This window comes from Trematomus bernacchii, unplaced genomic scaffold (assembly GCF_902827165.1).
Source record: "Trematomus bernacchii unplaced genomic scaffold, fTreBer1.1, whole genome shotgun sequence".
Classification (NCBI taxonomy): Eukaryota; Metazoa; Chordata; class Actinopteri; order Perciformes; family Nototheniidae; genus Trematomus; species Trematomus bernacchii.
Window position 1 is genome coordinate 6,411,240 of NW_022988097.1, and position 61,735 is coordinate 6,472,974.

Below are 61,735 nucleotides of genomic sequence, written 5' to 3' on the forward strand. Positions count from 1 at the left end.
CCATTGTTTGGACCAAGAAAGATGCATGGCCATTCACTGGTTTTAGCACATAATCAGTAATGTGTAATTAGTGTAATCAATATAAGTGAAATAAATCCTCCCCATGTGGTGCCTGTGGGCTCCCTGAGCAATAGCGAAGCCAGCAAACCAAAAACATAATGCTTAACCATTTCCACTCTGACATGCATGGAAAATAACATTCTCAGATGTGCTGAAGAATACAGTGCTAACAGTGCCTTTTTCTTTCGCATCAAATCAACTATCTGTTTCCTAATCATTTGTGCACAATTTAATTCACCCTCCGCTCTCCCGTGTGTTTTCATCTTATCCTAAATAGGACAAAAGCTTGTTACATTTAAAAGCGCTTGTCATTACTATGTGCTTCCTGTCATCGCTGATGCCACAGTGGGAGTGATCTGAGTTGAGCATTGTCTGATCTGGCGTAGGCTGGTTTTCATCTGTCAGTAATAGCGTGTGATCAGAGAGACATTTCCAGTTTCTTCCCCCGCCTCTCACATCTAGTGCTAGCTCATTGGCAATTTGATTGGGAACATCTCAGCACAAATTGTTTGCTCGCTTGTAGTTTCGCCCGATGCATTCTTGCTTTTAAGATGCATCAGACATTGGCTTGGTATTAAAGAAGATGTTTCCTCTCTGAGTGTTTTGTTAACCTTGTTTCCTTTTGCTGTTGCAGTTCAAGGTTACTTGAATTCTGGAAAATACCCTGTGAAGTAGGACCTACGGTAAACATTAGGAATCTCTTGTTATTTCTCACTGGACTTTGTAAGTGGTTTCTGAGAAACATTGAACTAATTCATTCAATCCAAGATGCAAACAGAATCAAAAATGTCATGCACGAGAAGAAGACAGAATTAAATGGGGAAAGGCAAACAAGAATTGGACAAATACCATAGCTGAGTAGGTTTTTACAAATGGTGTGGAATGTTCTTCGCGAATACATGAAAATCTCACCTCGAATCAGTCATACCCTGACTGACAACTGGAGATGTTCCTTATGTAACAAGAAGTGTTGCCTTTTCCAGGGCCTTGGCAGCTAAGAGCGAGGGAGGCAATCTGAGAAACGGCTTGTTATACCCTTATCTGAGAGCATGGGCCAGAGACAGGCGACACCTCCCTAACATGAAACCTACTGATTGCAACAGCTCTTTATCTCTCCACAGTCCAACAGCCCCAGAGAACCAGACAGCAGAACAAGCCCCCCCCCCCCCCCCCCTGACAGAAACCAAGCCTGACAACAAATGTTCAATGTTAGTTCTGGTCCTCGGCATTGAGAGAAAATAACAACACTCCTTAGGACACTCAAGAAAGGATATAAAGTGTGCACACAGAAACATTCATACTGGAGGGTTAAAGCGTGTTCTTAAAGTCAAACTGAAATCACTGGACCGGACCGGAGGACATAACAGCACGATACAGCTCTGCAAACGCTGATACGATAAGTCCTGATCATGTTTTTTTTTCAACCAAGGTACCCATCAGCCTTCTGTCTGACGACGATAAGACTCTCAGGGCAAGAGGCTATACCGGTTCCGGTGTAGCCAGCAGATATCTCTGCAAGGACTTGATTTTTAATGCCCCGGCCAATTGTTTCTCAGTCCGATAAGCTACGTGAGATACGAGACTGGAGTTGGAGTTAAGCGAAGACATCTTTGCCCATATTGTTTAACAAGTTGCCAGTTTACAAGCTTGTAAAAAGCTAAAGGATTTCCAGACAATAGCAGAAGGTTTCCCTGATTGCCTCTCACACTCAATCAAACTTGAATGTCCAATACGAGTCTACAAACAGACACAAAAATGTCTTCCGATACCGACATTATGATTTGTAATACACACATATCCATTTAGTAAGGGATAATGTGCAGCGACGCGGTCATTATGGGGAAAAGAACACCGACAGGCAGATCAGGAGCCCGACGCGAAGCGGAGGGATCTAGATCATGCATGCAGTTTGCTTTTCGGCCAAACTGTATACAGTTAAATCGAACGGACTTGTTTGTGCAGATGTGAGCGTCCTTAACAACGGTCAATAAGTCCTTGACAGCGGTCTGTCTGTTCTGGATTAACAACGTGTCACGTGTTCTGAATTGACCAATCAGAATCGAGTATTCAACTAAGCCATGTAATAATAGAGGTTATACGTTGAATGATATATTCCGATCTAGATCCCATAACATTTCTTACATTAACTTTGAACTTGTTTGAATATTTATCTGACACTGAAAACGTCCTTTATAATCCTATACTAATTAACTATTAGTAACTAGTCATTACTACATACTAGAAGAAGAAGAAGAAGAAGAAGAAGAAGAAGAAGAAGACCCTTAATTAATCCCCAAGGGGAAATAATGGATAATGTCTGCTATTCGTCTTGGTTTACTGTTTTAGCAGTAAGCATATAAAACATTAAGCTAAAGTGAAAACTCAGATATCTAGCTAATGTGACTATGAAATGTCACTGCAAGTCAAATTGTGCAAATAGAAAGCAAAATGACTTGACAATGATGGTTTAAGCGCAAAATAATTGCAGCTCTCACTCAGAGAACAGCTCAAACGACCCCAATGTTTCAGTCTGATTGTGTTTATTCCCACCCACGTGTGTTTTTTGTTGAGGGAATATGAAGGGAAGCTCGAATCAATTAATTCCCACACACTGCGCCTCACACCTTGTTTATGAAATTGACACTTGTCTTGGAGAGACATTTTGTAAGGAGATGGAGACAGTCCTGATGTTTGTGCAGGTGTATGTAACTAAAGAGTGACAGGCTTTTACTTGGTTTTCAGTGCACATTTTTCTATTCAAATTACACTCACTTCCCACAGTATGATCCACAAATCCCGCTGCATACACACATAGTATAAAGATAAAAATAAAACCCTAACTGAGGAAAGTGTTGTGACAGAGGTAAAACCGGACAAGGGTGTTAAACCTGTGTGTATCCTAGGTAAATGTGTTGACATGAGGTGTTTTCTTTTCTGATAGCTGAGAAGCATGCCGCGGCATCTGGACCAAAAGCTTTGACACCTATCATCATATTTCATTAGTAGCTGGCTGTGTTTGTATAACCCCAGAGCATAATTCAAGCAGAGGAGTCAGCGGTGAAAACAAATGTTAACCAGATGGCCGGGAGTGAAGGAAGAAAAAATAGCTTTCAGGATGTTTCTGACAGCGGACGTAGTTCATTAATATATATTTTGTTTCCTTCCTCTGCTTTTTCTTTTACCGTGTGTTATACTCGGACCAGTCTGGATCAATGGAGAACAGAAACGGGCACATTGGTCAATTAATTCAAACAATGTAGCTAGCACAAAAAAATAAATAATCCGCTCTGCTTAAATTGGGTTTCTGCCTATTAGCTAAAAATACTCTTCGGATTGGTGTGTTGGTTGCTTGATGCGAAAAAGAGTTCCTAGAGCTCTTTGTTCAGCTCTGTTTCATGATTAAAGCCAATGCATGGGTGAAATGTGGTGCAGTCAGAGTTAATATGTTCTTTTGAAACAGCCATGCAATACAGAGTGGTCATTATTTTTTGCCCATAAAATGCCAAAGAAAGCTGATAAGGTCCAATGGATGAATAAAACATATTTGTGTTAAAACTTCCGATTAACTTCTTCTGTGGTTAACCACATTTGGTAAAAGACAATGGAAGGAATATATGTATGTATTTATTTGTTAAAGTGGAATTACTTAACAGTAAGCTAATGTAACGGTTAAATAGTTGAGAGTAAGCTAAAAGTAAGGAAATAATGTAATATGTAATGGGTTTACTATCTTGAAAAAATGCTTAGAATAGTTATTGGAAAATATAAGATGAATGGTTGAAATAGATAGTTAATGAATGGCTAAATGGTTATAGCATACAGATTCTGTCACTGCTGGTTGCAGTAGAAGGCAGAATATTGAACCGAAATGACCTAAAAACTGACACTTAAATTATATGAAAACAAAATTGCAATGATACCAACTTATATATAATGTATGGTAAGAATGGTATTAGTCTTAAATTGACACATTTTGAACATGACAGTTGGTGGCGATAAGGGGTACTTGAGTTCGTCTGACAGGCAGTTTGGGTAAATAATACAAAATAAGGGTGGAACCGTTTATATGTAAGCAACCTTGACGCAAAGGCTTGTAGTGAAATATATTATTCAGCTGTAATGTCAAACATACTGCTACTTTGTTCACTTTTAACTTTGTGATGCTTTCTTTTTTCAGGGAGGGAGTAAACCTGCATACATCACATAACTTTCAAATGCCACTCAGAAACTCCCATGGACATGACAGTCCAAATGGACATGTCGCCATGTCAGCATTACCGCAGTGTCAAGCATGCTGGGACAGAATTAGTGTACGAATGCCCAAATGACAACCTAGCCAAAAAGTGAAGAAGACATCTGTCCACCACAAACAGGAAGAGTGTTGTAGTCAAACATACAGCAGTTTCAGTTTCCTTAACTTTACTCCCCATTCACTTTTAGGATGTATAAAAACTTGCTCACTCTCTCCGCTCCATCACCAATGACTCCGTCTGTTCCAACTCTGCTCTTTAGCTCTCTTTCACTTTCCCATCACTCCATATATTCCCCTCTCCTCCTCCCTCAATCTGTATGAAGCTGTTCCAGAGTGTGATCAAAGCACAGTGTGCCAGAGTTCTTTCCTCCCTCTGTCAGAGGCAAAGAGACGAGGGAAACAAAGGCCCCACAGTAGTCTGCCACAAATAACCTCTTCACAGCACAACACGTACATACCGACTCAGCCAATGGCAGTGGTACCAAAAGTGAGTAAGGCAGATCTGTCTGAGAGTGTATGCTGGCACTTGTTGGGTCTCTGTAGTGATCCACAGCATAAAAGGATGCAGCTTCTAATGATCTCCTATTCACCAACCCGACACGACACATAGAGTAAGACTTGACTGATAGGGGAGTCGGATGCTGGCTTTGAGGTGCAGAACGGGAATTTAAAATGTGTCGCAGTCTAAATAATATCACGAGCTGCAAAGACCAGAATGCAGCTATGCGATTGTACTAGACAGTGAAGTATAAAGTCACAGCAGAGAAAACAATTTCCATTGTCCTTGGGTTTTTTCACAAGCGTTACTGTCATTGACCATCTTTTCTTTGTTGTGCATTGCTTTGAAAAGGCCATTGAGGGAAAGTGTGAGTTATATTCCAATTTCCACTGGAGATATAGGCTCCATATAGGGTGGGTTATTTGAAGCAGCTACAGTGCATATCTGCTGTAGGGTAAATGCAACTATTCCAGGAATTGTTTTGACATTTTTTGTTCTGAACTTATTCTCTGTCTATCTCCCTCTGCACTCGCATCCATTAGCACTCCAGTTGAAACTCTCCAAACTCCCCTTCACACTGCAAGCTGCCAGTGGCTGGATTTCACATTATGAAATATTTTTGCATTAATCAGCGGATAAATACAGTCTTTCGGATCAGTAGCCTCGCTCCAAAAAAAAATCTCCTGACTGATGTTAGATCTCACTTTGGTATTACTTGTTCCAATTTGGCCTGGAGCTGGATGAGACCTGTCCGTTTTTCTGTGTGGATCTTTCCTAGATGTTGCGGCCAATAATGAGGGTTTGTTTATTACTGATGCAGTTCCTGGGAGGGTGATGCAGGTAATCAACTGCAGTGTGTAGCTACGGGTTTAACAAATATCTACAAAGTGGTGTGTGTCAGGTGCACAGCAGAAACATGAAACATGGACTAGCAATTTAAACATGTTTATTTTCTGCTTTTTCCTCCATATCAGGTGATTGTCAAAGATTGTGGCACTGTGACTCTGTGGTTACCGAGTCCCTGCTCGATGTCTGGTCGACAGCGGGGGGAAACTGTGTGGCTCATTATCCCCCATTAGGGTTTTAGGCTGAATCAGTGTGGTGGCAGCTCAGGGCCGTATAATGAGCGAGTATGAAATCACAGAGGACAGAGCTAACAGCCTCGCTGAGAAGGTGCTGCACCGACACAAAGCACACTGCATCTCTGATAATGCTGCATCAAAACATTTGACTGTAAGTTGCTGTAAACACATGCATATCTCTGCCCTCTCACGCATATCTCTGCACATACATGAACAGACAAAATATGTAGTGTTTCATGCCTGCATATAAAAAGCTTTAGTCATTTGTTGAGGCAAAAAGACCTCCGTCTGACTGTAATAAACAGAGCCAGGCTCAATGTTAACATGAGGCTGATGCTACCTGACAAATCCAGTGAGGACTGTCTTCTTTTGCTTTTTATCTTTACTTTTAGAAAAACACTGGCGCCACAGAGATCTCTCTTTCGCACAGTAAACACTTGTGTCACATAATAAACCGATCACAAAGCTTTCTCGGCTATACAGAGTTATACACCAGTTAATCCGTCTTGATTTCAGTTTTGTTTTTCAGTCTTTCTGCTATTCAGGCAGAGGTTGCACTGAGCTTGTTCTTCATGGGTACTCCGGTACGTCCATGCCAATTAAGTGATATTGATGCGAATTCTGTGTTGCTCAGAAATGAATGTAGGAGCAGTTTTCTCGCAGTCCCTCTCGTTCAGTTTATCTCTCCGCTCACACCAACAAATGGGCTGTTTGTCTCGACTCCAAATACACATTTTGCCAGATTGGACTTCTATCGCACATTATCACACCTTCGACAGTGGAGATTTAGCTCCATTAACCTTCTTAGATTTTAAAATGTTATCAGTAAATTGTTTTCAAACTGTGGATTAATCTGCCGGTTGGTTCATAATTGTTTTTTATCTCGTCCATGTCTGTTTGAACAGCTACTTGGAAGCATCTATGGATATGGTTTGAACAGTGAATGATGAGTGCAGTAGTGTTTGAGCTGCACATAATTGACTGTGAAACATGAAATTAACAGTTCACTAAACTTCCCTAGTGACCGCCAAATCACAGTGTAGCAAAAGTAACCAGGCAGGGCTGGTCTGTCAAGCTTTTTGATTCTTAATCAACATCTTATGTGTATATATAACGTGTTTGGATCATGTTTCTTTTCATTTTGGACATTTAAAAGAAAAACATGTTATTTTTCTCATATTGGCTTTCTGAATAAACCTGAAATGCTCCATTTTAGCATGTCTTCCTAAGCCCACCTTCTGAAAAAGCCTTGTCTGCTTTGACTGGGGAATAACTGTCAGGGTACTGTAGAGAGAGACACATTCTACCTTTACTGTATATGTATCGTTGTGACATCACAAACTGAGAGAAGTTCAGACGGGCTTGTTTCAAAGTCCCATTTTCTGAATATGGGCTGAGTGCATTTCTCATGGATTGAGCAAGTGGCTCTTTTACAGTGTTACGATAGCAATGGGACTTCTTTTGAATCAAAAAAGACATAACAATCACATCTTTATAATATAACACCTTAAATGCCTAGTATGTATCCTACATGGAGGCACATTCAGCCTCACTCTTTTAGCACAATAGTTTGAACTATATCTAGCTATAAATGGTTATTGTTAAGACTGCTTACTAATAATTTGTGATTTTGAAAGAAAAAAGACTGGGAATGCAGTATTTGGCAAACTTTTCGATGTTTGACTATTTTGAATTTTTAGTTTTTTTACCAACTCAAAAAGCTAAGATGAGTTTAATTAGCTAGCTTTGGAGATGATTGCTGGCGAGAAATAAGTTGCATTTCTACTGTGTCCGAAACAAGAGACCCATTGTTGCAAAGGGGTGGTAAACAGTAAAGGGAAGCACTGGCAGGAATTACTGAATATATTTTGTGTCATAAAGGGAGAATTGGGTCGTTTAGTTGTATAACATCTTGCATTAAGGTTTAAAGAATGTGTGCTTACTGCCTAAAGCATCTGCTATAGGGCAGATATGTATGGTTCACATGGTACCCAGAATATTTCATAACGATGGACACTACATCCTCTTAGCGACTGCTGCCGCCGCCACAGCCCATTGCCCTGCAGCTCCTTCACTGTGGCAGAAAACCGATCATACATTGCGATCCCTTCTCTTTGTTGGCTATAGACTTACAGACTGAGGCAGAGACTGGGGCACTCTGTGGAGAAGCTTAGACTGAGATCTGCTCACTAGCTCAGCCATCTAAGCGCTACAAATGACCCACAATATGCTAGAGTGCCCGCAGGGGAAATAAAGCTTCCAGACATGAGACTCCATCACCACTGCGCTCAAGTGAGGGAAATCGAGGGGCAGAGAGCGTTTAACCATGCTTGCTTCACTGGCCTCTCGCGTCTTGTTAAAAGCCGATGGCCACTTATGACAGGAGGGATAGCGGAGATGATGAAATGTAATGGGCCAAGAGGAAAGGGGCTTGGCTGAAGAGGTCTGGTAAGTGAGGGGGAAGAAGATATGATAGCAGATGACAGATCTGACTGGTTTTAAAAGAAAGACGTGGAAGTTATGCTGCGCCCACACGTAGCGCGTATGTACATTTATTTACGTGTGTAAAGAGTGCTTTCTAAAAGGCTTTGTTGTAAGAATTAGAAACAGTAGATTTTCCGCTCGTTCCATCAAAACATGTCAATTTCCTGTTGTACAATTTGGGATTCATTACAAACATTTACTCAAGTGATGTAATTACATGGTGAGCCATAACTTTAAAAGCTTTAGTTACTTATTACTTTCAGATAGAGATTTTTTATTTGTACTAATATTTTCATCTCAAAATAATATAACAGTGATATCCAATGTGTTTGTTTTGTGACCATGAGATTTAAGCAGGTCCGCCAAATAAAAATGTCTCCTCTAAGCATCCCCTTTTATCTTGTGTATTTATGTCACACACAATATTTTTTATTCTTCTCTGCAACGTAAAATAATCCTCAGATTCAACCCCATCCATAATACTACTATACATTAACTTAAAGGTCACCTATTATGCAAAATCCACTATTTCATGTCTGTGATACATAAACATGTGTCCCCTCTGTGTAAAGAGATTCTGAAAGTTTCAGGAAAAAATATTCACTTTTGGTCCTGATCCATTTATATAAAAACCTGTCTGAAAATGAGCTGATCAGATTTTGACAACTTTATGATGTCAACACCCGCCCACCTTATCACCTGAATCTCCTCCTAGAGCACCATTGTGTTCTTTTTAACCAGATATCTCTCAGAGGGGCGTGGGGAGTGGCTCCTTATTTTCACCTAAAGTAAAAGACAGAGAATCAGCACTTTTGAAACAAGGCTGAAACAGAGGGGATTATGGGATGCTGCAATGATCTGTTTGGTGTTTAGAGCCAAACACTTCAGAGACATGTTTTGTATATATCTGAGACCTACAGTATAATATATTGATGAAAAACAGTATAATAGGGGACCTTTAAGCAGTTTATACTTGCAGTTGAGTACTTTTACATTGCTGTAGTGCTACTTTTACTTAAAGGGGACCTATCATGCAAAATGCACTTTTGTACGTCTTTTATACATGAATATGTGTCCCCGGTGTTCCAGGGAACTCACCAAGTGTCAGAAAACACAACCCTCTCTCTTTTCCTCCATACCCAAATCTCTAAAAACGGGGCTGCAACGGATCTGATACAGACTGATACAGATTTGAACATTTCTCTGATGTCAGGACGGAGGAGCTCCGCCTATATGGCCAACTCTCCACTTATCAGGGGAATGAGAGGTTGCCGTGGCATGGTAACAGCATGGTAACAGCATGGTAACACGACGCTCGTAACTCGGCCCCCTCCTTTGCAGGGGGGCGTGGTCAGCTGCAGCGCATGCAAAGACAGGGTGGAGGAGAGCAAAATAGAGCGAAATGAGGCATGGCTAAAATGCATGATCTGTTTGGTATTTTGAAAAAGAAAACGTATAAATATACCTTATATAGGTATGGCCCTACAATATATTATTCAAATATAGCATGATAGGTCCACTTTAAGTAAAATATCTTCATACAGTACTTCTTCCACCCCTGCCTTCTTTGGGGAAACATTGGTGGCTATGTTATGTATCATGTTATTGTGCTCTCTGTGAACATAGCTGGTTCCCATCAAGTTCCACGTGGGTTTCATGCAGTCAGACTGTCAGAGTACACATGTTGGCTGGGCATTGTTGGCCGTCACCCTCCTGTGAGAAGGTCAGCACCTCGCTGTTGCAGAGCGCTGCGTAACCTACTCTGGACGCCGTCCTGTCCTTATCAACCTGCTTAATGGCTACCATTTGTGACACGAGGATTCTGACCGATGTATCCTGCTGGCCGATGGAATTTCTGGTATAGAGTGCCCTCTAACTGAATGTTGATGAGAGGTTTATTTGCTGCTTGTTTGTTCTGTTGAAATAAACATGCAAATCTCCTCTACCTTAACCAGGTATGAAATTGGCAAATACCAATTTGTGTGTGAGGGGAATGTAAAAAACAAAGATTTAGGCAAATTATATGTGATTTTCTACCAAAGTATATACCTACAAATGCACTGCTTTGTGTAATATGCTACCCTTTGTCCACACTAGTCCTCGCTCTCCTCCACTACTCCAGCATCAAAAAGGAAATTACATTTGTGAAATGGAAGATATCTTCCGGCGAATAAATCTTCCAGCCAGCCTTTGACCTTAACTTTGTTACCTCAAAGAAAGATATGAGACAGTCAAATACTGCATTTCTTCAATGTAGTGCTTGCAGAATATGTTCATTTTCATTTCATGTAATTGTTTATTTGAACAGGGACAATGCACATTGATGAACACTTTAAACAAATAATGCTTCAAATGTAAATATGCCGGATTTTAGCTTTGAGCAAATTTCCATCCGTAGTCCCTCACATACAACATTTAAGAACATGACAATTATAAACATAGCAAAAATAAATACATGATATGCGGAAAGAGCATGAGCAGCATACAAGTATTTACCACATGGCAGTACAATATAGCAGCTACGACATATAAAGTGCAAGAGAAGATAAAAGAGCTACCTAAAGTGCAAGAGGAGATACCCCTGTATTAAAGTGCATTTAGTAGTGATTGCACGTCTCTTTTTTTCTCAACCATTCTTTGAGTTGACCTTTAAAGCTACTGAGAGAGGGACAATCCCGTATCTCAGTTGGGAGGCTATTCCAGAAAGAGCTGCCTTTAATGGAAAGTACATTTTGTCCAAAAGTGGTCCGTCTACGGTGGACTTCACAGTCTCCTCTGGTCTCTGACCATACCATAGAATCATACAGTGGAGGTATGACTTTGCAGCATTGACAGTTAAGAAAGGTCTAATTTGTTTAACATTTTGCAAGTTGAATTTAATGGTATATTTGATACTTTCTTAATATGTTTCTTAAAAGTCAAGTTTGAGTCCAATATGACTCCAAGATACTTGAACTGGGAGACTAGTTATATTTCTGCTCCGTTTAAAAACACATTGGATCCTTCGATTTTGACTTGTCGTTTACTGAACATCATGCATACTGTTTTTTTTACGCAAATGTTGTTCAGCCAGTGTTGAACCTTGTCCAATGCATTTGAGAGACAGGATGTGATTATTTCAGTCTTTTTCCCATGTACAAAGATGACCGCATCATCGGCATACATTTGCACATTCAACTCAGGACATACATTAGGCAAGTCATTTATGTACAGAGAAAACAGTAACGGTCCAAGAATGGAACCTTGTGGAACCCCAACAGGGTTGACAACGTAGGGGGATTTGGCACCGTTGACCAAAACACACTGTTTTCTGTTCGATAAGTAAGACTGAAACCAATGTATCGAAACTGCCGAAAAATGTAAATGAGTCAGCTTTGTAAGGAGCACTTTGTGGTCAACAGTGTCAAAAGCCTTCCTGAGATCAAGGAAGACAGCACCTACATATGGGCTCATGTCCAACATACATTTAACCTTTTCCACAAAGACACAGTTAGCTGTCTCAGTGGAGTGGTGAGCACGAAAACCAAACTGCATTGGGTGGAGTGGAGCGAAACCTTTGTCTAAATGTTTGGTGATTAGTTTTGATGTAAACAAAAGTGCAACCATTCACCCCTGGGACTTATTTCATTGACAGATCTCTGTGACGAACATCCAACATTTATGTTAAATCAGCTTTTTCTTTTGAGGAGATGTTAATTATTGCAATAATCCAGCGGAGGAGGGCTTTATCAAAGTCAATTAAATCGATGGATATACAGCTCTGGAAGATTAAGAGACCACTTTACAATTGTCTTCAATCTCAATCTCTACATGTATGGCAACCAGTCCATTCCAGTGTATGTTGAACACAGAGAAATGTTGTCAGTAGTTTATAGAATAAAATAAAAAAGTGATTTTACTCAAACAAATACCTATAATTAGTAAAACAAGAGGAACTGATAATTTTGCAGTGGTTACTTATTTTTTACCAGAACTGTATATTGATGCATTTTCTGTCATCATAACTTTGCTAAATATTTCAAATGGGGACCTCAGGAAGAGCAGCTTCTATTGAAATACATGATTGTAATCTAAATAGTTCAGAACAACTCTTACAGCTTGCTGTGTCAGAGTAAGTAACTTCCATCAAATCAATGTTTCATTTTAATGAATACAGCCATCTGTAAACATCTGGACTCTTAAGTGTGAGTGTGTCATGGTTTTTTCCATGTATGTGTGTGCAAAGTAGTGTGCCTGTAAGTGTATGTCAGCACAAAAGCACAGCAGGGGGGGTTCGGAAAAAAAAAGCTGGTGCTTGTGAATGCGCTCATCCAAAATACTTTTACTTCCCATGAGCAATGCATGGTTGTAATTTCAAGCCTCTCAGGGAGTCATCATGTGGCGCATTGACTGGGAGGAGATAACTGCCCGAACATATGTATCCTCACTCTATTCTATCTACCCTTCCAGCCCACTGCTGCTCTCTGCGTGTGTGTGTGTTGTGATTGCACGTTCAAAGACAACAAAACCGAGCAAAAACAGGAGCTTATTGCTGCAAATGTTTTATGCATTGCACATAATGACACAGTGTCATATCTCCTCCACCCCCTAGTGCAGGGGTACTCAAACTTTTTTATTAAAGGTCCACTTGTGAACTTTATACAAGGTCACTGGTCCGGATCAATGCCAGTAAAGTCACCCCCCCCCCCCGGAGCGGAGCAACGAAACTGAAATTAAGAAAATGTTTCTTACGGCGCTCTATGCATGGGGCCCGACATGTCGTTGCAGTAAATTAACGGGTGTTTCATGTTGTCGTTGCTGTGGACCTTCTTAATCTACTTTCTTTGGGGGCCCCCTTCTGGTCCAAGCACTTGCCTGCCTTGCCTGTCGGCAAACGGCGCCCCTGTAATATACACACACACATTCAATACATACATACAGTATGATGGCTTGAACTAGTGGGAGAAATTGCACTGTTTGTCTGTAGCCAATGCCTTGAACCTCGGCAAAAAAGGCATTAGAAGCATTAGAAAGTCAAGGTAAACTTGCGGTTAACTTGCGGTCTGCAATGCGTGTCACGCTCGCGCACACAAGTAAATATATATGCACGTTCATTCTCACAATCAGACACGCGTCAGACACAAGACGCGCGTACACAATGATGTACATATATTTATCAGAATCAGAATTTTTTTTTTTTTTTTTTTTTTTTATAATTATTATTATTTTTTTTTTTATAATCGGACACAGGGTTCGGTCCGGATTGATTTGCAGTTCGGTCCGGATCCGGACCTTGGTCCGGAGTTTGAGAAGCCCTGCCCTAGTGGATACCTGCTGTTGCATCTTCAGAGTGAACACACCGCTGTTCCCAGAGCAAAACCAGCTAAGCCATGTGCCTTTGCTCCAAAAAGATAAACCCCCGGAGCTTGAATGGCAGCACTTTTATCCATACACATGCATGCGCAAACTCTCACACACACATATTTTCTCTCTATCTATTTATCTATGAGACTCTTCCCTTCCTTTCTGGACTCAGCTGGGTCCATTTTGACTCTTTTAATGCAGCAGAAGCACAGATGTCGTCCTGTCACAACATTTGTCTGCAGATTTTTGCCATATTCATGACCAACAGCTGGTATTTTACCCTCACATGTAAATCATTTGAGGATCTGAAACAATTTGAAATAAAAATGTGAATGCCACCGGGAACATCAACGTTTTCTTCAAGCCATTAAACCTTTTGCAGGACAACAAGGTTATGAGACTGTCCCTTGGTGTCTGAGGGGGGCGGTGGAATAGGAGGAAGTGCTAAAAAACCCGCTGATAGACTACTGTGGGTAGTGGCTATCTCTTCTGTGAGTAATAACAAAGAGGAGATAGCCAGGTCTTGTACGCGTTATCAGGGTAGAGTTTAAATTGGGTTAAAGGGACGTGAGCTTCTGGATGAATTTTAAATCATGCGGTCGTGCGTAGCTGGCTGATAGTATTGATGGTTACACACAGGTTAGACTTTTGGTTAATTACTTGGATGGGATATACAAAGTAATGTGAAAACGTTATGGAATATTCCATAACAATCCATTATGTTCTGTAGGGAAATAAATGTGTTTGTTTGAGTAATAAAAGAAGGCATGAGAGTGCATACACCGGCAAGGCTATGGACATTTACAAAAAATAGATATCCTCATAATGCACAGTGCGGTCAAAAGCAAATATTTGTTTTACCACCAATAGTAGACAGAGTTAGAAAATAATCATTTGGCTCCAAAATGAAGAAAACTAAGGCAAACAGCAGTCGGTTAATGAGATCAGGACAGAACCCTTTAGAAAGTCTACAAAAATAGCTAAATAAAAACAATTTATGCTACCTACCAAACAAATTAGTAATCAAGTCATTTGCATCATCACATGATCTGCATTGATGATCAAGTTAACTCCATACTGCATGTTGCAAATGCTGACAAAATCAGAGTAATGGGAAATCTTCTGACATCTCTACCCTGGTGGTTTCACAACAATTCGCACATCCATTCATGTGAATTTGATGACTCTTTTACATGAGTCCCATGTGACCACAATGATTCTCATGATTATCAAGGAGCCAATCAACCACATTAAATGATCATCCAACAGTCAACAGAAAGGCTTCTTGATCTACACAACGTGTTCAGCCAAGTATCGAGAGGAATTACTGTCAACTTCACGATTTACGCCCAATGTCAACATTCGGTATCCCTAAGTTGTATGCCTTTTACTGAGCGTCCACGTTCATTACCTTGGCCCAGTTTGAGAAGATTCTGACTGAGAAAATGTGTTAAAAATAAACAGCGGACTGCAATGTTGTTGGTGTGTTGCCATGCTCATGGTATTAAGATGGTAATACAGGATGTCCAGTTCTAGCAATACCTCAATGACTTTTAAAGACTGTGTTACCAAAACCAAATCAATTAATAATACAGTACTATGCCATTTTATTTCTGAAGACATGTGACAATCATTTTCAGGAATATACTGATCTAATACCAATGCAGATACCTCAACTCAGAATACAAGTTAAAAAAACAAGTGTCCTCTTTGAAACAAACTTAAAGTCTATATTGTATGGATCTTAAGCACCCTGGCATTGGGCTGAATCAATATCATTGGAAGCGTTGAATTTTATAATGATATTGACATTGTTCCTTTTCATTATGGCTGACATCCGGACCACCAATGGGACCATTAACGCCAACAACGTCTAAATAATCTCAAAGAAACTTCTTGTTGCCTTGAAATAAATGAGGAAGCTGCATTTTCACCACATTGCTATTCCTGGTCAGAACCATATACTTTATATATAAGGTCGGAACATTCAAATATATATCTGAAGTTCCCTTGTCTCATGATGATGCTGTGCTTTCTCAGCAAATCTATTCACAACGTTTCAGCATTATAATAATAAGAGAACGAAAATACCCTAAAAACTCAATCGTGACATCTGGAATGCTGTGAGTCAGCCAGAATGGCACAGGAGACAGGGGGATGTAGGAGACCTGAGAGGAATGGGACGTGACCCGTGTTGTGGGTCAAGCATGGACTCACACCCCGTAGCATTGGGCAGAGAAAACACTGCTAATCGGATCGGAGTAGGTCAGGTCAAATACAGTAGATGTGCACACTCTTAGGGGCAGTCACAGGCAGGTACACTCCAACAGTCACATGCACAGCACACAAACACAAACCCACACACAGCTTACTCATAGCTTTGGCTGCTTACAGCATTGGCAAAATGACGTACTCAAAGGAGTGTGGAAACACAGGGGGAGTTGGGGAGGTGGGGGGTATCAACGGATCATTTGGAAACATCTGGGTCCACAATCAGTATCTCCCTCCCTCTAATTAATTCCCCTGCACCCTAATTCTTCTTCTCCATCTTGCAAGTCTCCAGCAACAGATTTCACCACCCTCCTCCCATCTTCTTCTCTTTCGATGCACCAAGGGGCCCATATTTCTCCGAACCCCTTCTAATGGAACCGTTTCAAATGCAGCAAGCGCAAAGACATGGAAAAAACGCAACAGGAAGACACAAATATACACACGCATGGTTTGATACAAGGTTGGTTTCTAATGCCATCGTCATGGTAACGCTCCCTCGCTGCTTTTGCTCGCACAACAGAAAACCGTTCCCAGGAATCTGTGTGGATTGTTATGTAACCGCACAACCCCTACGCACTTTACAAAGAGACAGACAGAGAGTAAGACAGATAGAGAGATGGGGGGTGAGTCAGTGCTAGACCACATAGTGAGAGCATCTGTCATCGACGTTATACCTTTCACTGTGACAGGAACAGTATGTACCCCTGTGTTACTTCAGCCTCATTATAAGACACGCGCACCCCCACACACGCGCACATCAGAGGCTTCTCCCGTGCTTCGGTGGAAATAGCTGTTTAACTAGTTATGGCACCACCACTGGCTCATGTATCAGCATACTAATTACTAGTTTTCTTCCCTGAGGGCGTTGTACACGGAGATGGTGCTGGGTAGGTGGGGAGAGGAGGGCTAGAGAAATGAGAATGGGGTCAGTAGAGGCATCGCTATAGATGTAATGAAGTGACTTGCTGTGGAGCAACTTGGGAGGGAATCACGAAGGAAACAAAACAAGAGATAATGACATGTGCCGGCCTATGAATACGCAGTGTACGGGTTAAAGAGAGAAGGAATGAGCAAGTGTGAAAGCACATGAGTGCATCAGACTGTTTGGTAAAAAGGGAAGGCGGGTGGAGTGTTGCAGGACGCTGCGCTCCACATCCTCGGCTGCTTGTTTACGTTATGGATGGAGTGTTTCGGAGGTTGTTTTTCTTCGGCCTTGGCGCTGCAATGCAACATTTGTAAGTGTGGTTGGGTGATGCATTGCCCTCGCTGGCGCTTAATATATCAGTTGCCTGGTGTATGATTTATAGATCAAAGAAGGATGAACAGGTCTAGAAAGGTTTTGATTCAAGGATCATGTTAATATAGTAGTGGGCGAGCTTCCACAAGGATTTCTTTAAAAAGGGCCGAGGTCAGTTGTTTTTATTCAGCACATTTGGGGCAGACAGACAAAACTCTTACTTACTGTGGAGGTAAACAAGTCTATTTGTACCTAAATGAACTGGCTTTTAAACAGGAACCCCTCAGAGAGGGTAAGGTTGTGGCTGACTGGGAAACACTAAATATTAGTTGTGAAGAACGTGTAAGAAAGTATTCTTGATGCCACTTCTAAAAACTGCTGCTGTTTTTCTATCACTACATGGCGAAGAACTACATTACAATTCATTACATGTCATTTAGATAACGCTTTTATCCAAATCGACTCACATACACTAAATATTCTAATAGCTATGGGAGCAATTTGGGGTTGAGTATCTTGCCCAAAGACCCCTCGACATGTTGACTGTGGGAGCTGGGGATCGAACCATCGACCCTCCAATTGGTAGATGCCCATTATTCCTCTGAGCCATTCTGTATCTGAAACCTCAGATATTTCAGCTTGGTGGATGAATGATAAACTGGACCTTTTGCTCTGCATCATAAAACAGGGTCCTTGTCACTGAAACACTCATTTTCTCTCCTTGTTTAAGTGTGACAGCTAGTGGCTGTTGTGTGGCTGAAACCCAAGCAGCATAGACACTCAAGCAAGTGCTTTCATGTCCAAAAAAATTGAAAGAGAGAAAAAAACAGTCTGCTATTTATACTCCAACAGGGGTGCAATTTTGCAGCGCAATCTTTGCTTCAAGTTGCGACAACGAGGCGAGGTGAGGAGCTATGGTAATCTGTGGCCAGTGGCTCACTCACAATTGGCTCTTTGAAATCACCAGGTTTGTGATAGCCTCCCGTAAAAGCCTCGGGCGAATCATTTCAACAGAGCATGTGTGTTTGTGGCGCAGCCCGTGGTGCATCAAATCTGACTGTCAGGGTCTGCTGACGCACCTGCCCGCAGCAACACACTGACGCATTCCCACACCAACACACACTGAAGCTGGTAATTGGGCTAATAAAGCCATAGGACGAGAACAGCAAAATCCCAACTCCTGTCTTTGTGTAGTGTGTGAGTGGGTTTTTTCTGTGCTGCAGTTCAAATGCTTAGCACTCTCTCGCTCTCCCTCCAAGAATCAGGCAATTTCCTGCGAGGCCATTGGACTGTGACAGCAGCAGGTGCCTAATGGGCAAAGCTTAGGAAACAGGGCATTACCAAAATCCAGCAAACTCAATTGTATTAATCCTCGGGATTAGCAGCCTTAATTCTCAACACATTTTCAAAAGTCTTATTTCCTTACTGAAAATGGGAGCAGCACGTGAAGTGAATATTTTAACAAGCGTAGCAGAGGAGTTTTACTTCTTGTTTTACTTGGAAAAAGGTTGCTTGAAATGTAAAAGGAACAGCTGGAGATGACCACAAGTCAAATCAAAGTCTCCTTTAGCGCGTTTTCCACATCTGCCTTTAAAACTTCTGGTTTACCTGTCAGTTTCATGATGAGTGCAGCTCTTATTAACCCTGCGATCAATCCCTTGCTAGTACCAAAGTCCTTTTATCTTAACCCCACTCTGCACATTTCCCCTCAGACCACTGAAAACTGTCAGCTATAATCTCCCTGCCTGCCGCCGCCGTCCTCCCGTCTCTCTTTCACACACACAGCTTTCAAATAAGGGATTTAGATTACAGTGAACAGTGCTAGCTTCACGATGATGAAGTGCGTGTACTCCGAGGGTGAGCCTTATTGGAATTCATATGACGTTTGTTGACTCCCCTCATATAAACAGGTGGCTGTGCGGAGATAACGTTCAGCATATTGTGCCGAAGATGATGCGCCCCGCACACACACACACACACACACACACCTGGTTGTTTTTTTCTAAATCCTGAAGCAGTCACAGGGACATTTATTAATCTTTCTATTTCAGAAGAAGAGCGGCAAAGCCTTTCAGGTGTATGAGCAGGGATTCCTGAACAGATGTCACCTCGTATCCACCCAGTGTGAAGCTGCAACAACAAAACAAAACTGGTTCTGTTTTGTCATCACTACTGGAGGGTGTATGAATCCCATCCTCTGCTCTGCTAGATATACTTCCTGTTTATTTTCATGGCTCAATTTCACCGATTTAAATGACTCAGAAAGTCACATGAGTAGTTTTGATGTTTCCGACAGAAAAGATAAATACTTTTTGTTGAACTGTGTGTATGTAGGGTGATATGAAGGAAATAATATAGCACAACAATTTTGATCAAATACCCCAAAATCGAAACTGCAATTATATGTGGGGTTGATTATTGATTGGTGCTTTCAGAAAATATTTTAAAAATGAGATTTTTGATGAGTAATCAGCAGTAGTGTTGAAATAATATAAGTGGGTAAAAGCAAATAACTTAACACCTTGGTCTGGTGTGTTCAGAAAATGACATCAGAATGAAATGTAGCATTTAAAGGGGACTTATTATGGTCATTTTTCATGTTCCATAATTGTATATTGTGCCTCTACTGTGACATGTTTACATGCTTTAATGTTGAACTAAATCTAAATTGCTTGAATTCATCTCATACTGCCTCTTTTCGCCCTCTGTCTGAAACCAGAGCCCAGTCTGCTCTGATTGGTTAGCTGGCTGGCTCTCCCTTAGCTTTTCACGTACAATGTGTTGGGAGCTAGCCAAGAGGCGCGAGTGTTAGGTAGAGATGTCACTATGCTACAGAAGTAAACAAAGGACTACGATCGAGGCGTTTCAGGCAGGGGGGGGGGAGTGTGTGGGAGAGAAACTCCAGAAGCCTTTGCAGACAACTTACATGCACAAACGCACACACTACAGGAAAGGAAAAGACCCAATAAGCATAATAGAGCCCCTTTATAAGCAGGAAAATAACATGTATGCCATATTACAATATCCAAAATGTAAGATGATACGTATGTCTTATATCACGATATTGGCACAATATTAATACATTTCTCAGCCTTGTGTATAGAGAAGTGTTGTTTTTTTCAATCCTGAAAAGCATACTTTCACAGCTATTCACCTTTTATTCGTCTCCTCATTGTCAAGGCAACCAGTAACCGACTGTCACCTCAGTGATCTGCAGTTCCTCTCATCTCAAAATGAATGTGTGTGTGTGTGTGTGTGTGTGTGTGTGTGTGTGTGTGTGTGTGTGTGTGTGTGTGTGTGTGTGTGTGTGTGTGTGTGTGTGTGTGTGTGTGTGTGTGTGTGTGTGTGTGTGTGTGTGTCACCGTCTCCGTCTCGTACTGTGCAAAGTCTCCATCCTTTGATCCTATTAGAAGATGAGGCCTCTTCTGTCGATGTCTTAGCGTTAACACTACGTCTGCATGCTGACCTTGCCACTTCACATCCGGTGCCAAGCCAACCTCTGTATTGATTTCTCATTGCAAAGGCTCAGAAACACCGACTGACAGCGCTGACAAAGCCATTACAATTCATCACGGCTGAATCAAATAGCATTCAGAATATGCTGGAATGACTTAGGGCACTTGTTAAATGGTGCTTTAAATACTTTTTATCATAAATAAATAAATGAGATTGGGGATGTTTAATACTGTACTTGCATTTTCCAATAATCAAAGATAGGGTAGTAACGGTAGGAGATTTTCGCAGTACGATAACCGCCTCAGAAAATATGTCAGCTTCAGTTGAGTATACTATTATTATTATCGATATTAATGTTATTATCAGTTTCAATGGCCCCTAAAGGAAATGGAATTCATTTTATTGGAAGCAACATAATCATAAACCTGAGGAAAATAGCATGATACTGTAAGTACAACTAAAGCATGTTAGAGAACTATTACATGTAAAACTAACTACGAAATGAAAGAAATATTATAATTTTTAAACAATGTCACTGTTATCATGTGAGTGCTTCTTTTTCTCTATGTTTAACTCACATACACACAAACTCACACAATATTTTGAAATACCGTAGATAAGAAAATGGACACTTTATGATAACCGTCACCTTTAATACTTTGGGGTATAGCGTTAAAAACCTTGTCCAATTTCAAATGTGGTGATAGCGGTTGAACCCTGATATAGTTACTCTGCAGTAAATGTTACTTCTGGGTGTCAGATTATTATACAACATTGCTTTAATTATGTCCACTACAGACCACCGTAGGCTGTGCCAGAGGCTCAGAGGTTGAAATGTTACGGTTTCTTGGTCACTATTGGACGTTTGTATTACAGTTATAAATACCAAAATGCTCCTTTAACAATTCATCCTTGCTTTGAAAGCAGCTATGAAAATGAGCTGCTCATTGGGTTAGGGTTAACCCAATAGGGTTAACCCAATGTAAAGGATCCCTTGTGATCTATAGACTACAACTCTGATAGGAAAGCTGTGTGGGCTGAGTTATGACTCACTCAGCCCACACAGCTTTCCTATCAGAGTTACAGTCAACACTAATAGCCCTCTTACTGTAAAGGATCACAAGGGATAACATCATAGTTCGCTATTCACAGAGAGTGAAAAAGTTAAGATGAAATGCTTACAGCACTGTAATATTAAAGAGAGAAGGTAACTTAATAACAACATTTATTTTCTTTTGAAATGTACCACAAATGTATCTGTAAGTTGACTGGAATGCATTGTGTACTACATTTTGTATGTTTGAGAATGGCTCTCCAACGTATTTTTGGTATCTTTTAAGGGAGTCTGGAGACTTTTACACAACAGTCCTACTTTAGTATTAGAAGCATGAAATACAGCACAACCATGGCAAGGTAGTGCCAAGACTAAATAAACATTAAACAATGTATGCAAAATACATTTTAACAGCAGGCTTGTAGTGTCAATTTTCAATAAAACTTTACTGAGCATTTTTGGCAGATTATTAAAAATGCTCAACCTTGCCTTTGGTCGAAAGCAAAACAAAAAACATTTGCAAATATGAGAGACTAAAGAGACATGGCATTAAACATTCATGCATGTGATGAAAGGTTTATAAGATGAAAATAAAATGAATTTATGTTCTGCGACACCTCAAAGTCACATAGTTGTTGCCGCAAGCTAGAAATCTGAGAAAACTTTTACTATGCATTAATATTTCATACATTATTTATTTTGACAATGGCTACTTGCAAACATACCACTTAATCTCTAAAGAGGTGAAGTATGGAGACACAATAGGGATTTTTATAAAGGGAGTTATAGTGGACTAATTGGCTTACAGTAGAAGGGACAAATGTCACGGTATGACTAGGAGATGGGGCACTTATTATTTTCCCTTTTTCTCTTTTACATAAACTTGTTATTCTAGAATCCAGACGTCTCTGCTTATATATGTCAGATGTCTTTTTCTCTTAGCCGGTGTTGAAAAGGTGTCATTTCAGCTCCCTCTTCTGTTCATTTACATGTCCTTGTGATTGTGTATAAATCATGCAAAGATGCCATAGAACTGGATATACACTTCTTCCAACATAAACAAATGGGACCAACGTCCCAAAATATAAATCAATTAACCAAGATAAGCAAATCAAGCCACCATCTACTGATGAAGAAACATTCAACGACATAATCCCTCTAAAGTCCTGCTTATCTGAAATACTACACACATAGCAGACAGACACAAACATTAGATCGATAGATTGTGAACAATTACACCAAGCAACAACAGTATGGTCATATATAGAAATCCGAGATTTTTCCCGTAAATTCAGGAGCTCAGTCAAATCTGTTATTTTCAATTGATAAATGCCCATTTCTTTCCGTCTATTTTCAAGACTTTGGTTCCTTGTTTAAGAAATCCTTATTATTCAGGGTTTATAAAGCTGAATTACTGTGACGTTTAGTAACTCATTTTCATTTCAATTGCCAGTGATGAACAATTTCCAAAACACTCAATGCATTTCTCCTTAAGGCAAGAGATAATACTGCCCAGCTTTTACTTTTAACAAATGAGTATACAGTATTGTGCTGTCACTTCATTTGTTCATTTAATTTACTGACGCGTGGATTTAAAGGATTGATAATTAGGTATAATCCATTCAAGCCTTGAGTTGGGTGCATGCTTTAATGTAATGCATGTATCCCTGAGAGAAAGTAGAGGAGAGAGGGATGTTGAAAGATGCATAGAGGCTATTTACTTTGATGTGTTAAGCTTCACAAACAAAGCACAAGCTCACCCTAAATGCGTAGATATTTCATGAAGAGTGATGTTACACAAACACTGCTAACAACACCGTGAACACACGCTAACCATAATGGGCATCACATTCACAGCCATCACTTCTTTGTACCTGATACAATACCTACATGTTTTGTTTTTATAGCAGCACCCTTATCTTCCATCTATCTCTTCCTCTCTCTTGGTTCCTCATCTCTCATCCCTATCTCCTCTCCTCTCTCTGCTATGTTCCTTCTCCTCTTTTCATCTCTGTCACTGTCCTCCAGCTGGCTAGGTGAGATAACTCCTCCACACCGAGATACTCTCAGCTCATTGGTCGGGTGATGGAACACAGGGCACCAATCAGACGCTGCATCATTAGTTGTGGAGATCATGAGCTGAGGCAGTGTGCTTATCTGTCCTTTCTGATCCTAATGCATCCTAAAACATCCCACAACTCTGCTGAAACACACCCCAGTCTGGTGTGACTGCAGCTCGATTTAGTTAATTCCTCTTTAAGTGTGGAGTAATCAGATTTGTTTCAGAGATAACTCTTACAAGGACTGACAAAGTAATAAGAAGATTGCTGCATATCTGAGTTAAAGTCATTCCGTTGGTTCAATAACGCTGATAAAAGAAACGCCATGGCAGCATTACATTTGTGTGAATGTGGTTGATAATTACATTTTATTCATTGCTTATACTTAATCTCATCTCTCATCTAACTGGGATGATAAAAGTAACTCGACCTGTGTGAGAACAGGAATGTGTGTTTTCTGTTCATGTTAACATTGAGTGCTGAGAAACCACAAGCCACTACTTTACCTAAGCTGTGCACACATGTAGCTGGCTAATATATGAACAGGACCACAAGTAAACCAACCAGGAGGTAAGAAGGATGAGGAGTCTGTTGGTAGAAGGATGAGAGTGAAATGTAACAAACAAAAGTCTACAGACATGCTAACAGCTTTGTGGTGCTTTAGCTAAATGCTAATGTCAGCATACCATCCATAAACCTGAAGATGACTTAGCATTTTGGCTCTTCTCACAGTCAATGGTTTGTGAATAATGTTTGTTGGTTAGATAGCTAAAATAAGGTCTGTTAACACAAGCTTAAGATATTTTACGCTCTTTTTTACAACTTAAAATATGTCAGTAAACACCTCACTGGTTAATGTCTTGATGTATCATAAAAAAAGGTGGTTGCTAACAAATGTCTAAAACGGAACTACTAAACGTTGTCATGGCAAACATTAGCCGGCTTTAGCTTAGCGATGGTAACGTAAAGTCATGTAACCATGTTATAGTTTGTTCAAAGCCCAGTGTTAGCTATTTACTTCTGGTGATTGTATTTACGCTTTGACTTTTATAAAAGTGTTGTTAATATGTTATCCTGCTGAACAAAATATCTAAGAATCCTAAATGTTTGTTAGCCACATAGCTTATGTTCTGCTCAAATCCAAGTGGAAAATTATGATTAGAATTTTTCAAGGCAGCCCTTGCAATGCTAACTTGATGGTTAGCAGACAAAAATACGTCATAACTGCAGCACTGTGGAAGCTCCCAACGACAATGCTAACATGTTAAAACATGCGTATGATATGATTTCTAAACTAAACAAAAGCGGTGTTCTGCCCAGTTGCTATGCCAAACTGTACAGTAAACACAGATCATACAGACTGCTTGCACAGCCCCGATGTAAACCCATTAACTCACTTCGATATGTTGAGGAATGCATTCCATCTTAACCCCCGTTACCTGAAAGTCACAGAAAACAAACACAACAAATCCCCACAAAATAAAAATGCCTACTCTGTAAAAAAAAAAAAAACAGCCTTCCAACCAATTAATAATAGAACTGCATTGGATTATGCCTTGTTTGCTTGTTTGCAATATTCATTAAAGTAAATGCTTGACTGCTGAATTGACAATAATTTCTCTTTTTCCAATCAGTTGAATCATCTCCTGTTCTCTCTGAGTGTGATGCAAAACCACTGAGCTATCTGGCTTAAAGCTCTATGAGCAAGTGTGGAAAAGACTGTTTGGAAAAGCGTAAAGAGTTTTTTCTTTTTTCACATCAGTGTCATTAGGATTCAAGCTGCTACAAGCTGTTATGCTGCTCAGAGCTGAGGGATAAGTGCACCCTGGTGGGCCATCATAGACTCTTCATCTCGGTGCATCAAAGATCTTAAACTGTCCTGTGCTGCCATCCTGTGTTCACACCATATATGACATCATTGGTTACTGTGCATAAGCAAATCAGTCCTCTATTTTTTGAATATTGCTAAATAAATAGATAGATATTCAATTCATTACAGCTATCCATACATTGAACCATCTTAAGTTGCTTTCCTTCTGGCTCTTTCTATGAGTTCCTCTCTGATATCTGATATTTGACAAACAGGGCCGAGACAGACTTGATCCCAGGAAAGGTTTGCTGGTCTATTACCCTGTAAGTCAGCCAGACAACAGACAGAGACGCCCTTACTGTTCTGACAGGTCATTTGGCTGCCAAGTCTGACCTTTGTCAGTTGGCCTCGCATCTCCAAGATTCAAATAGGATAACATTTCAAACAGAAAGGTTAATATGAGGGCTCGGGCATATTTAGAGAAGGTCAAAGATCTTCCCCTCCCACACTGTCCCACAGTGTCCTAAAGCAGCAAACAACTCATTATGAACAAACATCTGAAAGGCTAAACCAGTACGTGTTTTGAAGAGCACTGACGTATAATTAGCTCCACAGGGCTATCACATAGGTTAGACTGGATTATGAGGCATTGTTTGTTGTATTCAGCAATTAATAGAGAGGGGAAGTGTAACAAGCATGTTACTAGGGTCTGAGCGCTGACAACATCTTTGGCAAATGAGCCTATTGGAATTTAATTATTATTTTCTCCAACAAAATTGTATTTTTGAGAGCCTTAAATCAGCGATGTTGAATATTCATGTAAAATATTGGTCTTGTGCATGAGTGGGGAATAATGGCCCAACAGCTTCACAAATAGAGCAGTCCCTGACATGTATTTATCCTACTTGTATGGAAATTTGGTAGGTATATGTCACATGTGGAGACGCACAGAAAAGTCTTTAGAGGTATACCATAAACCCAACAGGAAGTCGGCCATTTTGACATTCATTCCAGGGTTTTTTTTGTTCAGTATTTGAGGGCTGTGCTTTAACAACCTCCTCCTCCTTCCAGGAATTGTGATTGAATGACTCTTGTTAAATGAAGCAGTTCCACACATCAGCCAGTAGATGGTGGCACAGCCTCCTAACAAAGCCCCCATAGGTATGTACAGTATGTATGACCTCATTGTGATCCAGTAAAGCCCAGTCATCCAGGAACATGATGTCACACATTAACACGGTGCTCCCCAGATCTCAAGGCCTGGCTCATCGTATCATTTCATAAGGTTGAGATCATGTTGACTCATCATGGCGATGCTATTCTGAGATGAGACGTCTGCTCGGAGAGAGATGCCCTCTCTGTAACTGTAGCTCTGGCAGGATTAAGGACCGGCAGCTTTCATGATGTCAGCAAAGGGCCATGAGCTCTGAACGTCATGGCCTTGTTAGAGCCTGATGTAATCATGAGCTGTTTGATCTGTGTGTTTGGTCACAAAATAAAGCATGTGACAAGAAATGCTCAAATAATGCGTTCAGATATGATAATAAGCGGTCTGCTGTTGGCCATAACCAGTTAAAAGAATGTTGTATCATAAAATGGAATTTGGAAGTGAGATTAGTTACTGACAGTGTATTCATATAATGAGTATGTATGGGGAAAATTAAGGATTACTTTTGTCATTGTTTACTGTTTGTTTATGAATGAATGAGTTTGTCTTTAAAATGTCATAGAGTAGTGAAGAAAAATTAAAATAGCCATATTCATTTCCATAAAGGAGAGAACGGCCGTTTTTCATATGGTCTTGGACTACTAAAAATGGTCTCTCAAATCCAAAACTAGAGTGCTAAACCTCAAATGTATGATGTCATCATGTATAAAGTCTCTAAAGACAATGAATTTGGAAAGATGGGAGAGCTCCATTTTTGTGATTATATGGGATGTTTTTACATTTCAGAACTGAAACACTAAGCATATTGTGGTCAACACAAAAATAAGAGAATTTCTGTTCCCCTTTAAGGCTAAAGTGACGACTTAACATTTTTAGTTTTTTGACCAACACTGCGAAATGTAAATATATAGTTAACTATAAGGGCATTAATAAAACTAGAAGTATTTACATTTGAGATGTTACTTTAATGTGACTTATATTGATTATTATCTAAATAGTTGCAGATTCATTTTCTGTCAATCAGCTCTAATTGTGTGGGGGATATAGTAAGGAATAATCTGCCGTTTGTCATTGCGTTTTATTATTGTTTAGTATTTCACACTTCTCTGTATATTTTTATGTTGATTTTCTGTATTTGTATAAAAGTCCTTTTAAGGATGGTTATTTTAAATTAGTTTGGTCTATAAATGCTGTGTGGCACTGGTCCACAACGTCTCCCTATAAATATAAACAATAAATATATAAATATGGCTTTTTACAGGGCCTTAGTTTGGCAGCGTGAACGAATCGGCATGGTCATATCTTCATAATTCTATTAATACTAATAACTCTCAATATATAATTATGTTGTATACAAGAATTGTAAGAGCACATGCACCATTATGATTAACCAGAGTTGTATGGCAAATGTAATATATGATATAAGTGTTTTGTGCTTTTTTAATGTTGTTTGGTCTGGATCTTTGTGTATTTAAACAAGGACTATCTATGGACAGGTCTTGCAAACTAGCTTCAGCTATAAATACTATGCGACACTGGTTCATTTTATAGCATGACTTGCAATCTTATAAATACTCATCACGCTCAGCATGACATGAATAGTATAGAAGTATTCAGAGTACACACTGGTAGCAGCAAATCCTCTTTCCACCATCACAGTGTGTCCCTGACCTACTCTGGGAACTGTATCATAAAATCCATAATACACACAATGTAATACATAAATAATGTATCATAATCTATCCCAGATAAGCATCCACAGCTGTTCCCTATCAGTGGTTGGTCTCCTCTTGTCTTTTCCCTAGAGGACATGGTGACGAGGAGGAAGGCTGACCAAGCTCTCAGTCACTCTCTCTCCACCATCTCTCCCTCTCCCTCCCTCCTTCCTTCCCTCCCTCTTAAACCCACACCCTTGATGCAGGCAGGCGTGCACACACCGGCAGATTGAGTCAGCTTCCGCATCGCTCTCCCTTCTCTCCATCTCTGCTGCCTCTATCCCTCCACTGGTGGATTTCTAGCCCACTTCTGACAAACACCGGTGAGAACGAATCATCCCTGCTTCAGTGTGTTTCTCAATGTGTCTGTGTCTTTTTCTGCTTCTGTTTTAGAGACAAACAAAGGACTGGGGTGTGGCTGGATGAGCAGGGGCTGTTGGAAATGATGTGATGTGTTGGAGGATGACGAGGGAACAATAGAGATAATGTTTGAATCGTTAGGTTTACTGATTGAATTGAAGAACAGTGAGATTAGGACTGTTGCGGCTGTTGGTAAGATTAAGAAACAATGTGTTGCTAGAGGGTAATCCAGAAAAGATTGTTTCAAGAAATAATTCAAATCGTGGCCTTGATTCCAGTATGTCTTTTTCTATGTCAAAGGGATTGTATTAGGCCTCCTCTTCTGAATACAGACTAGTGATTTTACAGTAGCTAGGTTTGCAAATGGCTGCAGGCTAATGTGTCACATTTCAGCAGCAGATTCTGAGCAGACTGTGGGAAATAGATTAGTCAGACCTGCGGCTAGGTCAGGAATATGACTGCAGTGGAGGATTGCCTGAATCCACCACGCTGCAGGGGTGAGAGTGAGAGAGGAAGAGAGAAAGAGAGGATGTGGAGGAAAGAGAACAAAGACATCTGGCTCTGAGAGGAGGAAAACAAAGACAAAGAAAGGAACAGACAGCTAGGTCAAACAAAAAAGGACCCATGTTCGCCAAAAAGGTATTGTGGAATATCAAGAGAGAGCATGTGCTAGGCTGCCCCCGCTCACTGGCAGCCATGTCTGCACAGAAAGGTGTGGCTACGACACGTGCTGCTCAGTCAGTTACAGAACATTATCTTCAACATCAGACAAAGGCATTTAGATTTTTGACAGCTATTGTGATGACTTGTAATTGCTCTTACATTACAGAATAGATCTAATACAATGTGCTGCTGCATTGTCAGTATGATGACTGACAGGAACGGGGGAAATCTGTGTGCTCAGGTGTTTGTTTTTTTCTATCTCCTCTTTCACAGCCAATATGTCTGACAAGCCTGATATGACGGAGATTGCCCGTTTCGACAAGGCAAAGCTGAAGAAGACAGAAACACAAGAGAAAAACCCTCTGCCCACCAAAGAGAGTGAGTGCCCCTTGTGTGTGTCTGTGGGGGTGTGTGTTTCTGGGCACAAGCCTTGTTCCCCCTGCAACAATTTTCCTGGCAGTAGCTACTCATCACTTTCACTGCTGTCAGAAGACTAAACGCTTAGCAAGCAGAGCGGAAGAAAAACAATTTGCTGCAGCATCAGCACATCATTCATATACAGCTAATCAAAACGCAGCACTCTCCCTGTTACATATTCACTAAACACAAGCCTGCTGACCTAAACTATCTTCTTTTTTCATCCTCCAGCCATCGAGCAAGAGAGGAAAGGCGATGCCACACCTTGACTTCGAGCACATGAAGAAAAGATGCTGAGATGCCACAGCAAAAAGCACTTTTTTTTTATCATCACAGTATTTCAATCTCTTGCTTTGTCTTCAGAAAAGGTTGCTTTTGAGCATCGCGGGGTGCCGTAAAGTGTTTAAGGCATCCCCTCATTGGGGGTTCTCTTACCACATGGGTGGAAAAATGTTAGCTTGGGTGCCTGTCTTGCACTGTTAGCCTATAGCTAACATGTCTCCAATATTGCCAAACTGGGGAGTGGTGTAGTGATGTAGCACAGAGAGAGAGGCAGGCATCCATGCTAGTGGGAGGGAAAGGGGAGGGGGGGGGGGGGGGTGTCTAAAGATGGGAGCAATCGGAGTCGAATCATGTGGGATGTTTTCTTATTCAACTTTTTACTTTTATTTATGAAATAAATATGAAGACGTGAAACCAGTCAGTCCTGTGCCTATTGCTGTCTCCTTTATGTCTGTGTAACACACACACCCATGAGTGCTCAGACATGGAATAAATACACTAATAAAAATAAGTTATCTAGATTACGGTTTGGTCAGTACTGTATATTTAAGTATACAATTATGATTCACACCTTCTATGTGAGTATATACAGAGCCATATTAAAGTAATGACATTTCACAACTACATTACTTTGAGTTCTTTGTACAAAAAGGGGCAAAACATATTGTACTGTTAATAATTTAAGAATAAGTGTTGGCTATACTAATAATAAGAATAATCCTAATAATCGCCTCCTAGGCTAAACACACACTCGTATGCATTTGTACAGAACATTAAATAAACAAAATAAATTAACTGCAAAACTCTAATGAATAAATTATTTAAACAGAACTCCTTATATCCTCTCTTTTTAACTGGCAACAATAAGGCAGCCAGCCTGGGGACATGTCAAGCTATCTTACTAGAAGTTGATTAATGGACAAAATAAACCTCCAAACATTCTGATAATCAGCTAACTAAAAGCTTAATCATTCTGCCTTCTCAAATGTGTTTTTTGTGTTGCCTTACCCTTCTATGACAATACATTTAACATGTTTTAGACTTTTGAATGTACCAAGAAAAGTATTTGAAGACCTCACCCTAGACTCTGGGGCTATTTTTTAAATATTTGATATCGACCAAATGATGAATGTGCAAATGATGAATTAATAAAAACACATTTAGATGAAATGTATATGAAAGATGACATGAGTTCCAGCCCTACTTGTTATCATTCAGTGTTTTACAGCAAGATCATAAAGACACTCCAAAAGCAGTGCTGCTGGATGGTGTAGCTAGGAGGAGCTAGCTTGTTAGCTAGCAGTATAGCTGCATTCCTCTGATAGGCTGGATTATGGTTGATTAAAAAGAGAGGAAGGAGGGGATTGGTGACAACAATATTGTCATGGAGACGGACACCATAGTAAACAAACGCAGCAGTGTAAAAATACCACTCTGCATGGATGTTTGGAAAGGGCTATGTAAGATAATATATCAATCATTAAATCTGAATAGGAATTACACTGCAGAACGAAAGATATTTCATTCAGTCAACAAACTATTGGATTTACTTCACCAATCAACAGCTTTCACCATCTCAAACTGTACCAACAATACCCAATCTCAGTATAACCTGTGCCATTATTAAACTGTGCAATAACATTTAGGATTATTACTGTAGGCTACAATGTATATTTGTATCAAATATCTGGTGTACATTACTTATACACCCCTGTATATATTTGTATACACATTGTGTTGAAATGTATTGTAGTAGAACATGCACATTGTTTCTTAACTTAATATGTAAATATAAATAGGTGTATTTCATTTTATGTAATCTTCTATTTTCTATTTTTTTTGGTTTCCCATAACACCCTCCTGCTACAATGTTAATCTACAGCCCGATCTGTGCCCTGACTGAAGTCTCTGGCTGGCGTCAGCAGTCCTGCCACCCTCCCTCGGCCTGTGAAGCCCGTCACCTCCTGAGCCTTTATTGCTCGATTTCTCTCACCTTGCACTGCCGTAAATCTCCCGTCAACACTCTGTTGAAGGCCTAATGTGTCTGAAATGTCTGTCAGAACAATTTAATTAGTGCGCATTTTTACTTGATGTTATTCCAAGCATGGCGTAACTTAAAAAGGTCCTGACCCTTCCGTCTCCCTCTTGAGCTGGAATACACAAAGATGCGTTGAAATACATTCCGAAATGAATAGGGAGCTCTTAAAGTGCTATTATTCTAATAGTATTGTTTTGTTTGTAATATATAATTAATAGTAAACACCGTTGAATACATTGTATTAATATAGTTACCAAATTGTACATTTGACAGCTGCCAAAACGTCGGATTAGTAATGTATTAATAGCACATTCATTAAATATATGTATTTTAATGACACTTAATCCGCGTGATTTGTCCTTGAAAGTTTCGGTGTTTAAGAGACATCTCGCACCCACGCTGCAACACGCCCATCTGGATAGATTACTATTGTTTGCAGGTTATTAACCCATTCAAAACCCTAAATGAGCCTTCGGTTAGGGACACATTATGAAGCATCACAGATTGATTTTGTATCGCTCGGTATTATTTCCCAACCAGGTGATGAGGGGCTCGAGGTTTCAGTCTTATTGCAGTATGAATGTGGGCCATATCTAATTAGTAGGGATTATCCTCACCTACACCTCCTCGCTATTGTGCGGAGGAGCTCGCCCAGCCCTCTGCATATTGCCCGATGCGCAGAGTGTATTGTTGTTTTAGGGGATTTTGAGTGGTTTAGAGGGGATTTGACAAGTATAAGCGATTACATGTAACAACTGTAATGTTAATCAATAACTCGTCTCGCATTAAATCACGGTACGAGTATGAAATGACAGAAACTGGTATGATGACTTTTGACTATCAAGGATGATCAGGTAAATGAAATCCAATGAGACTGGATAATCCCAGATTTAATTAATGAATGATCAACTTCATCTATCTTTAAATTTAAAACTACAAATCAGCAACAACAAAAAAGATGTGCCATGCAATAATTTACAATTTTATGGTTAGGAGGACATTAAAGCTGTTATTTGTTTATACTCTTGTAAATTCCAGACTGTTTTCACACCGAGTTGTTTTCCAGGAAAACATCTATTATCCTATTATCAGGACGATGCCAATGTCGCCGATGTGTGAGGGAGTATTTACATGACTATATACCATCAGCTCCTGAAAGACTTTATGACTTTGTAGTCGCAGTCTTTCTCCCTGGGGAACTGGTGCCATTTCCCAAACGTTTCCAAGTACACATTTAAGCCTCAGGACGGCATTTTGTCCTGTTTTTCCTTAACGTATAACTGGAGACATATTTCATGTCTTAATGTCTAACAAAGTTGATTATGAAATATGGCAGGCCTCAGTGCAACAGTCAGCCTCTATTAAAAAAACAAACAATAAATCCTTGAATTCCAATGGTTTATGTGTCAAGATAGTTATACAGTGATCTTACATATTTTTCGACTATTCGTCTTCTCGCATCATTTCAATATCCTCCACTTGACTTATATTATTGTAAACATATAATCAATTAACTATATTATTAATATTTGGTTCAATGTGGCCAATCATACTGGATATGCGTCCACTCGTCATGAAAAGTGTTTAGGGATTAGAGCCTGAGAACGACAGGTGAATGAATAGGGGAGAGAGCGGGGAGGGGGGGGGGCTGACTTCTTTGAAGGGCACTTATGCACCGAAGGCTCCTATTTGTCAAAAGGAATGGGCAATCAATGTCGTCGTGGAAGCATTTTCACAGTCGACCGTTACCTGCAGGAAAGATCTGTCAAGGGGCCGGACCATATAAATATCATCAGCGTGGATTGAGCTAAATCATCAATTGCCTCTCCTCTCTCTCGGCAATAACATCTGGGATTAACAACTAAAAAAATTCTCCGTTTGGAATACAGCTGTTATGGGACCTTTTTATTTCCTAGCCATGGTTCTATCCATGTGCTGTCATGCTCATCTTGCTTGGTATGTGACCTACTTTTGGATTAATACGTTTATAACATAATACAGTGTAATATGTGATTACTGGTGGCAAGGGACTAACATGGCTTTCTTGTTTTCTTTCTATAGGACGGTGAATAATTTCCTCATGACTGGACCTAAGGTAAATACATGTTGATGCAACTTTCTGAGCACGTTTTTGCGTCAAAACACTCCCGAAAATGCAAATATGTTAGTTTTTTTTAATTAAAAACCTATTCTGAATGATTGAATGCAACAATAACTAACTTTACATTTTATTTTTCTCTCCCTAGGCTTTTCTGACATATGCCGGTAGTGTGCAAGTGGGCGCACAGAGTGGAATACACGAGTGTAAACACCAGTTCGCGTGGGAGCGCTGGAACTGCCCAGAAAACACGCTCCAATTATCTACACACAACGGCCTCCGCAGTGGTAAGACATGTAGGTCCATATTCATATCCTTGCATGACTTGCATAAGTGGAGTGGTGGAGAGTTCAACTCCAACAATTGTTCTTTTGCACAAAGTGAATTATTCAACACGAGGGGCTGATGTTGTCTGACCTCCATTGAGAAGAGAAACAAACCCAAAGTATAAATTAATTACTGGGACCACAGCGATGAAACACCATACATGCGCAACAGTATTGCACCCACGCACAACAATATGCCTTTACGCACGGTTTACGCACATTTTACGCACAGTAGTAAACTGCAGCCATTGCTCATTTATCGTTCCCAATTGGAATAAAAACTAATCGACTAATTTCACTTGTTATAGCAACAAGACAAACGTCTTTCGTCCATGGCATCAGCGCTGCCGGAGTGATGTACACGCTCACCAAGAACTGCAGTATGGGAGACTTTGACAACTGCGGCTGTGATGACTCCAGAATTGGACAAACAGGTAATATCTATTTTATGCATAATCTATTTAGGCTACCATTAGATGAATTACGTCATATTTGTTTTATCATTATGATAACTGAATAACAATGTGTGTATTTGATTCACCAGGTGGTAGAGGCTGGATTTGGGGAGGCTGCAGTGATAACGTGGCGTTTGGAGAGAAGATCTCAAAACAGTTCGTGGACGCGCTGGAAGGTGGACAGGACTCACGCGCAGCAATCAACCTGCATAACAACGAGGCAGGCCGACTGGTAAGATATGATTTTTCTTTACTCACTAGATTTTATTATCACTTGTTATGGACAGTGGAAGAAGTGTTCTGACTTTTAACCTGAGTAAAAGTAGCAATTCTACATTGAAAAAGTCCTCGCAAGTAAATGAAAAAGTACCTTTTGTGCGTAATAGCCTAGGCATTCCAGATTCATATATGTGGAACTCATTTTAATAACTTCATATAGGCCTACTGCAGATGAATATCTCAACCGAAAAACATATCGTTTATTTATGACCTGTATTCGTTAATAATCTCTATCTGTGAAGTAAATAGTAACTCAATTCGTTATATAAATGTAGTGGAGTTAAGAATAAAGTAGCATTTGTTGTAGTAGAAAAGTAGTGCAAGTAAGTTAGTAGTAGTAGCTACTACTTACTAGTAAATGTACTTTATTATACAATACCACTATTTATGGACTATCTGAATTCCAATATGTGCAATACACTGAGGCCAGGGGAGGAACATTTATGTTTTTTGGGGACATTTACGCGTGGGATGCAATCCAAGGAGGAGAAAGTAGTACATGTGTTGTGAATAAATAACCAACTAACACGGTCCCTCTCTTTGCAGGCAATCAAAGCTACCATGAGGAGAGCCTGTAAGTGCCACGGGGTGTCCGGGAGCTGCAGCATCCAAACCTGCTGGATGCAGCTGGCCGACTTCAGAGCGGTGGGTAACTACCTGAAGATGAAGTACGAACACGCAAAGAAGCTGGAGATGGACAAGAAGCCGACAAGGTCTGGGAACAGCGCGGACAACAGAGCAGCCATTGCACTAGCTTTTAGGAGCATCGCTCGCACTGAACTCGTCTACCTGGAGGATTCCCCGGATTACTGCGTCAAGAACCGGAGCCTGGGATTCCAGGGCCTCGAGGGGCGGGAATGTCTGAAGGGAAACAAGAACATGTCCCTGTGGGAGAGAAAGAGCTGCCGCAGGCTGTGCTATGAATGCGGCCTCAAAGTGGTGGAGAAGCGCATTGAGGTAGTCAGCAGCTGCAACTGCAAATTCCACTGGTGCTGCACGGTCAAGTGTGACAAATGTACGCAAGTTGTTACGAAATATTACTGCGCGCGTAAACAAGGTGGCAGGAAGCCACATAATAAAGCCAAGCGCAGGAACCGTGCGCAACGCCACTGACTACTATTTGTTGCATTGGATCTCTATTTCTATTATGGACATTAACAAACATTATTCAGTATTACAAGAATGTAACTTTTTTCAACTTGACATATCAACTGACACCTTTTAATGCACTTGTTCTTTTGATTTGATTCTGACAAAACTCTCCATTCATGCTCACTCGTTTGTGTTGGGTTTCAGGGATAACTGGTTTGTTGCGTCTGTAAATTGTCTTGTATTTTATATGTATTCTTAATTGAAATTATAATAAATATTTTTCTACAATACGCATGTCTCAATCCGATTTGTCACTGGCAGTATTTTGTATATTGGTGCCCTGGTGTCAAACAGCCTTGGGCAAGAAAATAAACTGTCTCCTAATGCCATCCTTTGAAATGCGCATATAGGCGTTTCCTTAACTCGTCATCCAATCAGCTTCCTCGGACCTGGGGGACAAAGAACAAGAGTCCCATTTGGTATCCATTCATTTAAGAGAGAAAGTGGCAGCACACAGGGCCAAAATAACGAGGTTTCTACTTTGAGGGCTGAAAGGTGCAGGAGAAAATGGTGCACTTATTATTTTGGCTCCTGACTCTTTTATACAAAATGTGTCCGGGACATGCTTGGTAAGAAACGTTTTTCTACTTTGCCTGCATCGTTTTAATTTGTGAAGACCAAAGATAGGCTTTATTGATCTAATTGTTTATCCTCTATCTTGTTCTCAGGGTGGCGAGTAACTTTCTTATGACGGGACCCAAGGTAAATACAAAAGATAACACTAAGTTTAGGATAACATTTCAAAAATGTGAATCAGGCTAAATATAATTGATGTTGCCTCTTCTGCAGACATATCTCACCTATTCAAGAAGCGTGCAGGAGGGCGCAATGAGTGGGATTGAGGAGTGCAGACACCAGTTTGCGTGGGACAGATGGAACTGCCCCGAAAGCGCAACTCAGTTTAAAGGACTGAGACGAGGTAGGTCGAGATTGTAAATGCAATTCCTGTAAAATACAAGTTGTGTGTAGGACTCTAAACGAAAAAAACGTACAGGCGTATGTGTTAAGAGTTACACAATTATTGAAGAAATATGTAGGGGCCCATAAATAAATACGAATGTTGGTCTTATAGTTACACAAGTTGCATTGGTTTTAATTATGCCTTATCATGCATAAGCCCAATCGATTGTTTTAATATAAAAAGTTATAGTGACCAAGTATTGTTTGTATTATTATTGATTACGCAATGCTCACGTTATCCTATTTCCAGCCACCAGAGAGACCTCTTTCGTCCATGCCATCAGCGCAGCGGGGGTCATGTACACTCTGACCAGGAACTGTAGTCTGGGAGACCTCGAAAACTGCGGCTGTGATGTCTCCAAGAACGGTAAAATTGGTAAGGTTTGCACCAAAATATCATTGTTTTATTATGACATGCACACAAAACGAATTATATATAATTGTTATGTTGTGTGCAGGTGGTAGTGGCTGGCTGTGGGGTGGCTGTAGTGATAACGTGGATTTCGGAGAGAGGATTTCCAAACAGTACGTGGACGCGCAGGAGACAGGTCAGGACTCCAGGGCTGCAGTCAACCTGCACAACAACGCGGCTGGGCGCCTGGTGAGTGCTTCTCCCACAACAAACATGTATCTGAAATTAAATCATTATGAGTGGTTTGTAACTTTCCCATGTTTCCAACAGGCCGTGAAGGCAACGATGAGGCGCATGTGTAGATGTCACGGCATGTCTGAGAGCTGCAGTGTCCAAACCTGCTGGACGCAGCTGTCAGATCTCAGAGACATCGGCAACTACCTGAAGTTGAAGCACAGCCAAGCGCAGAAACTGGACATCAACAAGAAGCGCATGCGTGCTGGCAACAGCGCGGACAACCGAGGAGCCATCGTGGACGCGTCCGGCAGCGTGGCCCAGACTGAGCTCATCTACCTGGAGGACTCCCCGGACTACTGCAGGAGGAACACCAGCGTGGGACTGTACGGCACCGAGGGCCGGGAGTGCCTGCAGCACGGAGAGGGGCTGACCCAGTGGGAGAGGCGCAGCTGCCGCAGGTTGTGTCATGAATGCGGCCTGAAGGTGGAGGAGAGGCGCACGGAGGTAGTAAGCAGCTGCAACTGCAAATTCCAATGGTGCTGCACGGTGAACTGCGAGGACTGTTCTCAGGTGATAGTCAAACACGTGTGCGCCAGGAGGGAAGCGGCTGATGGGCACGGCTATAGACGGAGGTACCGTGGACCCAAGTGAAAAAAAATGGCCTCGTGGTAAAATCTGTTAAAAAAAAATGGCCCATGAGCATGTTAAATGTCTCTTTGCACTTTTTTGTATCCTTGTATAAAAACGTACATGTCTATTTATAAATATTTTCTTAAAATAAAATAAAAAAGTTTAAAATACCTCTGAATGTGGTTTCATTTCGGTCAATAAACATTAGAATGTTTCACCTAATACATCCCAGGGTCATTGGATTTTAAGTGAGGGCACACAAGTGTCTATTAGAATAAGAATGCGGCGAATACACTCAGCCGAGGATTACATGGATAACATGGTGCAGCTCGCACCTATAGCCAAGATGTTGATCCACTGCCACTTTGATGTCAACGTGTATTGATTTCACTCAAAGAGCAGCAATGCTTTGTAAGAGAAATTAGAGGAAGCATTTCCACCACTAGAAATTACTTTTGGGGTTGATAATCCGGGACACTACAGCCTGTACTAGTCTTTTGTAACATCCCACAGGCAATGCAAATGTATCACAATGCATCAAAGAGAGGACAGTGTAACAGCAAATGTGACCCAACTTTACTGTTTAAGCAAATTGGGTTCCAGATATTGCACTGCAATTCTGAATCAATCCCACATTGAAAACAATCATATATAATCCTTTAATTTGCAAGTAATTAGTTCTAAGAGAAGCCTGGTCTCCGCCCCCTGGCCTATCTGTGTCTGAAGAGCCATTCATCCACCTCCTCCTGTCCTCTACCCCCTGCATCTCCAAAAATCTTCCTCCCAGCTGGATATGTCATAAATCTGCCACTGTGTCAGCTCAGTGAGTGATGGCATGGATATTACCTGCATGGGAGGGGGGTCCATGCCTGGGGGACAAGAGAGGGGGACGAGGCTGTTTCAGGCAGTAAATGAGGAGATAAGTGAGAAGTTACAGGATTATCATTGCATTATACAGTTGATCAACTGGTGTCAGTTAGGGTTAGGCTGAGATGATATGAATATTTCATTTTAAGATTATCCTGAAAAAAGGTAGTGTGACTCCCGTTGTTATCCTGATAATATGCTTTAAATGGCACTCAAACATACTGGAAACACTACATTTAGTTGAGAATTCAATATTCTTTCCTGAATCAGTTAGGACACACCTTTTAATCAAACGAAAAACAAATCTCGTATAGCACAATCATAAATCATAAGGTCCCACTGGTTAAACGATTAATACTTTTTTTTTTAAAAGCAACATTATGCAAGTCTGTTATTACATAATTCCAGTATTTTATTTATAAATCGGACTCAAATTTGAAAGCAAATCGCCACAGATCTGATATTTGAAATGCAATACTAATAATTTATTGGGTTTATATTGCAAATCCTGATCCAATCCTATATTGCCAAATCCCTTATATGGATCTCTCCATGAACTCTCATTGGAGTCAGAAAGTACACAGTTTGTGATAATTAGACGAATAAGCCCGTAGGCACTGATACAATAAACGTAGCATAATTGCAAATATACCTTTTTAGGGCAAAAAGTAATTGAAGCATATGGACAGAAACTACCAGAGGGAAAGTAACACGCTCCCAGACCAAAACACTCCCTCCCATCCTTCCCATTTGTCTGTTTTGCTTTGGGGATGTCCTGTATTTCCCATGATGCCCTGCTGTGCGTTAATGAAGGTTTCGCCCCACTGGAGGCCCTCACTGACCCGCCTCTCCTCTCTGCTCTCCGCTGAGGACATTATTGCTTCCATGTTGTTCCCATACGATTGCTGTTGCTCGATAGTGATTTACAAACTACTGGTAAACTCCCTAAACTGTGTCCTTTCTAGGGTCAGTGATTCATCCTACAATATGAAAACAAGGAGCAGCATAAGATAAGAAGTACTTTATTGATGCCAAATTAGGAAATGTTTCATTGCAGCAACATACAAAAAAACAAGGCATTGCACATAATTAGAAATGAAAAGAGTAGAGATAAGCAATTATAAAATATAAACATCTCAAAATAGAAATAAACCGGCATTCGAGAGTTTAGAAAATAGATGACATAAAATAGACTGAAGATAAAACAAATCTATAAACCATCTGACAACATAATAACAACACTATTGAAGGGCCAATCTTCAGTTAACCCAATATCAAGCAGGATATTATTTACATTACATGTGCAAAGAATGGAATATTAAATTAAATATACATTTAAAATGTACAGTGTGAAGTCCAGTTAACCAAAGAGAGGCTATGGAGCAGGGAGTTCTCTGCCAGCCAGAGGTGAGTTTCTAATGCACTGTTCCTTTGTACATCTGTTCATTTCACATATCAACATATATGTATATATTATTACAGCAGTGCAGTATGCAGTTTTACATTCTTTTTGATCTTATTCTATCTTTTATGTATATATTTGTCTTACTTTGCACTCATGTATTTGAGTTTGTATGTTAAGTATGTTGCATTGTTGGAAGAGTCTAACATCTAAGGTTTTCCTTGATAACACTTTGCTATTGTGCATATGACAAATACATCTGAAGGTTTTGCCCGCTTGCTTTATAGTTACACCCCGTTACATGCCTCCTCCACAGTGGCATGTCTTTCATTGGGGGTGGTATGTCTCCCAATCAGGACAGAGGAGGAAAACAGGGGAGGTGATCTCCCGCAGGGACCCCCCAGGAGGACTCATGTATTCACCCAGACAAGCCTGGGGGTCTGAGCGTGATTGATCATCCCCTCTCTCTGCTGCCCTCCTCTCTCACCTGGGTGTGAGATACCATGAGGCCTGTGGCTGGGATACAACAGGACTCTGCTAATACCTCTTAGCAGTTGAATCCGTGCCTTTAAAGGAAGCTAGAAGAACATGTGAACAGAAACTACAACAGAGGCTGTTTAGATCTCACCATATTTCAAAATGTTTACAGAATCTGCATCTCACATTGATGTTCATGTGAAAAATCAGACACATTAGTTAGAAGAAACTAAAATGATACGCTGCAAACTTGTGGTGGCGTACTTAGGTGTGTGAAAGGAAACCAGCAGGCTCTAAGTTTAGAGCGAGACACGCTGCAGTGTGTGCATAGCGATACGTTTGAGTGCTTTCAAACCACGGAGAGCTACTTTTACACAAAAGACAGAAAGTCTAAAGACATAACAAAAGCAATTTACTGGAAGAGAGGTCATTTTCGAATTTCCTTTTATAGGTAGGTGGAGTTTGTTCAAGACTTTAAATGAAACCAGTTTGTGAAGCCGCTGCAACACATGAAGCTCTGGTTGTGATTAAAGTGTTTATTTTGTAAGTGGATGTGATTAATAAAAGGGACGAGGATGAGCTGTAACAATGTGCCCTCTAAAGTGGACGTGATGGGATGGAACCAGCAGAGTCTCGCTGACTACATGAGGAAGGTGAGTATCAACAAGCAGCAACACAAGTGTTTTAGTATTTTCAATAAGAAGTGCCGTTTCTTGTATGTGATATGGGAAGGAATGTATCAGATTAATGTAAGCTAGGTAAACACTATAAAACAATGCAAGTGGCTTGAGTAATGTATAACATAGTTCAATGTTTACAGTTATATTTCTTTCATTATTCCTATATATTGAAATGCTATAACACTAAACTTATACATCTGACATTCAAAGACAATTTAAAACATGTGTGTTATTTCGTATCAGCTCAAGTTATCTGGTTGTGACAAATTAGTGATGAGGAGCAGCATAACTGGAGCACATTTCTTGGTAAGTATGTCTATATCTCTGGAGGCCTTTACACTTGTTTTACTATTCTGAAATACTAATTCTGTTATACATCTATCCTATATCATACAGCAAATGGCATCGTGTGAGCTCCAAGTGTTCCCCAGCCTTTATGTCCCGTGAGTCAGACTTCAAAATATAACTTGATGGGACACCAAACCATGAAATAAAAAATGGTTTTGTATCTTCATAGAATAATATCTAAGATCCAGAGTGACATCAACAAGGGGGAACAGAAGAGGGCTTTTGGTCAAAAGTAAGAAAACAGATTTGAGTTTATAACTTTTGCTGAATGTGAAACTGAAAAACATAACTTTCATATTTATTTATTTTTGGCGCAGATCAAAAGCACAAAAGTACCCAAAGCAAGGTAAATAACATGGATTCACCTATTCCACAGACATCATAAAGGTAGACCAATATCATGCTTGATGCTATACTTTTTTCCTTATCTTCAGTCTTACCTGCACAACAGGAAGAAGTTTGGGACTCCAATGAGTTTGTGAGTAACAAGCTATGAGATCATTAGTTTATAAGTTCAGCCACTTTAAAATGATAAAAACGTCAGGGTCTTCATTGTGTCCTTCTCTCCTCTAACCCTTGTTAAGTGATACATTTACCAACAGCTACTGTAACAAGTTAAAGTACACAGAGCAGTGTTCAGTGATCTGAAGTGCACATGTGCTCACTACATGTCTGGGCCCGGGGTCAGGACAATGACAGTGATCCTGACAATGGAGGCGGTGTCCAGGAAGAGGACGGCTACATCTGTGCTCTGAGTGAGCCTCAAGACGCAGACGACACGTACGAGGAGAGCTACGAGGCGCCGCCCTCTGTAGACACACTGAAGCCCCCCCCACCTCCCAGAGTGCAGCACAGTCACAACACAGGTAACAGAAAGCATCCTGACAAGCACTGTACACAAAGAAAGGCATCAGACGTGAAAACATATCGAGCTAGCTTTGAGATTTTCGGCTTTTAAAGTCAAATTGGTTTCAAATTGTATTTACTTTTAAAGTAAAAACGTGTGATTAGTGAGTGGTTGAATGTGACAAAGTTAATTTTCTTAAGTATTGCTCTTACTGTATAGGTAGAATTTGTAGGTATGTATCCTTTAGTTGAGTATTTTCATTATATTGTGCACACTGTATACATCTCAGTCAAAATGGGTACTTTTTTCTAAAACTAAAACTTTACAGATTGTGATTACATCGAAAGATGAAAATATATATATATATATATATATATATATATATATATATATACAATTATAGATTAAACTACCCAGCAGTATATACGCAATTAAAATGAACACACTAATGCAGAAATATAATACAAAAATATATTAAAGGTTATTTTTAAATGGGACATGTTTAATGCTTTGGTACCTTGATATATGAAAACGTTTTACTCGAGAATGATTTTGCACTTTGAACACTATTGCTAAAAAATAAAGAGTAATTCTTCCATGACTGCATGCGAGCAGATGCTGTTCCAGAGCCGATCCCTGCTGAAAGGAAGTCAAAGGCTGCATACCCTCGGACCACAAGCAACAGCCATATTCCTCAAAGACCTGTCAATGCGCTACGTAAGTGTACATTTAAAAACTCCACGATCACCGGACATATTGATTATGATGCTCCAAGCATTCTGTAAAAATATGTCTCCCTTTTCTGAACCCCAGCCCCCCAACCCAATCTACCTGTGGACAGGAGCAAGAAGCCCTCCCAGACCGACGTTGCAAAATCAAGTATGTACTGATTACTGTGTAAAAGTTAAACAGCAACATGTGGTCATCGTGTGACAATACTACAACTTGTCTGTGTTGCACTATCACTCATGTCCACTAGAGGGCAGTGCTGTCAAGGCTCCCGACTCATTGACAGGCAGGATCCCAAAACCCAGAATCCCCAGAGCTACAGATGTGTTCAACAGGTAGTTTTCAGATTCATTCATTTCAATCATCATGACACAAAGTATAATTTAACTAATAGTGAATGACTTTAAACAGCCCAATCCGAATTTGGGCTTTATTCTGATTGATGTCAGTTGCCTTGTTGTATAGGTATTACGTGTTAATGGCGCACATATTTGTATACATGTCTAATAATCTTTTTAATACATTGATCTTGTGTTGTTAAACATAATTGACATATACGTGTAAAAAACGGCTGCATCAAATTATCCACACGGGCATACATGAGGGGTCCCTTGAATGAATTGTATTGTAAGGGGTCAACTAAAAGTGTATGCTCTGGGTAATGAGCTATTATGGTTTTCTCATTGATGTTCCATTGAACCTCTCCCCTCCCAGAATAAGTAAACGCTCTCAAGTTCCTTCAGCGCCCACACAGCCTGCTCCGGTTAAATCAATTCAAGAACCAACAAAGGTGAGAATCAAAGTGGAATCACAAATGAGCCATGTTCTACTGTCCAAGCTTTAGAACACCACAGTACTTTGGGAACTCGACCAGCAGATGGCGCTGTTGTAAAAAGGAACACACCGGTGCAACCCTTATGTCTGCTGAACTCTACAGACTTGCATTTAATTCAAAAGCTTGGGTACATGGAAATATCTGTTACATTTGTGCTTCAACAACAATAATGTCCAACACATGTTTGTCACTACAAAAAGAGAAAGAAGAGGAAATGATTTATAAAGCCCTTACTATGACTGTCTTTGTATAGTGCATTGAGGGTTTGGATCCCAGTTGGTATGGAGGGCAGGTGACCAGACGTGAAGCTAAAGCTGCTCTCAGAGAGATGAACAAGGTCAGGGGCTGCCTCTCACATATCTCATCCTCCTCTTTCTTGAGCACACACACACACAGACACAGACACACACAAGGCAATCGAAATGTTACAGAATGTTATTTGCAAAATCATGTTAAACTGACTGAAAGTATACGCCTGAGTGCATTTGTCCACATTTGTGTTAGTAGGACGGAGCGTTTGTGGTGAGGGACAGCTCACAGGGCGCACTTGAGCAGCCTTACACCCTGATGCTGCTGAAACAAGGCAAGGTTTACAACATTATGATCCGTAACCAAGGCAACTCCTACTCCCTGGGCACCGGCCTCAAAACCACCAAGGTAAACGGAGTATGATTTTGTTAGAATGAGAGGGAAAATGCCAGTCTGAAAAGTTTCCCCATCTTGTGGCACGCCTCGGGGTGTGTTGGATGCTGACTTGTGTTGCGCTGCGTCATTAGGTCCCTGTCATCTTTTCTTGTGTGCTGCTGTGCTGTAGAGTTTCCCCGGGGTGAAGGAGATGATTATCCATCACACACACACCCCTCTGCTGCTCATTGATGCCACAGCCCGGAGCTCTGAAGCACAGAACCAGTGCTGTCTGCTGCACCCTGCGGGACTCTGACCACCACCAACCTAATGGGGCTGTTTACTTTGGTTTCTGTATGCTAATGTGATGAATCAACAACCCAAAACAAATGTCACCATTTTCACAACCACCAAGGTCATTGTTATGCAATTCCTCTTTTGTAACTTGTTTTGCATTTTGACTAAGCAGAACGGGGAAAAAGGGAATATTACAACATGGCTGGTGGTTTGTATATTTTATTAAACCATGTTTTCCCAGACACACAGCATTACCTCTGTTCTTCATGTTTCAAGTTGTCATGCTGGGGGCTGCTGCTTCAGCGCCTCGTGGATTCTCAGAGGAGGCATCTTGTCAGGGTGGCCAACACAAACGATCAGATCACATTGCCTCAGCTGGGTCTGCACTGCAGGAGGACAACAAATACCTTGTTTTAGAAGAAGAGCCTCGGGTCAACACAGTTCTTAGATAGTCCAAAAGTCACGTTTCAACAGAAAGTTCTACACCAAGGATGGAAGAACATAAAAGGGAGAAACCTGAGAGATAAAATAGCATACATTCCTTTCTATTTTGTCATCGTATTATTAGTCAGTACTCACTGTACCGACACAAAGATACATTACTCCTCAGGAGTGACTAGCAGTAAACTTTAAATTGCTTGACATATCACATATTTTCAGCATGCGAATCATTACCAGGTTTTGATTATGTTTCGCAATCACACTAAACTAAAATGCATGCAGAGTGTGCATACTAAATTAGGTAGATATCTGAGTGATGTGTTGGTAAGCAGAATTATTGTACGATTGACAATGAAAATAGAGGAGCAACTCACAGCTGGAACAATCAAAGCTATTTCTGGGTGAAACATCACAGACAAACTAAGAAATGAGCATTTAATGGTTGGTCAAAATAATTCTGCTTTTTAGGTTAAGTAGGTTTTCTATTTTAAAATGGGCACCAGCTCTCTAAAGTAACAGGTTATCTTTCATAATTCCTTTTCTTTAGTACAAACTGGTGTATTCATTTCTTGCTTTAAAGCCAGAACAATGTTTTTATTCAAAGAAACACAACCTCTGACACTTGTTTGCAGGCATTAAAGGTATTCAAGTAAGAATATATGTCCCTAATAACACAGTAAGCAGAGAACTTTGACTGCCTTTACTCTTTGCAAAAAAGATAAACTCAAACATCATGCCTATCATCAAATAGCATAATAGACAACCATATGTGTGAATTCCATCCGTTACTCATATCTACACATCAGCAGAGCGCGATCTGACAGACGTCATGTAAAATTGTGTAACTTTGCACCTCTGACATTCACAAGCAAAGCAAGGCAAATTTGAGCAGCAGTTGGAGTGCAATAATCCAATTCTTGCTATCACATTTCAGATCTAGGATAACAGTTACATGAAGCGCTTTGCATATTTGCAAATCGATCATCAAGGTCATCGTACTTGCCGTCAGCAAGACTCAATTATTATTTTGTGTGAAAGGAGCAGATTGAGGGAAAACTGTCACTTACATGCCAGTTGATCTATGCAGTAAGATAAGGAGTCCAGCCCTTTCAGTATGTTTACCAGATCGATGCAGGCAGTTGAGGGAGCTTGCTCTGGGTTTGTGTCTGCGTTATCCATCTGAAAAACAATTGAATAACAACGAAACAAGATTTGTCAGTATGGTATTAATTTAATGTGTATGGGATTAATACATACCATACACAAGATCTTACACATTTCAAATGTAATTCTTATTGCTGGTGTTACATCGCAACTAAAATAGAAGCTATAATGAAAGCAATACAATACAAAAGTAGGTGCCAGGCATGTCTGACTATTGTCTATTAAAATAAACACAGGAGAACTTATTTTCTTTTTCTTTTTTTATTGTTCAACTCAGGAGAAACAGAACACTCCATCACCACCAAAACATGCAAATTGTGCAGACCATGCAACAATAAAAACACACTCAAAGAGCTCAGTATGGGCATTAGTGAATACGAAATACTGTTTTAAAGACAAAAAGGCAGAACCATCGGTCCAAATACACATTCTCCATAGCAACGTATAAAAACGACTTTTACAAGCGTTCCACTTAGTCTCAGTGTAATCTTGTCAACTAAAAACTCTAAATAACATCTGAGTAGGTGCTATGGTGGTGGGCTCAGGTCAAATGCTACTTTCTGACTCGGGCTCTTGTCGGTCTCCACAGATAATAGCTCTGCATTTATTATATGCTTCTTCCAGTTTCTGCATAGAAGTCCCCAGCTCGGGACTGGTCCGCAGTGCCACCATGTCATAACCCATCCAGGTCAACTGCACTATAGGTGCACAGAAAAAGTACATGTATGTTAGCTAACACAGCTCCACAACAAACGATCAATTACTGTGTCTGTAAACGGACAAAGTAACTTACAGGATATATCTTCCACGGCTTCTATAACTCTCTCCAAATCCTTGTTCACCTGCAAGGCGTCGTTGATGCTTTCTTGTGGAAGCTCGGGGAGCGCAGATGAATCGGCCATCTGAATAATAAACCGGCATACGAACTGTATCAGCTGTCGGTTTGTTAAACAGTAACAATACACTACCTCCGCAAATAAAACGGATTTTAGCTAACACCAGCAAGCTGTTGCTGACGCTAGCTTGTCCTGGCTGAAAAGCCTAATTTTAGTTCATGCTAGCTAATGTTTGCTAATCGTAGCTAATGTTTGTTTATGGTAGCTAATATGTTTAGAGCTAGCTAGCTCACTGCGGTCCAGTTAGTAAGGTCAAGTTAGCATCGTAGGTTCTTAAGATCTTAAGTTAGGTTTGCAACACAAACACTTTCAAATATCAGCTTAAGTTTTATTCTATCAGTGTATGGGTTGAAGATGTACTAACTAGTATAAATGCAACAACTTACGATTGAGTGCTGTTCTTCGGCAAGTTGGTTTGAACTAAAAACAAAGGTCTCGCGCTAACCCAAAAAAAACCGACGTAGTGGCCTTCTCATTTTAAAACATGATGACGTAAATTCCTACGATTTTCAGGATAATGTAAGACAATGTCCTTTCTGTAATTGTTTAACTTTATATATATTTGTATATATATATATATATATATATATGTTTATATGTTTTATTTTTATATGTTTATTGCTAATGAAGATAATGAAAAAAAAAACGCAACATCATGATATAATGATAACATGCCATGTAATGAAAACACAAACACTGTGGCCAATTGTAAAAAGTGATCATTTAATTTGTGAAATTCTAGATTACGAAAGGATATGGGCAATGTCCCCTAGCATTTCGTATTCATTTAAATGATATCAAAATACTATGTATTCAAAATTAAACTATATATCACTACAGATATTCTAACACTGTTACTAGTTACTAGTAATAGTTTATGCTTTCATGGTCTACTTACCTATAATTCTACATCTTAACCTGGGAGCAAGAGGCTATTGCTCTTATGCTACATCACAATTTTCCTTTTTTTGGAGTGTGGTCAATCTTTACAGTTAATACAAATACTTTATAATATATAATTAAATACTATCTATATAGAACAAGAACATAGTCACAAAATTGTCTTCGGGATCGTAGTTTATCTTCATAATAACTACTCTGTTTACTCAAGAAATGCTTATTAAAATGTAGAATTTAAATTCAAAACTTTGAAGTCAATTTACATTTTCATCATTATCATCAAAAAGTTACAGAGGAGTGAACTTAATCAATGTTGCAGTAGCAGCTTGAGTGGAAAAATATTTAATTGAGGTTAAAAAAAAACCTGGAGGGACTGAACAAGCTGACAGTATGAAAAAAAAGTGGGAGGAAACAGGATAAAGATCTCACCTGAGAAAAGAACCAATCACATGAGGCAGGGAAACAGATAAAGCAGGTAAGGCAGGTGAGGAGGGGCCAACAGACAAGAAGAGAGTGGAGAAGAGCATACGACTTCGAAGTGTAGACACCATCATTTGGATCAACTCACATTCAAATACCTGCCAACGAAGAAAAGGACTTCGGGAGCTGACAATACCTCTCCACAAAGAACATTGTCACAGAAAGGAGAAAGGCAAAAGGAGATTTAAAGAGGTGAGAATACATTTCACATGTCTTCATTTGAGACCCAGGGCCAGTCTCCACCTCGGTGTGGCCCGCAGTTCCCCAGCCTGGGTCAGGAGCCCCCTGAGCTCAGCATGTACAGTGACTGTTACTACCCCCCTCCCTCACTGCCGAGTCCTCAGCGCACCGCTCCGACTTCCTACGACATGAGCGACTACACCTCCACCCCAAACCCTTACCTCTGGTTCAACGGCACCGGGATCAACACACCGCCGTACTTGGCTACAACGGGCCCACCTGGTAACCCAGGCCCCCCCTTTGTCCCCCAGCACTACGGCATGCAGAGGCCCTACCTGGGTCCTGCTGGAGCTGGGGGCCCAGGAGGGGAGCTGAGCTGGTTCTCTCTCCCGTCACAAGAAGACCTGATGAAGCTGGTCAGACCTCCCTACTCGTACTCCGCTCTCATCGCCATGGCTATCCACGGAGCACCTGACAGGAGACTGACATTGAGCCAGATTTATCAGTACGTGGCTGACAATTTCCCCTTCTACAATAAAAGTAAAGCTGGATGGCAGAATTCAATCCGACACAACCTGTCACTCAACGACTGCTTCAAAAAAGTACCAAGAGATGAGGATGATCCAGGTAATATTTGCTTTTTGATTTCCTTATTTTTAAATTTCACCCCAACAAGGGCATATGTTGTATGTACCATCGTGTTTTATTGGTGTGTTGTATAAAGCTTTTTTTTAATTCAAATTGAACCTCACTAATTCTGCATTCTTACATCACAGGCAAGGGCAACTACTGGACACTCGACCCAAACTGTGAGAAGATGTTCGACAATGGAAACTTCCGCCGCAAAAGGAAGAGGAAGTCTGATTCCCTCTCCGGTGGAGATGGCTCAGGGGCTCCGGAGTCAGGAGACAGCGAAAGGGGAAGCCCCAAACACTCAACTGCCCTCAACATGTCTCCCACGGCAGACCGGATCCCCTCCCCTTCATCGTCGGGCCCCGCTCCTTGCCTCAGCAGCTTCTTATCCGAGATGTCTGGAGTGACAGTAGCTAATGAAGTGGGGGGTGATGGGTTAAGTCGGCCACTGCAGATCAACCTAGATGGGCCTCATAGACCTGGAACCTTTAGCAACTATTCCCCCAACTCAGGCGGACAAGAGTGGGGACCCCAAGTATCAGCTCCCACTGTGCTCTCCTCTTCACCCACCAACTCTTCCCTAGGCTACACCAGCCCCATCCTCAGCCAGTACAGTGCGTCCAGTGGGCATTTCTACCCAACACTTGGCTCGACAGGAATCATTTATCATCGTGAGGGCACAGAAGTTTAATAAGACATTAAAGGGGGGGGTGGGGGGTTGGTTTCTGGTAAAGACTTTCCACAGGAAGTGTTACCTGTCTGGTCACTTCAGTTTTTTCGGTTGTGAAAAACACGGAGTTTGCGCTGACTGAGGCAGTTGAAGATCACTATAGCGTGTGACATCAGAGTAAAAAGGCTTTGATTCCCACAGAAACAGCTGAGTCAGTAGCAATGCACTAGAAGTGTCCCTCCCTTAAAACCGCAGTCAGCCTCTCTATCAGATCCTCAGTCAGCTTTTATTCGAAGTAAAGCAAGTCTCTATCAGATCTGACTCATTACTAACAGATCCTGGATCCTATCTGCTGACATCAGGCCATTCCACACTGCTATCTGAGATTCTTTGATGGTATCACCCATACAGCGCTCAGGCAGCACATTTAGAGTAGTAGTTGAATTACACCATTGTCTACTAAGTCTGTGTAGGAATTAACTAAAGGTAGAATTTCTTTCATGTTTTTTTCGTAGGCCTAGTAGTAAAGCTTAACATCTGATGAAGTTAGAGTCCTGGAGTCTGAAAATGTAATTTTATCTTGTAAATATGTCAATGTGTTATGTAATGTTATGCATTTGTATTGTTGGTTTGTTGGTTATTGTAAAAAAAAATCATTCCTAATGTATGGTATGCTATCTATGTTGTGTTTTTGATATGAATAAAAGGAATACACTCTACACTTTATTTCTCATTTTATGTTCATGAAGGATGATATTTTATTCAAATGAAGGAGCCATAAGATTTCTCTCAAACATCCAACCCATTCAAAAAGAAAGTTAGGAAAGAAAGTAAGCGTTCACTGACAGAAAACTGTCAAATAAGCGATGACCAGTAGAGTAGAACCTGCATGTCGGTGAAACCCGATCTTTGTGTGATGGATTGTTAACTGATTCTACTAAACGGTGAAAATCCACGTTCCCATGCTGTCCCTCTTTGCTACACCAAACACTGAAAAGTCAGTCACACCCTCAATACACAGATACTGCTGACTGGATGCAAGCAGCTCTATCTGTGGAGAGGGACCAACTGTAAAAAGCTGTAAAGATGCTGAGGCGTGAATTAACGGCTAAATAAACACCGTCACTCAACATAACAATTGCAGTCTGTGTATTAAAACTACGATCATCACATATAGTTGAGAGTCGTATGAAAGTAAATCAAGAACCTCTTGTGTGTATCAAGTCAAAGTTAGGAGATGTATTCACAAAGAAAGAGGTGAGTGCTGTACAAAGACATTCAGGTTAGTTTCTCCAGTGACTCATATTCATGGGAAGGTACTAAAAACAAAAAATATACATTCAGCAATGTGTGGTATACATAACACATGTAGTAATATAAAGAGTAATATGATATCAGAATAATGTATTTATCACGGGAGAGTAGTGTGACGGTTTGGAAGGAATACAAAGAGAAAATAAAGTAAAATAGAATACAGTCTTAAACATCAGAAGTCAAAGTAAAACTGTGCAATTTCAGGACAAAATAAAATAGAATACAAATATTTATATTAACATAAGAAGTTAAGAAAAGCAGTGCAAATGTGCTTAAATATTCCACACCAATTAACATGTACAATTGTGTAAATTACAACATATAGTGGTGTATAAGTATTAATACATACATTAATGATGAAAACAGATTATTGCTCATAATGTAGAGTACAAAACAGTAATAATAAACGTACAATTGCTAATATGTTAATATCTGTTATATGTCTGATACAACAAACTGTAATTTAAACACTAATATAATAGGATATTATACATTTTACATTTCAAACACATTATACTCTATGAGTCTGTGGTTCCCTCTGCAAAATGTTAATTTTGGCTTTACATAATCATTAAATACAATATTATTAATGTTATAGTTGATAAACTGTGACAAATAGAATCATTTGACCAGTTTTATTCCTGTTCTCTAGTTGTCCTGCACCCTTGTTATTAAAATAAATATAAACCCTTTGATCGGTGTCAGCCTTAGGCCTTTATTTACCCCGAAACACAGGCAGCATGACAGTCATTTATACTAAACACAGAAAGAAAGACACCCACACTTCTAACCGAGAACCAGTGGAATTTAACATCCTGGCGCAATTGGCAAAGTGTGTAAGTGGTTGGAGGTTAGACGGTCAACCTGTCAACATTTGCATAACTGATTTTAAAGGGCTGAGGTTCCATTTGGATGGATCATAAAGTTCAGTTTATTAGCTGTGTCAAGACTTTAAGGCATATCTGATTTAAAACCTGTGATATGTCTTGCCTCACACTAAGCCGTAGACCTCATTCGGAGAAACATGACTGTGCCAAATTCATATGCAAATAGATAGCTTACAGAGGGGATCATGAGCTTTCTGGGTTTAAATAAAAGTACAGTCAATATTAGTATATCACTGTCCCAATATGCCACACTTGTATCCCAAAATGTCTTAGCACATGGATAGCTGGTGCAGACAATTTGTTTGTTCTTTAGCTTGTTCAGACTCCGGGCTGGCAGTTGAATGATGTGGCATCAAGAACTTTGGTGGCCCTTTTTTTTTTTTAACATGACAAATATCAGGCTTTTGTTTAAGAGACTTCAATAACAACTGATGCAAATTTGTAGCCGTTAATCACACCAAGAATGGGGATGACAGGGTCAGAGGGAGAAGGCAGCGTTCCAGATGAAGCTGCCCAGATAAGAAACGGAAAAACCTGAGGGATTTACCTTAACGACTTGATGAAACTAAAGTCAACTTGCCTTTATCAAATCTCACAATACTTATGTTGATACATAACATCCTTTGTGTGTTTCTTGCACATTTTTCATTTTGGACAGTAAACCTCAAACTCAGATTACACACTTGCCTATCTTGGAACAACATTCAGTTATTATACTGTTTTCCTCCTGGCAGTTTCTCTTTCCTTTCTAGTTGAAAAAAAATCATCTGCTGGTTTTTCTGCTTTCTTTCCAAATAGGCAAGGCAGTTTTATTTAATAAGCATCCTTTATGCAGATGGAATTTGAATGTGATGTACAGAGAAGTCAGAGCAATACAAATAAAATTAGTAAAACATTTAAAGGTTAAGGCAATATAGTTTGACTTAAAATATAAAAAATAAGATGCAAGAGTTAAAGAATGAAAAAAAAATGATGATCTTAATTAAATTATAACAAGGCCTTTGACTTAAATACATATTGCATTGTATAGCAACCTGTATCCAAACCAAAACTATGAAGCATTGGTGCACAAGCCACTAGAAATGGAATTTGTCACAGTTTCTCTAGGTGCAGGGATTCCCAACACAGCATCCATCACATGTTACTGTAGCTATATGGACCTTCCTTGCCTCAAGCAGTAGAATTATTGCTCAACAGAGTTATACGATTAAAATCTATAAATCCTCATCTACACCTGCTGCCCTGTTTCCTGGCTCGTGTCTTCCACACACCTGTCGAATAACGGAATGCACACCCCCTCACCCTCACTGTTGATGTGTGTGTGCGTGTGTGTACGTGTCCTTGCAGTGCGAGTTTGTGATGTTTATAATATAAACTCAAGACAAAGAATGATTACACTGCTGCGAGAGATGAGAGATTTGTGTGTGTAAGAACTGTCCTGATTATTTCGCGGAAACAAAGATTCCACACCTCACTGCACGGTGGATAAAGAGTGTTTAAAGTCTGACAGCTCATAAATCTAAAGAAAATAGATTTTTGTATAACTGCTACCTGCAGAAATCTAACTGTCCTGGTCAACCCAAAACACACACACGCACCTTCTGTATTTACTAAAACAGTCCCGTCCTATCGAGGCTGTTTGGTAAACGGTAGCAGAGAACGTGAAGCCTGGAGACATGTCGTCATGCCCAGTGCCTCAGCTCTGCATTAGCTGCTTGTGTTTAGTATAAACATCCACACACTCCAGACACACGCATACAGGTGATGAAAGAAGCCTTTATCTACTTGCCCTTTATCTTGAAGTCATTGAACAACCTTTCGTTTTTTGTGCCCGTTAAAGGTCAATGGAAAACCAAGAATCCGTACAATTTCCACCACAGCTTGTATCCAACTGCTGATGGCAGAAAATGCTCTTACTTGGAAAATTCTCAATTTGTCCTTAAGTTCTTTTTGCAAAATTGGATTCCAGAAACATTGCCTGACAATAAAACTCTTAACAAGATTGCCTAAATATGCCATTGCCATCACCAACGTCCCGCAGCCTACTCCCAGTTAAGAAAAAGTAGAAGTCCCAATTTGCCCAAGGGGGATTAACAATCTCCAATAAAAAGCATGCAAATACAGCGGCTCCTTCTTGGAAAAACTAGGTGCTTCCAGGTGCTTCCAGGTGTCCCAGACTCCAGAGAATAGAGCAGCGAGTGATCATCCCTTCCTAAACATGGCTTATATACAGGATTTGGGGAAAAGTGAAGTTTAAAGACAAACACAGAGTGCAGTGAGACAGTGTGTATATATGAATCATTGCTATTTCACCCTAAAATATTTTTCATGTCAACATGCAGTAAACATGGCGATATGGACAGGGCTCTGCCAGAGAGGGAGGGAGAAGGGGAGAATGTGTCTTCCTCTATCTACAGGTGATCTAAGAAATTAGAGGCTTTGTGTAATGTTATTCTGTTTTGACTAATAGTACACTGAGAATAAAAACATTGGGTTAACTAAGGCATGCTGTGCTGGAAACAGACAGCCACAGTGAAGATTTAAGGTCCATACATTCATTTTTTTCAGGGACACTCTAGTGATGTAGGTCAACCACTTAAATACAGATTAAAATAATTCAACAGATTAAAAAGATAAATCATGAAGGAACATGCTTGGGAATGCTACAGTAAGGGAAAGTCTTCCTTCTGGTTATATTTTAAGTAACTGCCTCTGATAGCTCCCTGGAAAAAAAACGGCAAAGCTGATAAAGGCGAAGAAGAAATGTAATATAACAAGCGTCATTATTATTGCTTTTGTATCTAATGTTCCTTCTGGATGGAACAAGGAATAAACCCACTTTCTGAACATGACGCCCATCTGAATCTGGGTCGTGTACATGCCAGCTGAATCGCTCAGACTTTACGAGGCTGGGTTTTAGTATGCAAGGAGGGGACTGCTTCTGTTCAGTAAGCATGTATTTCCATTAGCCAGCTTTGAAACCTGACCAGAAAGCATGAATGCTATCCAAACAGAAGACACATTGCTTACCAGAAAGCCAAACCAAAGAAAGGAAGGAGAATAAACTACAATGGCTTGGTTTCCAGTTTGCAAATGTGTTCATTAACCTTTAGACACCAGTAATCTCGCCCCAGGCAGATGTCAGCGTAAGAATGGCCATGCTTATTATAAAAGTATTCAATTTGGAATATAGACATGAATTAAAGCTGTATTTCTTGAACATGTAACTACTGTATATTGATGCACGGTAACTATGTTGCCAATAGTAACCAGTGGAGGAAAGTAACTAAGTACATGTATTCAAGTACTGTACTTAAGTACAATTGTGTGAGACTTGTACTTTACTTGAGTATTTCAATGTTTTGCTACTTTGTAGCAACAATTCAAAAGTAAATCATGTACTTTTACTTCTCTACATTTATTTAAAACCTTCAGTTACTTTGCAGATTTTGATTAATGATGTGAAATATAATCAACACTTAAATCAACCTTTAGTTACACTTGGAGTAAATTCACAAGCTTCCCTGCAGTATACAAATGAATTATAACTAGCTTTGATAAACACTTTCATGCACTAATAATTATAATAAAAACATATAATATTATTCTTTAAATGGGCCAATCTGCATAATGAGTACATTTAGTTTTGGTACTTTACGTATATTTTGATGCTAATACTTTTGTACTTTTACTTGAGTACCCTTTTTGAAGGCACAACTTTTACTTGTAACAGAGTATTCCTACACTAAGGTTGTTCTACTTTCACTTTAGTTCAAGATGTGAGTACTTCTTCCACCTCTGCTGCTAACTATTCCAGTTGTATATATTTGCATTCTGAACCATTATTGACTGGGGAAGCAGCATTGGGACAGGTACGCAAAAAATCGAACACCTGACCAAAGTGTGCCGGCTCAATAGGTGTCAAGAAGGGATTGACATCGATGTAAACACGTGGGGAAGCTCTTAGCAGCTAGACATCCATACACACTCTGGGGAATCTTCTCACCTAAGCTCCCAGAAGCCTTTATACTTGTGTACATGGAGTACATGCAGTGGTGGAAGAAGTATTGAGATGCTTTACTTAAGTAAAAGTACTTATAATAAACTGTAAATCCTCTCCATTAAAAAAGTTAAAGTACTGCATTGACAATGGTACGTATAAGTACTAAGTGTGATGGTAAAAAATGTACTTAAAGTACTTGGTAAAATGTGTCATTCGAGAAAATCATACTTTATTAAAATATAAATTGAAATATTTGAGAGAAAAAGCACCACATCTTCACTTGTGAGGAGCTGGAATTTCCTGTCTTTTGCTAATTTTTTAAGTGACTTTAGGTTAATCTATATCAAAAACATCATAATTTAAAATTGCTTCATTGTGCTTGTGTGTTGTGTTTATGAAATCTGAATCTATAATGTAACTAGGAAATAAAGCTTCAAAGTAAATGTAGTAAATTAAAAAGTAAAAGTAAAAGTTGGAGTAGTATACAGTGGCACAGAAAAATATACTACCTGAAAAAATAAAGTACCTGAAATGTGTACTTAAATACAGAACATGAGTAAATATACTAAGTCAGCGGTTCCCATTCCCACAGTGGGGGTCGCGAGATGATTACAAATTAAAAATAGAAAACAATATATAAGTTCCAATTGAATTTTTTAAGGAATGTCAAAACAACAGAATAACCGTCACAAAACCTGTCTTACGTATTCAGATTTAAGAAGCCAGAACAAGTGAGTATGTGTCGGAGACAATAAAGCTCAGACAGAGGGCGTCACTAGCGATCATACAGCTTTCAGTCTGAAGACGTTCTATTATGTCGGGGCCTGGAGGTCACCTCAGCTGGATCAGATGCAACACCTCCTGTGTGAGCAACAGTAAACGTCTGGATGAAACAGTCCCTCATAACAAACCCTCATAAGCTGTGTGTTGTGACACACTGCTGTGACTCTGGCGACAAAAACAAGGTTCCTGACTCCACTGGTTAGATCCCTACTGATAGGGGATTCTCACAACTATTTAGTGTCTTTAAATAAAAAACAACGCTAATAAACCGGATCTAAATCTTGTCAGATGAGTAGTTTTCCATATAACTCCAGATGTTATGTTATGTTGTTGTAACTGATTATGTACATTGTTTCATGAGCGTGTTGGTTTTACTTATTGTGAACAAAATATGATTTTTACATTTTCCAAAAATGAGTTAGTCTAAGAAAGAATTTCTGAGAGAACGAACATTTATTAAAATGGTGAAGAGGATAATAACGTAAATATTCCTTGTCGATTCCTTTGAAATGTTGTGAAATAGTTTAAAAATAATGAAATGAACATATATTACTATTTCAAACAATATCTAAAATAAAAGATGATGACTTAAAAAAATATAAAACGGAGGCATAAACTCTAGTGTGTCAATGAATTTTAGATTAGGACTTTTTGGAAAACTATGATATGCATATATTTGATTTTCTTTCTCATTAGTGTATACATTTGAATGAGATTTTCACAAAATAATGTGTGTAAAAAAGCTAATAAGCGAAGGTGTCAGCTTACACATTTTCACTCAATATATATTTGCTTTGGTTTGTCACTATTGTTAAAAGAAATGACTAATTGCTGTTGTATATTTAATATTTTATATATGAGTTGTAAAGTTTTCGTTAAAGAAATTAATGAAATGAACAAAACTAAAACGCTTAAAGAGGAACTGGCCTTTGACCTCAACTGACACAACAAAGTCATATAGTAGGCTAAATGTATCCGATTTGCTTTTAACCTATGAGCCCTCTAGAACCCTCAGGTCTTCTGGTGCTGTGAAAACAAAGACCCACGGTGAGGCGTCTCTTTATTATTACGGCCCACGACTGTGGAACAGCCTGAGGGCAGCAGAGAGCGTTCATATTTTTAAGAGCAAACTCAAGACCCACCTTTTAAATTGAGTTTTCAACTGAATTGTATTTTTATTCTTCTCATTTTGATTGTGTATGTGTGTATGTGTATGTGTATGTATGTAAGTATGTATGTATGTATGTAGGTAGGTATGTAAGTAGGTAGGTATGTATGTATGTATGTATGTATGTATGTATGTATGTATGTATGTAGGTATGTATGTAGGTATGTATGTATGTATGTATTTATGTATGTACATAGAGTATGTATGCATATATACAGATACATGTATATATTTTAGTTTTTAAATCGAAAAGCTATGTGTTACATTGATTATTATTCCGGGAAGGGGAGGATATTATTGTTTCTATTTGTGAATTGACTATGGTTTTCGTGAAGCACTTTGTGTTACCACTGTGTATGAAAGGTGCTATATAAATAAAGCTTGATTTGATTTATAGTTTTACTATTAAATGCAGTTAGCCTCTGGTTGCCAGCATGTTATACACCTGCAGTGGTTTGTTTTAACTCAGTTAAGGATGTAGATGTTACCAAACAGTAGCAGACAGTGAGGATATAGCACATCCAAACTACTTATCTTTCCAAGGGTGTAGAGCAACCTGACCGAGTGTGACAAGCAGTAACAGGAATCCAGAGTCTGTTTATTGGTGTATACACATGCAGTGGTGCGTGCATGTTTGTGTGGTTGTGCTTTAATTATATAGGTCTACTATATTAATGAAGACACAAAAGCCATTACACCCTTTTTACAAGCTCAGCTCTAAGATAATCAATCCACTGGAAGACTGGACCCCTTATATGGTGACCATTCATCAAAAGGCGGAACACAGAACAAATGCAAGCGTGGTTCATATTGTATTTATGATTTACTGTGCGTGATGAAGAATATATGATCCATACAGCACCATTTCTGAGATTGTATGTGCTTTTATTCTGTGTATTGTTACAGTGCCTCACTGCAGGATTAAATAATGAATTGCAACTTTCTTGACTGGAGATGTAAGATCGTACTTTTCGGGTACGCTTATTGATTTTAATAATTTAAAATTGATTAATTTTGCAAATCTTGTCGCTGGATGGTTAGCCCAAATAAGAATCACATAGAGCTGCATATTGTACATACGGTAGCCTGCTATTACCATCCTCCCCCTTTCATACTGACTCATTTCCATATAAATAAGACACACTAGAGTGGAGGTGAAGGGATGAGAAGGCAACAGGAAGAGGAGGCTGGAGGAATAACAAGCAAGTTGGTGGAGGAATGAGTGAATTATTCACAAAAGTCTGATAAAATGCTGGATATAGGGGGCAACAGAAAATGAAAGACAAATATGAAACCAAGGGAATTTGTATTTAGAAAAAAAGCCATTGAAGTGTGACCACACTCAGAAAACACCAGGCACCATTTATTTTTCCCAACACGCAAGTCCTGAGTAGAATGCCAGCCAATATCGTGTTTGAATAGCACACTGACGCCCAAAAGTGGTATTGACCAAGGCAAGGCAAGTTTATTTATATAGCACCTTTCAACACAAGGCAATTCAAGGTGCTTGACAAAAATGAAAGACATTCAGACAAAGGCATTTAAAAACAGTCATTAAAAAGAAAAGATAATAAAAGAAACAATAAAAGAAAGAATACATGAATAAAAAGTTACAGTGCAGTTTAAGATATGAATAGTTCACACAGAAGTTCCACTTTACTGATGCCTTTCTTTAAGGTTTCTCCGAACATGAGCTGTGTACGCTTGTATGGCACATACGTCCCGAGCAGCATACACAGAGAAAACCAGCCAGGACAAAGTCCCCAGACACTGATTCCCTGGGGTTACTAGCCCCAAATGTTCATTAACCAAAAACGCAACCGCTCAGTTTCAATTAAAAGCAGCGGCAAAAAGAAAAGTCTTCAGCCTGGATTTAAAAGTAGTAAGAGTTGCAGTGGACCTGCAGGTTTCTGGTAGTTTGTTCCAGATATTTGGAGCATAATAACTGAACGCTGCTTCTCCATGTTTAGTTCTGACTCTGGGGACAGAAAGCTGACCAGTCCCTGAAGACCTGAGAGATCTGGATGGTTCATAATTTAGCAGTAGATCAGAAATGTATTTTGGGCCTAAACCATTCAAAGCTTTATAAACCAGCAGCAGTATTTTGAAATCTATTCTTTGACACACAGGAAGCCAGTGTAAAGACTTCAGAACAGGAGTGATGTGATCCACTTTCTTAGTGTTAGTGAGGACTCGAGCAGCGGCGTTCTGAATCAGCTGCAGCTTTCTAATAGATTTTTTAGTGAGGCCTGTAAAGACACCATTACAGTAGTCGAGTCTACTGAAGATAAAAGCATGGACAAGTTTTTCCAAATCCTGCTGTGACATTAGTCTTTTAATCCTAGATATGTTCTTTAGGTGATAGTAGGC

The 61,735-nt window shown here is 39.9% G+C and overlaps 6 protein-coding genes across 7 annotated transcripts; 5 read left to right on the top strand and 1 right to left on the bottom strand.

Annotated features, from left to right (window-relative positions):
• The first annotated feature begins 28,647 nt into the window (after window positions 1-28,647).
• tmsb2 (thymosin beta 2) lies at window positions 28,648-30,634 on the top strand. The gene is made up of 3 exons (XM_034121337.1): window positions 28,648-28,814; window positions 29,788-29,892; window positions 30,163-30,634. Exons 2-3 carry the CDS (start codon window positions 29,793-29,795, stop codon window positions 30,198-30,200), a joined length of 138 nt encoding a protein of 45 aa, XP_033977228.1. The 5' UTR covers window positions 28,648-28,814; window positions 29,788-29,792; the 3' UTR covers window positions 30,201-30,634.
• A 3,511-nt stretch (window positions 30,635-34,145) lies between these two features.
• On the top strand, window positions 34,146-36,666 carry LOC117475227 (protein Wnt-8a-like). The gene is made up of 6 exons (XM_034121392.1): window positions 34,146-34,207; window positions 34,313-34,346; window positions 34,498-34,636; window positions 34,984-35,109; window positions 35,220-35,362; window positions 35,956-36,666. Exons 1-6 carry the CDS (start codon window positions 34,146-34,148, stop codon window positions 36,520-36,522), a joined length of 1,071 nt encoding a protein of 356 aa, XP_033977283.1. The 3' UTR covers window positions 36,523-36,666.
• A 402-nt stretch (window positions 36,667-37,068) lies between these two features.
• On the top strand, window positions 37,069-38,854 carry LOC117475215 (protein Wnt-8a-like). Its single transcript, XM_034121381.1, has 6 exons — window positions 37,069-37,130; window positions 37,230-37,263; window positions 37,351-37,480; window positions 37,772-37,897; window positions 37,980-38,122; window positions 38,204-38,854. The coding sequence occupies exons 1-6, from the start codon at window positions 37,069-37,071 to the stop codon at window positions 38,759-38,761; spliced, it is 1,053 nt and encodes a 350-aa protein (XP_033977272.1). The 3' UTR covers window positions 38,762-38,854.
• Window positions 38,855-42,012: 3,158 nt separating this feature from the next.
• lcp2b (lymphocyte cytosolic protein 2b) lies at window positions 42,013-46,090 on the top strand. Of its 2 annotated transcripts, none has more exons than XM_034121351.1 (14): window positions 42,013-42,139; window positions 42,410-42,472; window positions 42,563-42,609; window positions 42,684-42,746; window positions 42,832-42,860; window positions 42,949-42,992; window positions 43,203-43,380; window positions 43,977-44,078; window positions 44,175-44,240; window positions 44,341-44,425; window positions 44,805-44,880; window positions 45,179-45,262; window positions 45,433-45,582; window positions 45,740-46,090. In XM_034121351.1, exons 1-14 carry the CDS (start codon window positions 42,062-42,064, stop codon window positions 45,863-45,865), a joined length of 1,191 nt encoding a protein of 396 aa, XP_033977242.1. In that variant the 5' UTR covers window positions 42,013-42,061; the 3' UTR covers window positions 45,866-46,090. The 2 variants fall into 2 exon arrangements, with proteins under 2 accessions (XP_033977242.1, XP_033977243.1); XM_034121352.1 differs by having other exon boundaries at window positions 45,702-45,848.
• A 1,622-nt stretch (window positions 46,091-47,712) lies between these two features.
• On the bottom strand, window positions 47,713-48,829 carry syce3 (synaptonemal complex central element protein 3). Its single transcript, XM_034121353.1, has 3 exons — window positions 48,734-48,829; window positions 48,245-48,353; window positions 47,713-48,149 (listed from the first exon to the last, which is right to left on the bottom strand). Exons 2-3 carry the CDS (start codon window positions 48,351-48,353, stop codon window positions 47,998-48,000), a joined length of 261 nt encoding a protein of 86 aa, XP_033977244.1. The 5' UTR covers window positions 48,734-48,829; the 3' UTR covers window positions 47,713-47,997.
• Window positions 48,830-49,733: 904 nt separating this feature from the next.
• Window positions 49,734-51,929, top strand: foxi3b (forkhead box I3b). The gene is made up of 2 exons (XM_034121227.1): window positions 49,734-50,534; window positions 50,684-51,929. The coding sequence occupies exons 1-2, from the start codon at window positions 49,937-49,939 to the stop codon at window positions 51,229-51,231; spliced, it is 1,146 nt and encodes a 381-aa protein (XP_033977118.1). The 5' UTR covers window positions 49,734-49,936; the 3' UTR covers window positions 51,232-51,929.
• Window positions 51,930-61,735: the final 9,806 nt, after the last annotated feature.

Bases quoted from the DNA above. Each gene is read 5' to 3' on its own strand.
- LOC117475227 (XM_034121392.1), top strand. From the start codon at position 34,146: ATGGGACCTTTTTATTTCCTAGCCATGGTTCTATCCATGTGCTGTCAT. The intron at 34,347-34,497 runs GTAAATACATGT...TTCTCTCCCTAG, and splicing joins TCCTCATGACTGGACCTAAG to GCTTTTCTGACATATGCCGG. The intron at 34,637-34,983 runs GTAAGACATGTA...CACTTGTTATAG, and splicing joins ACACAACGGCCTCCGCAGTG to CAACAAGACAAACGTCTTTC.
- syce3 (XM_034121353.1), bottom strand. From the start codon at position 48,353: ATGGCCGATTCATCTGCGCTCCCCGAGCTTCCACAAGAAAGCATCAAC. The intron at 48,150-48,244 runs GTAAGTTACTTT...GTGCACCTATAG, and splicing joins AGCCGTGGAAGATATATCCT to TGCAGTTGACCTGGATGGGT.
- LOC117475215 (XM_034121381.1), top strand. From the start codon at position 37,069: ATGGTGCACTTATTATTTTGGCTCCTGACTCTTTTATACAAAATGTGT. The intron at 37,131-37,229 runs GTAAGAAACGTT...TCTTGTTCTCAG, and splicing joins ATGTGTCCGGGACATGCTTG to GGTGGCGAGTAACTTTCTTA. The intron at 38,123-38,203 runs GTGAGTGCTTCT...TGTTTCCAACAG, and splicing joins ACAACGCGGCTGGGCGCCTG to GCCGTGAAGGCAACGATGAG.
- lcp2b (XM_034121351.1), top strand. From the start codon at position 42,062: ATGAGCTGTAACAATGTGCCCTCTAAAGTGGACGTGATGGGATGGAAC. The intron at 42,747-42,831 runs GTAAGAAAACAG...TTTTTGGCGCAG, and splicing joins AAGAGGGCTTTTGGTCAAAA to ATCAAAAGCACAAAAGTACC. The intron at 45,583-45,739 runs GTAAACGGAGTA...GCTGTGCTGTAG, and splicing joins CCGGCCTCAAAACCACCAAG to AGTTTCCCCGGGGTGAAGGA.
- tmsb2 (XM_034121337.1), top strand. From the start codon at position 29,793: ATGTCTGACAAGCCTGATATGACGGAGATTGCCCGTTTCGACAAGGCA. The intron at 29,893-30,162 runs GTGAGTGCCCCT...TTCATCCTCCAG, and splicing joins CCCTCTGCCCACCAAAGAGA to CCATCGAGCAAGAGAGGAAA.
- foxi3b (XM_034121227.1), top strand. From the start codon at position 49,937: ATGTCTTCATTTGAGACCCAGGGCCAGTCTCCACCTCGGTGTGGCCCG. The intron at 50,535-50,683 runs GTAATATTTGCT...CTTACATCACAG, and splicing joins AAGAGATGAGGATGATCCAG to GCAAGGGCAACTACTGGACA.